Source organism: Bidens hawaiensis, unplaced genomic scaffold (genome assembly GCF_021521415.1).
Source record: "Bidens hawaiensis isolate Kalapana, Puna unplaced genomic scaffold, B.hawaiensis_p1.1 tig00001920_1, whole genome shotgun sequence".
In the NCBI taxonomy this organism is placed as follows: domain Eukaryota; kingdom Viridiplantae; phylum Streptophyta; class Magnoliopsida; order Asterales; family Asteraceae; genus Bidens; species Bidens hawaiensis.
The window spans coordinates 700,323-772,411 of record NW_027491107.1 but is presented as its reverse complement, the minus strand read 5'-3'; the positions used below and the strand labels follow the sequence as shown (position 1 = coordinate 772,411).

General features: G+C 36.9%; 5 protein-coding genes across 6 annotated transcripts; 2 read left to right on the top strand and 3 right to left on the bottom strand.

The window, feature by feature from the left end:
- The first annotated feature begins 22,945 nt into the window (after positions 1-22,945).
- On the top strand, positions 22,946-25,845 carry LOC143599271 (uncharacterized). Of its 2 annotated transcripts, XM_077077267.1 has the most exons (6): positions 22,946-23,091; positions 23,159-23,493; positions 24,456-25,185; positions 25,266-25,362; positions 25,451-25,505; positions 25,608-25,845. In XM_077077267.1, exons 2-6 carry the CDS (start codon positions 23,311-23,313, stop codon positions 25,671-25,673), a joined length of 1,131 nt encoding a protein of 376 aa, XP_076933382.1. In that variant the 5' UTR covers positions 22,946-23,091; positions 23,159-23,310; the 3' UTR covers positions 25,674-25,845. The 2 variants fall into 2 exon arrangements, with proteins under 2 accessions (XP_076933382.1, XP_076933378.1); XM_077077263.1 differs by having other exon boundaries at positions 22,946-23,493.
- A 3,230-nt stretch (positions 25,846-29,075) lies between these two features.
- On the top strand, positions 29,076-32,705 carry LOC143599264 (uncharacterized). The gene is made up of 5 exons (XM_077077254.1): positions 29,076-29,780; positions 30,959-31,017; positions 31,125-31,253; positions 31,349-31,484; positions 32,364-32,705. Exons 1-5 carry the CDS (start codon positions 29,082-29,084, stop codon positions 32,688-32,690), a joined length of 1,350 nt encoding a protein of 449 aa, XP_076933369.1. The 5' UTR covers positions 29,076-29,081; the 3' UTR covers positions 32,691-32,705.
- A 570-nt stretch (positions 32,706-33,275) lies between these two features.
- LOC143599567 (uncharacterized) lies at positions 33,276-36,969 on the bottom strand. The gene is made up of 8 exons (XM_077077486.1): positions 36,468-36,969; positions 36,253-36,390; positions 35,876-36,064; positions 34,976-35,113; positions 34,553-34,889; positions 34,348-34,477; positions 33,988-34,277; positions 33,276-33,902 (listed from the first exon to the last, which is right to left on the bottom strand). Exons 1-5 carry the CDS (start codon positions 36,909-36,911, stop codon positions 34,710-34,712), a joined length of 1,089 nt encoding a protein of 362 aa, XP_076933601.1. The 5' UTR covers positions 36,912-36,969; the 3' UTR covers positions 33,276-33,902; positions 33,988-34,277; positions 34,348-34,477; positions 34,553-34,709.
- On the bottom strand, positions 33,624-34,591 carry LOC143599019 (uncharacterized). Its single transcript, XM_077077088.1, has 5 exons — positions 34,553-34,591; positions 34,348-34,477; positions 34,207-34,277; positions 33,988-34,122; positions 33,624-33,902 (listed from the first exon to the last, which is right to left on the bottom strand). The coding sequence occupies exons 1-5, from the start codon at positions 34,589-34,591 to the stop codon at positions 33,624-33,626; spliced, it is 654 nt and encodes a 217-aa protein (XP_076933203.1).
- A 15,468-nt stretch (positions 36,970-52,437) lies between the features above and the next one.
- Positions 52,438-64,271, bottom strand: LOC143599004 (uncharacterized). The gene is made up of 7 exons (XM_077077079.1): positions 64,124-64,271; positions 63,712-64,012; positions 58,297-58,356; positions 57,966-58,036; positions 54,347-54,981; positions 53,517-54,194; positions 52,438-53,046 (listed from the first exon to the last, which is right to left on the bottom strand). Exons 1-7 carry the CDS (start codon positions 64,269-64,271, stop codon positions 52,438-52,440), a joined length of 2,502 nt encoding a protein of 833 aa, XP_076933194.1.
- Positions 64,272-72,089: the final 7,818 nt, after the last annotated feature.

The following is a 72,089-nucleotide window of genomic DNA, read 5'->3' as shown; positions in this document are numbered from 1 at the left end:
GAAGAAACATTTCTTTTTTCTTTCGTCGTGATTCTATTCTTGATGGGATGAACTTGCCTACTAATTGGGTTCATAAGGGTAGGAAATTTGTAGGATAAAATTTCTTTTTGCAAACGATTTATCTTAATATGGTTTGTTTTTTTTTTTGACAGTTGTGTTTGAGGATTTGATAAAGTCTAGGAAGGATACGAAGAAAAGGCTCAAGGCGTTGTTCAAGGTTCCAGCAGAGGAGAGGGAGTTTTGGTTAGGGGAAGAAATAGGAGAAACAAGTGTGATTGCTGCGAAACCCGCTGAGAGTATGACTTCTGGTAAGTATTTTGGGGATTTTGGGTTTTCTAGGGATTTTGGGTTTTCTAGGAAATAACTTGATAAACCATTGTATAGGGATGCCGAAGCCAAAGTCTTTTAGCTTAGTTGATTTGGATGATCTCATTGAGGACAGAACTGTGGTGAAACAAAAACACTCCAAGACACTTTCCCCTTCGGTGAGAATTCCGACTACTCGCCAAAAAAGTGTTGCACAGAAGAAGAGGAAAGCCACCACCTCGGCTGAGACCGAGCCCTTTGCTGATATGACCACCACTGATGCTGTAGAGAAGCTTCAAGCTCTTGCTAACTTTCTTCGGACGGTAAGTATTTTTGTTTACCCTGAAAATAGTGATCTGCAGAAAAACTAATGTTAATTTGGGAATAACATAAATCCGAAAGTTACCTTCAGATATCCCACGATGCTGAATTGTCCAAGAAAGAGGCTGAAGCCAAGCTCGCCGATCTCCTACAAGCTGTTGACACCAAGGACAAGCTGCTCAAAAAGAAGGACAAAGAGATTTCGGATCTCAAAGCCTCATTTGAGTTGGAGAAGACTGAGTTTTTTGAGGAGACCAAGAAGTGTGCAGCCGCCAGCATTCTGGAGTTGATGATCAAGATGTCAGAGGAAGCGCAAGCGAAAGGTCACATGATGGATTCTTGGAATTCCGTAGCTTGGAAGAAAAAACTCAAGACGCTAAGGGGGGAGAAGCTTGAAGAGGATGAGATTGCTGGGACCTCCGAGGTGATCAAGGAGGCTGGAGCTAATGAGGATGCGAAAGAGACTAAGGATGGGGAGGCGACGGATTTGGAGAAGAAGGAAGGCGACAATGCTGAAGGTGGGAAGGTTTGAACCTGGTTTCCAGGTTGTTTTTATGTGTTTTCAATGGTTGTTTTGAACAATTTCTATTTTGGTTATGTAAGGATAATGTAGAAAGCTCAGGATAATGGTTTGGGTGGAGGGATCCTGGTTCAGGACGAAAACCCAAATCGTCTTTTATTTTCTGCTTTAGAACAATTATGATAGTTCGGGTGGATGGGCTCCGTTTTGAGTGAAACCCGGACTATCTTTTCCTGCATTATAATATTAGTACAACTTTTTATGACTTATATTGGCATCCTTTCACTTTTTCTGTTTTTAGAAAAATCTAGTTTTATGAAAAATCTCTTAGTAATAGTTTAAGTTATACCAATAAACCAATATCAAGTCATAAACTTTAAATAATATGAAAGACAAAATATTTGCAAATAGTAAATCATACCAGAACCGTGTATCAATTAACCTAGAAATTGTATAGACCGTCTTATTCTTGCAATAAGATCATTGTTTAGAATATTCTTCTAATCCTGGGGATATAGCAATAGAATTGTAATATTAGTATTATCCTGCTAATACTTTTAGAAATTCTGGCGACAAGGCCTAAATAAACTGGCGACAAGGCCCTTTAGAAGAGATGAAAAATCTCTTAAACCATTAAAAACGAACTTGCGACAAGGCCTTTTAGAAGAGATGAAAATCTCTTAAACCTTAGGAATAAACTGGCGTCGAGGCCCTTTAGAATAGATGAAAATCTCCTAAACCTTAGATTATGGTACGTCTACCATAAACTTGTGATTCAAACCAATAGCCGAGGATAACGAGGTAACAAGTCACTATATTTCATGTGCTGGCCCCACCTCTCGAACTAAGGCCGAATAAATCAAGCGCTAAAGGCGTCTTAAGAAGAGATGAAGATCTCTTAAACCTCAAGATTCAAACCAATAGCCGAGGATAACAAGGTAACAAGTCACTATATTTCATGTGTTGGCCCCGCCTCTCAAACTAAGGCTGAATAAATGTGCGATACGGGCGACCTTAAGAAGATATGAAAATCCCTTAAATCTTAGAAGAGGAGAAAACCCTTTATACCTCAGGAATAAGCTGGCGACAAGGCCTTTAGAAACTGGTGAATAAAGCCCAAGTTAACTTCATTCCCTCATATCTACAAAACAGTTAACTCTAAGTGAGGGGTGGGTGTTAGCCTTGCTAACACCCCTCCGATGCTTAAGTCAATACCTTGTTTGAAGAATAATAATATTAAAAATGAATAAAAGTATAAGTTCAAGTACATACCTTGACTGTTTAGTATAACAGTTATCCACAGGATAGAAGTCTTACATGAAATATTTTTTGAGGTGTATAGCATTCCAAGCCCTTGGTAGTAAGTCACCATCCAAAGTAGACAATTTGTATGCCCCCTTTCCTGCTTCCGAATCGATCAAGTAAGGACCTTCCCACTTTGGTGCGAGCTTCCCATCCGTATGATTGGTAGTATTTTGAAAAGCTTTTCGAAGAACCAAATCTCCTTCTTGAAACCTTCGAATTCTGATATTCTTGTTGTAGGACTTTGCTATCTTCTGTTGATAAGAAGCCATTATGATTTTCGCCAAATCCCGGAGTTCTTTTACTGCATCTAGATCTTCAAGTAGACTTCGAGTATTATCTTCGGGATTTTGATGACTGACTCTGCCTGTTGGGATAACCATCTCTGTAAGGATAACTGCTTCAGTCCCAAATACTAACGAGAAAGGAGTCTGACCAGTAGCATTCTTCGAAGTGGTTCTATCTGCCCAAAGAACAAAAGGTAGTTCCTCGGCCCACTTTCCTTTCTTAGACCCCAACTTTTTCTGAAGGTTATTGATAATGATTTTATTGCTTGATTCGGCCTGTCCATTAGCTTGAGGATGAACAGGTGTTGAAGTGATCATCTTGATTCCCCAACTGGCACAGAAGTTAGTTGTTCTTTTGCCGATGAATTGCGAGCCATTGTCACATACTATCTCTGCCGGGATCCCAAATCTTGTCAGGATATTACGCTTGATGAATGTGATAACTTCTTTTTCTCTGACTTGAACAAAGGCTTCCGCTTCGATCCACTTCGAGAAATAATCTGTCATAGTCAACATAAAGACTTTTCCTTCTGGAGCTCTTGGTAGTTTCCCCACGATATCCATCCCCCACTTCATGAAAGGCCAAGGGGATATAACAGGATATAATGGTTCTGCTGGCTGGTGCAAAATGTTGCTATGTCTCTGGCATGCATCACATTTTTGAGAATAATTCATAGCATCCCTCTTCATCGTTGGCCAGAAATACCCCATCCTCAGGATCTTGGAGAATAGTGCTCTGCCCCCAGTGTGATTCCCACAATCTCCATCATGGATATCCTGAAGAACTTCTTGAGCTTCTGCCTTCTCCAAGCACCTAAGATATAGTCCTGCAAGAGATTTTCTGTATAAGGTATCATTCATTATAGTATATGGGATTACCTTTGTGCGAAAAGCTCTTGAGTTTTCATCTTTGGGGAAAATTCCATCCTGAATATATTTCCTGATCGGGATAATTCAAGAATCTTCATTATCCTCAGGATTCGTAACTCCCATATCTCTACCATCTTCCGATATTTCATTGACACCTTGCTCTTCTATTGCTGGGCTCAGGATATGTACGATAGGGATCTTGACACCTTCTGGTATCCTGAAGGATGAAGCTAAATATGCTAGAGCGTCTGCTTCAACATTCTCTTCTCTAGGTACCTGTCAAATATCAAACATTTCGAAACACTTTGCTAGTTTTTTTACTAGCTCTAGATATTTCATTAGTCTTTCTCCTCTAACAGTGTAAGAACCACTAAAGTGATTAGTTAATAATAATGAATCAACATGTACTTGAATAAACCTGATTTTCAAGTCGATTGCTAGTTGGAATCCTGCTATCAAAGCTTCATATTCTGCCTCATTATTTGTGGCTTAAAATCCGCAGGATATGGATTGAGGTATAATGTCCCCTGTGGCGATTTCAGCATAATCCCGAGACCTGTTCCTCTAATGTTTGAAGCGCCATCAGTGTATAGAGTCCACTTATCTTTGGTTTCTTCAAGTTGTTAGACTTCCAAGTCTGCCTTTACTTTAAGCTCACTGGTGAAATCAGCCACAAAGTCTGCTAATGCCTGGGGATAGCAGTCCTAGGTTCATATGTAATATCATATGCACTTAGCTTTACTGCCCATTTTGCCATTCTACTTGACAATTATGGTTTTCTCAAAACATACTTAATAGGATAATTAGTTTTAACCCATATAGGGTGAGTTTCAAAATAATGTCTAAGTTTAGTAGATGCCATAATAAGTGCTAAAATTAATTTCTCAAGATAAGAATACCTAGTTTCAGCATCCAAAAGACTTTGACTTACATAATATATTGGATGTTGTTGACCTTCGAGATCCTTAGCCAAAACTGCACTTATAGCATTATTTGATACAACAAGATATAGAGATAGAGATTCACCTTCCTCGGATTTTACCAGTAGAGGAGCAGAAGAAAGATAAGATTTTAAGGATGATAAAGCTTCCTCATGCTTACTGGTCCACTCGAACCTCTTGTTTTTCTTCAGGATATCATAAAATTCTTTGCACTTTTCTGAGGATTTGGATATGAATCTGTTGAGCGCCGCTATCCTGCCGGTTAGTCTTTGAACATCCTTGACTGATTCTGGGGATTTCAGATTCAGGATAGCTTGTATCTGCTCCGAACTTGCCTCTATCCCCCTTTTGGTGACCATGTATCCTAAGAATTTGCCAGCCTTCACTCCGAAATGGCACTTTGAAGGGTTCAGCTTCATGTTATATTTGTCGAGGATATCGAATGCGGTCTTGAGATCTTGGAGGTGATCCTCAGCTTTCTTGGACTTCACCACCATATCATCAATATAGACTTCCATCGTGTCCCCCAGTTGCTCTTTGAACATCATATTAACTAACCTTTGATAGGTCGCACCTGCATTTCTAAGTACAAAGGGCATAGCAAGATAACAATAAATACCTGTAGGAGTCATGAAGGCAGTATCTTCCTGATCTGAGGGCTCCATCTGGATTTGCTGAAATCCTGAGGATGCGTCCATAAATGTTAGCATCTCGTGGCCGGCCGTAGCGTCTACCATCGAATCAATGTGTGGTAGAGGGAATGGATCTTTAGGACAAGCCTTATTCAAGTCTGTGAAATCTACACAAACTCTCCATTTGCCATTATTTTTCTGTACAACCACCACATTTGCTAACCATCGGGGATATTGAACTTCTCTAATCATATCTCCCTTCAAGAGTCTTTCTACTTCCTCTTGAATGATTATGTTTCTTTCAGGTGCAAACTTTCTTCACTTTTGATGGATTGGCCTGAAAGAGTTATCAATTCCAAGTTTACGTGTTATAATATTTTTGGAAATACCTGTCACATCTTCATGTTTCCATGCGAATGTTGACAGCCTTGTACTGAGGAAATCGAGCAGATTTGACTCAATATCCTCAGGAATACTCGTTTCTATCAGCACTTTGACTTCAGGATCCTCGGGATAAAGAGGTACTTCTTTAATTTCTTTTTCCCTGGCCTCCATCACGCCTCGTGCTGGCTTCTGTAATTGCTACGCCTGCTGGGGTTTGGCAGTACACTTCATGGAAGAGGTGTAGCAATTCTTTGCGTCTTGTTGGTCACTGATGATTTTGATAACTCCCCACGGACTTGGGAGTTTCACACATTGGTGATAAGTGGAGGGTACTGCTTTCATGTCGTGTATCCAGGGCCTGCCTAATATAATATTGCAACAAGACAAACAGTCAATAACACAAAATTTTTGCATTTTATTTACCCATTCGACATATACTGGAAGTTTTATCTCCCCAACAGTGTTCTTAGTCTCTCCACCGAATCCAACCAATACTGAGGAACTTGGGACGATCTCATCTTCAGGAATATTCATCTTTTTCAATACGTCTAGTTGAATAATGTTGACAGAGCTCCCGCCATCTATGAGGATCCTGCGCACATAATGGTTAGCCACATATAAAGTTATTACCAGACTATAGTGCTGCGGATCCTGAATATCAATTCTATCGCTTTCATCGAAGGTTATGATCCTCTCTTGAGTGAGGAAGGATGTCTTCGTGGGTCTGTCAACCATCTCTAACTTTCTTTGGCCAGCATTTCTTTTTGCAGCGGAATAAGAGGTTCCACAGATGTCGGATCCTCCAGATATGAACATGATTGTTCTTGCATCTGTTGGTGGAGGAGTCGGCTTTTCAGGAATTTTCTCGAGATCTTGCTCTCTTCCCTTCTTCTTGCCAAGTAGTTCTTTCAAGTGGCCCTTGCTGAGAAGATAGCTGATTTCTTTTCTGAGTGCAATGCAATCATCAGTCAAGTGCCCGAAGTCTTCGTGGAAGGCACACCATTTTGATTTGTCTTTCCAGGATCCTGGTCTCTCCACTTTCCTTGGCCACCTGGCTTTCTCACCTAAATCCTGCATGGCACACATTAGTCCACCAATATCGACAGAAAAACAATATTCAGAGATCTTAGGATATTCTTCATCATTTTCCTCATCCACTGCATTAATCTTGGGGTTATCAGGCTTGTAGTAAGGCTTTGCTCGATATGATTTTCCGGGGATTCAAATTTCCTGTTCGTCTGATCATACTTCGAGATATCGACCTCAAAGTTTTTCTTGTCGTCTTCTAGCCTGATAAACCTCAGAGATCTGCTTCTTGCTTCGTCTAATGACCTGCATGGAGTCATAACGAGATCATCATAGAAAGAGAAGCCTTTTTCTAACCCCAACTTGAGAGCTTCCACTGCTGAAGCTGGGTTTAGATTCGGGATTTCCAGCGACTCCTTACTAAACCTGGTAATAAAATCTCTCAAGGATTCCCCAGGAGTCTGGGTAACCCTATAAAGATCACTTGTCATTTTCTCAAAAGTTCTACTGCAAGAAAATTGGTTATTAAACATGTTAACTAAATGAGAAAAAGAATTGATAGTATTATGAGGAATACTCAGTAGCCATTTCATGGCCGCTCCGGTCAAGGTAGACCCAAACCCTTTGCAAAGACACACCTCTTTGATTTCCATAGGGATTGGATTGATCTCCATACGTTCTCTATATTGTGCGACGTGTTCCTCAGGATCCGTTGAGCCATCATATAGTTTCATATTTGGGGTTTGAAACCGTTTTGGGATCTGTACGTCGCTAATTGATGGCACAAACCGGGATATCCTGTGACTATCAGTGGGAACTTCAGCTATGGGACGGATTACGCGGGGACATTCGATATCATGTCCTTAAGTTTTTGTAATTCTCGGGCTAAACTCGAACTTATGCCTGCATCCTGCAAAAATCCTTGATTAGCATTAAATGGAATCGTATTGAAAGAGTTACCCTGATTAACATTCTGAGGAGTGGTCAGGGCGTGGTAGCTCGTGTTCCCAAACATAGTATTTCCAGAGTTGGTAAGCGGAGCAGTTGGAGCATTGGTCTGCATCGGGATAAAGTCTCCCTGATGCACATCAGAGGATCCTGAGGGCTACTGAGCTTGAGCTAATCCTAAAGATACCGCCTGCTGATAAGGACCAGCCTGATGGAACAATCCTGAAGATCCGGATTGTTGAAACAATCCTGAGGATCCAGACTGTTGGAACAATCCTGAGGATCCAGTCTGTTGGAACAATCAGGAGGATCCTCCCGGCTGTGACAATCCTGGGGATCCTGCTTGTTGAAAAGGCCCAGCAAATGACGCATACGAGTATCCTTGAGATCCAGATAAGTGCAATCTCGCAGACCCCAAATGCTGGAAAGATGGGGTCCAGAGTTGTACGATGTGGTTGGCTCTGGATGCACCAATTCTGAGGATCCTGGAGGAGTGAAATCCAGAGATCTCGGGATTAGTGGTGTGAATTCTTCCATTGGCTTCTTGGCTTTCTTGAAATCTTCCAGTTCCCTCACGAGCATTTGGTTGGTCTTGTTCTGGCGATCCATCTGTTCCTGTAGCCGGCTGTACAGAGACAAAAGGTCGTTGTTGGACACCATGACGGGATCCTGGGGAGATGGCCTCGAACCTTAGAAGACGGGAGTAGCAGGTTTCTTCTGAGCATTGTCAGGCTTCTTCGGGATACCACCAGCAGGAGGGGGAGGCATAGGTGGCCTCGCTGAGGATTCTAATGCTGCGGCAGAAGATGAAACAATCTTTGGTTGTGAAGACATGTTGTGGATATTGAGAGTAGGGTTTAGTTTGAGAGTGAATAATGATTAAAGCACCGTTTGCCCCACGGTGGGCGCCAAATTGTTTCGGTCAAAAATTGGCAAAGCAACTTTTGATCAAATTAGTGCGTGAGGTGGAGTGCTTGTTGATAATAAGATCGAACACAAAGATACGATTACGAGGGAAAAAACCCTTGATTATGATAATCTTCGTTTCGGTCAAGAGTTTACAACGTAATCTTTAGTCGAATCTCTTCGGTTAAAGATTATGAACTTAACTTTTGGTCGAATTAACGCTTGATTATTATGATCTCCGGCACAAAAAACCCCCGGACGGTGAAAACTATCACCGTCGACATTATTAATAATAAAACCGGTGATTACAAAGGTTGGAGCTGATAAGTGATCGTAAGCTAAGTGATACAATGAGTACTAGTAGCTAAACAAGTGAGTTGTGTGTTCTAATGATATTATCAGCTCATATATATAATAAAAGAGTGCAACTGCTATTCCGATTATTCCGGAAACCCTAGACTATTTCTTCAACAAGCCGTTGCTGCCCACGTTCTTTGTTGACGAAGTTCAAGTATCATTCCGTTGTAATCCACGTTCTTATAATCATATTTAACACGTGCTCTTATCTGCAAAACAATCAGATAATATAGGACAATTGATTTAGTCAACGTACCTTCCTTATAATAGCAGCTTAAGTCGTTATCCTTAAATCAGGCTCAATTCCGAGGATGAAAATCCGCACCCAACATCAATCACTTTTATTATTATTATTATTATTATTATTATTATTATTATTATTATTATTTGGATCATCCTATGTATTGTTATTTTGTTATTCTAATTGTTATGTTTGATGAAGACATTATCCTAAAAATGAATAAAAATATAACATATTAGTAATTTTAAATATATATAAATGAAAACTTTAAAAGCTTTTTAGTTGTTCTTTACATTTCTCAAACTACCAAATTGTTTTATTTGTAAATAAAAGTTTCTAATGACATTTGACCTGAATTTACGGACATGAGTCTCATTAAACTTATATAGCCCTTAAACGGGTTCTAACATCTCATTAAATAAAAATTAATCTCACAAAATATTTGATATGAAAATCTTATAACACAGACTAAATATTAATATCCATGAAAAAAAACAATATTATGTATAAGAAACTACGTTTTGGTAAAAAAAAAATAAGCGGTTCATAAATCTCACCAAATTCAGAAACAAAATAAAATTAGAAAATATTATAAAGATAATTCAAAAAAATATATAAATATTAGAAACGTAAAATATAAAAACAACCACCTTAATGAGGGGGTAAAAACTTGTTTGGTATAAAATTTACAAAACAATAATCTTTTAAAGTAACCTGAACATTTATTATAAATAAGAATACAAATATAGAAACATTGAATTAAAGCATTTAGTTTATGATTTTTTCATTTTACTGTAATTATTTTATATTGAACAACAAACTAAAGAAGCATAATTCAAATATATATTAAGAAAAATCATGGGATTATATTTAGAAAAAAGTAGCATAATTCACATATATATTTTAAAAATAATTCAAACTTATTTGTAACTCTAAAAAGAAATTGATATCAAACAAGCCTTAATTTGGTATCCGCTATATTAAGGATCGAAGATTGAAAATAAGAGAATTATATTTTGTATTCTTAACAATAAAAAAATATTGACCATTAGTTATTTTCAAATCTCATAATTGTGATAGTTTGGTGACAGAATTACAAATTTTGTCCTTTAAAAAAAGCCAAATTACGGTTCGTGTCCTTTTCTAAGCTTCCTTGCAGGCGATGTACTTTAAACTTTTTTTTTCTACACGTTATGTCCTTTACGCTAACTGGGTTAGAAAAACTCAGTTAAATGACAACATGTGCATAGCATGTGAGGGCATATTGGTCTTTTCGTCCATATCCTTTTATTTATAACACCTTCCTCTCCTTTGTGCACCACCACCATCACCACCACACCTCCCTTCATCTCTATTACACCTGCAAATCACATTATTTCCAAATCGAAGTCCCAATTCCAAATCAAACCTGCAAATCGTGACCTACAAGGGTCGAATTGAAGATCTGAACTCGTTTTTCTTTGTACTCACCGGAAACCTGCAACTCGTTTTTCCGGCAAGTAGATCTTAAAAGGCTTGCGGTGGTTGCAGGTGACGGTTTACGGTGGTAGCATGTGTCGATGGTGGTTGAAGGCTTGCGGAATAAAATGTTTATATAAGTTAGTGACCCGCTAGTTGTCTTAGCTGGCTGTTAAAAAAAGTAATTATAATAAACATGTACTTATTAAGCTAATCAAAATGATTTCAGTTCAGTTCAGTTCACTTCACTTCACGTCACAACAAACCCAATGTTCAAACACACACTCTTCCTTCGCCACTTCACAACCCACCAATCAACTCACCTCCGTTACATATCCAACTTGACCCGACCCGAAATAGTCGACACCATCTGCCGTCTGCTCGTTCTCCGTCGTTATGACGCTATAACCACTCTCTCATTCGACTATTCAGACCAACTTGTAAACCAAGTATTAACAAAATTAAAATTAAACCCACATGCGTGCTTACATTTCTTTAATTTAGCCTCAAAGCAGAACAAATTTAGACCACATATGAAATCGTATAGTAAGTTAGTTCATATACTGTCTAGGGCACGTATGTTCGATGAAACTCGAGTGCAATTAAGGGTTTTGATTGGATTTTTGGAGGAAGATGAGCGTTTGGGGATGTGGGTTTGGGCTGAATTAGTTAGGGTTTATCGGGAATTCGGGTTTTCGCCGACTGTGTTTGATATTGTCTTAAAATTGTATGCGGAAAATGGGTTGGTGAAGAATGCACTCCAGGTGTTCGATGAAATGTCCAAGTTAGGATCTACTTGTCGGAAAAACGAGTTGCAGGTTTCCGGTGAGTACAAAGAAAAACGAGTTCAGATCTTCAATTCGACCCTTGTAAGTCACGATTTGCAGGTTTGATTTGGAATTGGGACTTCGATTTGGAAATAATGTGATTTGCAGGTGTAATAGAGATGAAGGGAGGTGTGGTGGTGATGGTGGTGGTGCACAAAGGAGAGGAAGGTGTTATAAATAAAAGGATATGGACGAAAAGACCAATATGCCCTCACATGCTATGCACATGTTGTCATTTAACTGAGTTTTTCTAACCCAGTTAGCGTAAAGGACATAACGTGTAGAAAAAAAAAGTTTAAAGTACATCGCCTGCAAGGAAGCTTAGAAAAGGACACGAACCGTAATTTGGCTTTTTTTAAAGGACAAAATTTGTAATTCTGTCTAGTTTGGTAGTATAATATTTAAGTCATGGATTTACTTATCTTGAATGAATGAGAGAGTATGTAAACATTTGGGGGGGGGGGGGGAAATTGTCAAGAAAAAAAAGAATATAAGGTTGACACATCATCACCAACATTTTACTTTATTAGAAGAAGAGTATGGTATGATTAATCTTATCAACTATTTGATATGAAGATCCTATAAAATATAGATATATTAAAATTTAATATCCAATTTTTTTAAATATATTATTTATAATAAAAAACAATTTTTATAATAAAAAACGGGTCATGGGTCTTACTAAACGCAGATAACTTTTAAACCAGGTTATAACATCTTATTTATTTATAAAACTTTTTTTATCATCAAATCATAATATATTATTATTAACTTTCTTCTGATATATAAAATCTAAAAACATATATAAATACTAGTTTGATCATCCCGTGTTACGAGAGTTTATTTAAAGTTTTGTTTTTAATTGGTATCGAAAGTTAACCGACGATGAAGATGATATACCATCAACGGAGAACATGTAAAACAAATGAATTAAATTAGGGTTTTATGATGCAAGTGTTTATCAATAAGTGAGATCTTATAACCCATTTGAGAGCTATTAGAGTTTGGTAAGACCCATAACCAGTAAAAATTATTCTTTGATGATTAAGAGGTTATTTTACAAATAAATGAGATGTTATAAGTTATACCCGTTTAAGGGTTATTCGGGTTTGGTGAGACTCATGGTCTGTGAAAATTATTGTTTGATTACGAAATAGTTTACAAATAAATGAGATGTTATAACCCATTTAACGACTATCCGGGTTTGGTGAGACAAATACCTGCGAATTCGAGTTAAATACATGAGAAGCCTTCACTTATAAATCAAGCAATCTTGTGACTCTATAGAACAGGAAAACAATCTAAAAGTGATACATAAAATTTTTTGATAGATAATTATATAGAAATAATTAGATTAGAAAAAAATAATGTGAAACAACAATAAACAAAACAAGAAAAGCAGAATGGTGATGTTTGATTGTTTATCTTTTGTTTTCAATGAATTTTGGGATTGTGTCCAAAACACACACAGACTATGGACGAAATCTCCACTTAAATCACTAAACACTACACTACCTGCATTCCATTCGATGGATCCCCGCCGTACATCTCGCACCGTCATCGATCACAAAGTCCGCCACGTGGGATTCTTCGCACCACCGTCAGCCCCCTTACCAGAATCCTCATCACCGTCACCGGACCTCTCTCCCTCCGGCAACTCACTCTCTCCCGTCATTATCCTACCTCCACGTCATCTGCCCATTCATCGCTCCGTAATTCCCGTCGGAGTTTACGTCTCCGTCCGTCGGAGATTTCTTCCATGATAATAATGCCGGCAAGTTTGCGTCTTCTTTGCCCGCCGCTGGTAGCTTTCAGTTGCCACCCAAAAGTTTCACCACTGTTTCTAACGTCACTGGTATGTATGTATTATGTAAATATAAGACCTTATGGATTTTATAATTGTTTTAATTATATATTCCGATACTTTACCCAGCCCTAAACTGCTGTTAATCATAACTAATTATTCCGCTATATGTTGTATGTTATGCATTTTCAATATTTCAAATTCATACGGAATCTGTAACTTTATATTATTCTACATGAGTGATTGTTATTATTATTATTCTTCTTCTTCTTTTGGTTTCCTATGATTCTTAAAACATACAAAAAGTTGATATATGGAATGTTACTGAGATCGTTGTCGTGGAATTTAAAGCGTAAGATGTTGGGGAATCTTTGTGCACATCTGCTTAGAATCTAGTACATTTAAAGTTTCATTTTTTCATTGAGTAATGAAAATTAATGTTAAAGCGTTTAGAAAATAGTTAAGTTCGTGAGTTCTGCATTTGCAAGATTGTATGGTTGACCTCAAACAAGGTATAAGAATAAGCGAGATTGAAACTTCATGGGTGAAGAAACACTAAGTGACCCCGGGCAGATTACGGATAATCTGGGGGTTAAATAGATGTTTCCCACGAGGGTTAGGTCCGGCAAGATGGTTATTCTTCTGATGACCTGCAAAACAGACACCGTGAGCTCGTCACTGAGAAGGGGGGGTACCTCCTTGTGACCACCCTCCGGCGTGAGAATCAGACTAGGTTGCTCTTAAATATAAATGTATATTAAGAGAAATAGCTAGAGAGAAGATCACGATACCGTTCCAAGGTGTTGGAGTATTTATAGCCGAAGGTAGGTGTCCAAGAAGGTACAACCGGCTGTATTATATTCCTTTTCTACCAACTGTGGGCTACGCACGTGCCGTGCTGGTGGTTGGTGGGTAGGCAGCGGCTGATAGTGACATGACCGGCTGTGTACTATTCCTTTTCCACCAACTGCAGGCTATGCACGTGCCACGACAAGGGTTGGTGAGTAGGCAGCGGCTGATAGTGACATTAAGTACTAGAGCGTGCTGCTCGTCGTACTGTTATCAGTGAGCTGTCGCAGCTTTGGTCAGATCTTTTGTCCATACCTTGGCAGGTATAGTACAAAAGGACATCCAGTAGCGCACGGACTGGCTCATTTGGGCGGGAGAATTCCCGGCTTTGGGCGGGAGTATTCCCGGCTTGCCCATTCCCTCTTCAGGTGACATTACTGAATTATTTGAGTTAGTGCCTTGTGCGTGTAGCCTTGCTGTGCGGGTAGCCTTCCCTGATGGCTAGTATCCGTAGTTGCGGGAACAGGTGGAGTACGTCACCATTGGGAGGCTTTTCCTGCGGGAACAGCTTGCGTACTGCGCGTAAGGACGTCGCGTCTCTGAGCATGGTTGGTCCTGCGGATCCAGTTGGTCTTTGCGCAGACGTCCCTCTTTAAGGTGAGTCTTGCGAGTTCAATTGCGCAGACGTCTCTCTTCGAGGTGAGTCTTGCGGGTCCAACTGCGCAAACGTCCCTGTTTAAGGTGAGTCTTGCGGGTCCAACCGCGCAGACGTCCCTGTTCAAGGTGAGTCTTGCGGGTCCAACTGGCCTCTGCTGGGACCTACCTCTTCAAGTCCCCCCAGTCCAATGTTCTTCTCATGAATTGTTAATAAGTGATGTGAACTTTTGGACTTAAGCAAGGGGTTTTGAAAAGGGTTTAGTTTTAAGGTTTTCCATGGGGATTCTTCCTGCGGAAGTCCTAATGTCACGTGCCGAAATTCCCGACTTTTCTGCTTGATCTTTGGGTATGATGCGGGTAGGTCTGTAACCTCCTCGCAAGTCAGGAGCGTTGAGTTCCACTTGTGTAGATTCTCCATGAGGTTTTGATAGTTTTAAACATAGTGATCAGTTATGTTAAACAACCAATTCCATCTTGGAGCTTCAAACAATCTAGTTCTCAATGTTCCCGCTATGCGGGGATGTTATTTCCGTTTCCGCAAGCATGGCCCAGAAGATCCTTCTTGGTTTCAATTCCCTGCGAGTGCTAAGTATGTGAAGGATTTTGCCTTGACACTGTACCCGCACTCGTCTTATAGTTACTTTACTTCCAAGGTATTGTTGGCTTCAATTCCCTGCAGGTGCTACGTATGTGAAGGGTTTTGCCTTGACACTGTACCCGCACCTGTCTTATAGTTACTTGGTTGCCAAGGTATTCTTGGCTTCAATTCCCTGCAGGTGCTAAGTATGTGAAGGGTTTTGCCTTGACACTGTACCCGCACCTGTCTTATAGTTACTTGGTTGCCAAGGTAAGGGGGTATAGTCCCGCTTACTTTTGAATCTTTTTGAATTTTTTTGAAATTCGAAGAGTTAGTGAAAGGATAAGAACAGTCTAACCGTTGAAGGGACGTCAGCGTGGTCTGACGGTTTCTTCTGACAGTTTCAGGACGTGCATGAAGTTATGGTGACGTGACAGTATATGGTCATTCCAGACGCTTTTTCGGGCGCGTGGGCGCGAAGTTTACGACGCGCGTCCTGTCAACAGCTATTACCAGCTTGCTTTTTCCACGTGTCATAGTTTCATTGCACCTGCGCTTTTCCGTCTCTCCCGCATTAAATTCATCGCATTCATTGCGATGAGTATATAAAGGGAGGAGAGGACGCATCTCAATTCACAGTTTCACTTCATCTTCTAAGCGATTTCCGGCGAATACTCTAACTTTTGTCGAGCATTCTCCTGAAATCGTTCATTTCCATCCTCCGAAACATGTCTTCCATTCGTGATCCTGAGGCTATTGCCGAGGAGTCCGACGTGTACATCGAGAACCCGACGTCTGACATGGACGATAAGAGTACTGCTGGGGAGTGCCAGTGTGCTCTTTCCGTCGACGTTTATCAGTACATCGTCAGGAAGTCATGCTCGAGCCCTTCGAGCCTGAGTTTCCTGAGCCTCACCAGACGGTGTACGATGCCCCCAAGGGCAAGATAGGGGTGTATGCTGCATTCTTCATCTATGGGAATCTCAGGTTCCCGTTGACGAAGTTTGTGTACCGTGTTTTAGAGAGACACGGTGTACACCTAACGGAGGTGCACCCGATGGTGATCGCAAAGGTTCGCCATTTTGAATGGGTGTGCCATATTCTGGGCGTTGAGCCCCGCTTCGACCGCCTGATGACCTTCTACTCTTGGAGGTGCATCCAGGGCTGGTATACCTTGGTCAATCGGATCAAGGGTTTGAAGATCTGCGCTACCGAGCGCAGTCTTCGTTCTTGGAAGAGGGAGTTTTTGTATGTCTCCGCTCGCGTCGTTCCCATTGCGATGACGTTCAAGAACGGGAGGGCGCTCCCTAGCCTTCACGCCTCCAATTACCAAGAGCGGAATGGTTCGCCAAGATCTCTCAGATCCAAACTCCGGTTTACCGCTTTGCGGAGTCTGGGATGGTGATGCTTGGGATGAGCCGGGTATGGAAGGATGCTGGGGCAGAAGCGCCACAGATTCTCATCGTTCTCGAATACGGTTTGAACTCTATCCCTTACGGTATGCTTCATATCTTTTTGCTGATTTAGGGTTTTTCTTCTAACTGCTTTTCTGTTTATTTTCAGAGGGGAACAATTTGCAGTCGCTTCTGCAACCGCGTGAGAGCGGTGGTCCCGCTCGGCTGGGTACTCGTGCTCTCGACGAGAACGAATTGCCCATCTTGGAGCAAACGGCGGATAGGTTCGTGGAGGTCTACCCGCCGGGCCACGAGATTTTGAGCGCCAGGCGGCCAGGTAAGGGACTCTTTAACCCTCGCCTTCTCAATGCTCAAACCTCTGCTGGAATTCCTCTAATTTTGTCATCTTCTGATGAGGAATCCACATATGGTCCTTTCTTCGTGAGGAAGAAGAAAGCTGCTGGCGTGAAGGGCAAGGCGAAGGTTGCTTCCACTGCTGATCAGGGGAACCGGTCTGAGTCGGAGAACGAAAGTGAGGAGGCGGCGGGGAACCCTGGTGATGGTGAGACAACTGTCTCGGAGGTTGAGACAGCTGTCACCTCCGATCCGCCCAGTACGATGACGGTGACCGGCGTGAAGAGGCCGGTTCCATCGGGTTCGTCCCCGCCTGTCAGAACCTTCAAGCTCAAGAAAACTCGTAAGTGTAAATTAATCTTACCCGCAATTCTTTCCGCCATTATTTTTAATATCTTGTCTTCATGCAGGCGTGGATGCTACCGCATTCCAGAGTGGAGCGGGGAGGAGCGTCTCTCGACCCATGACGGTAGGTTTGGTCACCCTACCCGAGGCGATGACCCAGGCGGCCGCGCCTGTTTCAAGTGTTGGTTCAGTTGCTCACCCGGTTGAGGCAACTGTTCCAATTGTGGCGTCATCTCCGCCGGCTGTCAGTGCCATCTTCACTGCATCCTTCACTGAGCCGGCGGTGATTTTTTCTGCGGGCTCCTCCGCAGCGGCGGCCACGGTTGTGAGTTCACCTCCCGTGAGTTCACCTCCGATGGTCTCTACCGCGGCGGCTTCAACCGTGCCTCCGGCACCGGTGACTACCTCGTCTCCGGCCGGTTCAGCAGGTATGTTTGGGGCTTCTAGCCAATCTCTGCCTCCTTCCCATCTGCCTGACCTCTTAGATGGATATCCCTTAGGTTCGGGTGATGGGTTCGGCGGCTACCGGCCTGTTGTCGACCCTACAGGTGCGTAGGGTTATTTTGGCCTCTTTTTTTTTTTTTTATATCATCTTTTCCTAACTGTTTTTTGTTTTTACAGTGTCGGATTCCAATGAGGTGTATGTTCCACGGTGGAACATCCGCCGGGAACAACCCTTCGGACGGCTGTGGACTGCGTCGAGTGGGCGCGTCACGCGGCCCCAAGTGGCGCGTTGGGGGAAGCCATGTCTAGCTACCAGGAGGGTAGGCTGACAAATGAGCTTCGGATTCTCCTTGCCTGGATGCAGCCACGCGTCGAGTTGCTTTATCGTGAAAACGACAAGTTAAAGGCGACGCGTATCCAAGAAGTGGCTCAGGCGCGGGCCATCCGGGAGGAGAACAGGAGACTTTCCGCCGTTGCTGCGGAGAAGGAAAAGGCCTTCAAGGCCCTCGAGGTTGAAGTTCAGGCCCGTCTCGAGGCTCGTTCCAAGGCTACTCAAGCTGTTAACGAACAGCTTAGGTTGGCAAAGGAAACTGCGCGGAACGCGACCGAGAAGGCCACCAAAGCTGAAGCTGTTGCTGAGCCTCTGCGCGCTGAGAATGAGGAGCTTAAACCCAAACTAGAGAGGCTCCAGCAGGCTCATGATGCATTGGCCATGGAAGATGCCAAGAAGCTCCAAGAGATCTTGGATCAGAGGGGTATGCTTGACCACACTGAGCGTAAGCTAAAGGGCGTTGAAGAGGCTGCTGCTAAGGAAGTGTTGCTTGCCAACCTTAAAAAAAATGAAGCCGAACGCGCCCGTAACCAAGCTCAAGCTGCCCTCCAGGAGGCTCTGATCACCAAGGAATGGCTTCTACGAGAAGCGTTGTCGCAGGTATGCGTAGCTTCATAATATCTTTACGCTTTTCTTTGTACTTAGAAAAGGTTTTGATACTTTGTATTTTTTCTTGTTGTAGGTTGTGCATCGGATCTTCACGAACACATCTTATGACGATGCCATGAGCGCAGCCCTCAACGCTTCCCATGAGGATGGGGAAAAGGCTGGTTTTCTGCTTGGTCTGGGGTTTGTTGAGAAGGGCATTCCGCCTTCCAACTTCCCTCTTTATGATGTGGACACCGAAGCTGCCTATGACCAAGCAGTGAACCAGTATGATGCCTTCCCGCATCCGGTGGTGGAGAAGGTGAACGAAATTGCTGCTGCTGATGATGGGCTAACCATTCTCAAGACTTACCTTGAACCGCCACAGCCAACTGATGGTGCGGGTACAAGTGGGTTTGGAGGGAGTGGTCCTGAAGTTTGAACCTTGAGATCACTTCCCACCGTTAGGATAGATTTATATTTCTGTAGGAGGGTAGATACCCGGCCATTCTTGTAATGTTTGAATTTTTTATGAAATATAAATGTTTGTGCGGGTAGGACCGCCAATTTCACTGGATGACTTGATTTATAAACGTTATATGACTTGCTCATGCATATTATAGCTTAATTTGGCACTTGTTTTGCCGCATAAACAATATATGATTCGCTCGTGCATACTTTAGTTTAACAGCAATTTTCCAAGTGTTTTGAATAAGTTAACCGTTCGACGCGCGGTTGTCAATAGGTTAGTGTTCAGTTTCCTCTATCATGATTGTGCGGGTAGGACCGTCACTTTCATTTAGTGGGATGACCAGTCTTCACCTATAACTGACCTGCGTGAAGGTTTGCCGTTTTTTGTTTTTATGCGGGTTTTGCCGCAGTCCACACGCAACGACGTCTCCACTTATTTATGCTGTGAATACCGGCATATCAGTGTTTTGAATAAGTTAACCGTTCGACGCGCGGTTGTCAATAGGTTAGTGTTCAGTTTCCTCTATCATGATTGTGCAGGTAGGACCGTCACTTTCATTTAGTGGGATGACCAAACTCTACCTATAACTGACCTGCGTGAAGGTTGTCCTCATCTCTTACAAATTTTTGCCGTTTTTTGTGTTTATGCAGGTTTTGCCGCCGTCCACACGCAACGACTTACTTCTTCACTTATTTATGCGGTGAATACCGGCATATCAGTCTGGAAAGTTCATAAGTATAAATGTAAGACCATCAGCGTCAATGTGGTAAGGAGAATCATTTCCATTAGAAGTGGCTCTGGGCCTTTTCTTTACAAGTTTGGAATTGATCTACATGCAACCTGTGTAATTGAACTCCCTTCCATGTTCTTGGGATGGGGGTGTCATCGAGCCTTTCGAGCCGATATTCACCTGGTTCGGAATCTCGTTGTTTACGCAATATGTAGTCTCCAACATTGAAGCTGCAGTTTCATTCGTGTTTTCCCCAACTGGGGTTCTACACGCATTAGCCTGTTCAGCATTCATTACGCCACGAGGTGCGTGAGTTTCCCATCTTTGACAAATGTTTCGACGATGTCCTTCAAGTCTAAGCATTCCTCGGTGGTGTGGCCTCTTGTCCTGTGGAAGTCACAGAATTTGCTTTGATCAGCGTTTGGACGCTGTCGGATAATTGGAGCCTCTGGCCATGGGAGCCTCTCGGTGGCGAATATCTCGGTGACGCTTTTGGTGAGTGGCGTCCATCTGGAGTTCCGGTTCGACGACTGCAAGTTATCCTTTCCGCCTAACCGAGGGCGAGAGCTGGATGAGGTGTCAAAGTTTACCCTTGACTGCCAAATGCCTAGCTTCCTCTTTTTGTTTAGTCGGGCGGTGAGGACGTTGTTTTCTCTTGTTTTCTGGGTGTAGAGTTTTGTGCTCTGGGTAGATCTCTACCCAGTTGCTTTTCCGTTTCCGCGAAGCGTTTAGCTGCTGTCATGATGGCATCCCACGTGGATGGCATGCCGTCTTTACCCGTTAAGGTGCGGATGAGCTCTGGGTCCTTCGCGCCCTGGATGAAAGCAGCGCGAACAAGATCTTCGCTAATAGTGCCCAGACTTAGCTTCTTTGAATTGAAGCGCGTGATGAAGTCTAGTAAAGACTCATCTTCCTCTCGGATGCAGTTGAGGATCGTCCATTGCTCTTCGGTATACTTTCTTTGTTGACTGAAGTGTTGGTTGAACTTCTGCTGGAAGTCCGCCCAATCGTAGATGTGGTGGACCGGTAGACGGTCAAACCACGCTCTGGCTGCTCCAACTAGCGTCATCTGGAACATATAACACCACGTGGGTTCCGTCCAGTTGCTGACGGTTGCCCCCGCTATGAATCTGTTCAAATGATCGTCTGGGTCGGATATACCATCATAAGTGCCGATGTTGGACATCTGTTTGGCACTTCTCGGGGCGATTGCTTCCGCAATGTCCCTTGCAAACTTGGACGTTCCCGCATTTGCAGCAGTTGGTCTAAAGGTTTTGGAGAAGTCACGTGGGTTTCCCCCCGCGTTCCTTTGTTTGAAGGTTTCTCCAAAATTCCTTCTCGGTTGGAAGTCCGTTTCGTTACGCTTCCCTTTCGCCCTATGGCGAGAGTTTGCGTCACTGTCGGATTCCTCCCGATCATCGTCCGAGGACTCGCACTCATTGCTCATGTTGAGCCGTTGTCGAGTGCTTCCGAATTCGTCAGCCTGTTGGAGTGAACGTAAGCGTTCGTCCAACTCAGCTTGGAATTCCTTCTGACGTGCTTCCGCCCACGCTTTAACTTGATCAAGTGTTTGGCGGGGGAGCCTCGTCTGTTGTCTTTCCGCCTGGGTATTAATGAATCCCAGGGGATGATTGTTTACTGCACTTGCCCCGGCTTGGGTAACCGGGGTAGTGTTCGTAAAATTTACTGCACTTGCCCCGGCTTGAGTAACCGGGGTAGTGTTCGTAAAATTTGTGTACTCGCCGGTGTTCCTCCCAGTAGCTGGGGTTGTGATTACCGGGGTTTCTTGGTCACTCGCTGGCCTTGGGACCGGAGTAACTTTAACCATCTTTCCAGAAGTTTTGAAAAAACTGAAAAAGAATAAGTTCTAGCTTTTATGCACGGATGACGCCAATGAAGAAACACTAATTGACCCCGGGCAGATTACGGATAATCTGGGGGTTAAATAGATGTTTCCCACGAGGGTTAGGTACGGCAAGATGGTTATTCTTCTTGTGACCTGCAAAACAGACACCGTGAGCTCGTCACTGAGAAGGGGGGGGGGTACCTCCTTGTGACCACCATCCGGCGTGAGAATCAGACTAGGTTGCTCTTGAATATAAGTGTATATTAAGAGAAATAGCTAGAGAGAAGATCATGATACCGTTCCAAGGTGTTGGAGTATTTATAGCCGAAGGTAGGTGTCCAAGAAGGTACAGCCGGCTGTATTATATTCCTTTTCTACCAACTGTGGGCTACGCACGTGCCGTGCTGGTGGTTGGTGGGTAGGCAGCGGCTGATAGTGACATGGCCGGCTGTGTACTATTCCTTTTCCACCAACTGCAGGCTATGCACGTGCCACGACAAGGGTTGGTGAGTAGGCAGCGGCTGATAGTGACATTAAGTACTAGAGCGTGCTGCTCGTCGTACTGTTATCAGTGAGCTGTCGCAGCTTTGGTCAGATCTTTTGTCCATACCTTGGCAGGTATAGTACAAAAGGTCCTCCAGTAGCGTACGGACTGGCTCATTTGGGTGGGAGAATTCCCGGCTTTGGGCGGGAGTATTCCCGGCTTGCTCATTCCCTCTTCAGGTGACATTACTGAATTATTTGAGTTAGTGCTTTGTGCGTGTAGCCTTGCTGTGCGGGTAGCCTTCCCTGATGGCTAGTATCCGTAGCTGCGGGAACAGGCGGAGTACGTCACCATTGGGAGGCTTTTCCTGCGGGAACAGCTTGCGTACTGCACGTAAGGACGTCGCGTCTCTGAGCATGGTTGGTCATGCGGATCCAGTTGGTCTTTGCGCAGACGTCCCTCTTTAAGGTGAGTCTTGCGAGTTCAACTGCGCAGACGTCTCTCTTCGAGGTGAGTCTTGCGGGTCCAACTGCGCAGACGTCCCTGTTTAAGGTGAGTCTTGCGGGTCCAACCGCGCAGACGTCCCTGTTCAAGGTGAGTCTTGCGGGTCTAACTGGACTCTGCTGGGACCTACCTCTTCAATGGGTGACCTTTTATTGAACATTTCTTCAATTCTGTCAATCAAATTCATGGAACTCATCATTACATTATTGCTGATTATTGTTTTTGTGTGACCTACAATATATTCTATATATTCGTTAAAATTTTCAAACAGATTGCAATACGATTATAAGACTGACAGACGGTTATAACTACATTCTCAGAAAAGGTTGGGGAACAATCCAGTGAATCTCAAGATGTAAAAGTAAAGCAGCCATTAAAAGAAAAAACCTCAAAAGCTGAAAGACGGGCTCTCCAAGAAGCTCAACGGGCCGCCAAAGCTGCTGCTAAAGGTGAGTACATCTTATAAGTTTGTATAATCATGAATTTGATTTCATTTATGTTTATTACAAATTCCAGCAGGAGGAAACGGCGCAGCAAACATGAAACCCGGAAAAGTCAACACTGGTTAAAAGAAAGATAACTCATCCTCTATTGCAGCAGCACCATCCGAGAAAAAGGTAGTCGATCATAAAGATAAAGATAGAAAAAAAGACGTCCCGCATCCGCGAATGCAGTTTGATGATACGACTCGTGTAGAGAAAGCTAAAAAGCGCGCGGTTGTAAAACAAACGGAGGTTAGAAACCGAGTTGAGCTTTTTAGGCATCTGCCTCAGTATGAACATAAAACAAAGCTTCCTCATCTTGAAATGAACTTTTTTGATCTTAATTCTGTTCATCCTGCTGTTTACAAGGTACTTTTTCCATTAATATCCTTAGGTTTATAGGGGTGTAAACGATCCGAGCCGAGGCGTACATGATCTGCCTGAGATTGGCTCGTCAAAGATTGAATCGATTGGAGCTAAATGAGCTCGAGCCCTAGTTTGTATTGGAGCTTGGTTAATAAACGAGCTTGTGCCCGAGTTCTACATATCGAGCTTGACTAGGCTTGCGTGCCTAAACGGGCTTATTGCTTATATAAATTTTTTAATATGTCAAATATATATTTACATAATAATTACTATCATATAAAATTGTGATAGTAGTTAAGGGCGTGCATGACATCAAAAAAGCGATGAAAAGTCAAAATAACCCAACCAAAAACCTGAACCTAAACAAAAACCAACGTTTTTTTTCTATTGTACAAATCAAACTTTCAGTTCGATTTCGGTTTCGTGTGTATTTAAAATCGAAAAAACGAACTGTTTTATGGATTTCGTTTTTATTTTGAATTATTGTAATTGATAAGAATTTAATAAATAGCATAACCCAAATATTCTAGCCCAAATGTATAACAAATAATTAATCATTAATAAACAAATTATCTAGCCCAAATTCAGTATATTGAGCCAATTATATATGGCTCAAAATTACAAGCCAAAATGGTAAAACTTAAAACACCGAAACCAAACAGTATCTAAAATTTTAGAAATTGAATTTTTAGTTTTTGGTTCTGTTTGAGCCCAAAACTGACCCATGCACACCCCTAGTCTAAGTAATTACATAGTACATATTATATTCTATATATAAAGATTTATAAATGTGTATAAATATAAAATAGTGAAATAATTAATAAGCTGAGCTTGAGCTCTCTTAAGTTAAACGAGCAGGTCGAGTCTTTACAAGATCAGGCTCGGCTCGTTTACACTTCTACTTTTTCTTTAAACTCATTCAATCCGATACTCAAACGGCCTGGTGGCTTTAAACTTTTAATCAGGTTGGCTTAAGGTATTTAGCTGGTGACATATCAGGCGGAAACGCGCGGTGCATTGCAATGCTTCAAGCATTTCAAGAATCCATAATGGACTACTCTACACCACCTGAGAAAGCTATTAACCGGGACTTAACCGCAAAAATAAACAGTTACGTCTCGTTCCTTTCAATCAGCATGGAGAATGCAATCAAGTTCGTCAAAACCCACCGCATTGCCAACCTTCCATTAACCCTATCTGAATCAGAAGTCAAGTCAACTCTTTTATCTGAAATCAACTATTTCATAACCGAAAAAATAATATTAGCTGACAAGGTGATAGTACGGCACGCGGTGACAAAAGTCAATGACGGGGACGTCCTTCTTACATACGGGTCCTCGTCAGCAGTTGAAATGATACTTTTACATGCCCATGAGCTTGGGAAACGGTTCCGTGTTGTGATTGTGGATTCCCGACCTAAACTTGAAGGTCGGTTGTTGCTTCGAAGGCTCGTTGGAAAGGGTGTTACTTGTACTTACGTTCAAATTAACGCGGTTCCGTATATCATGCATGAAGTTACTCGGGTTTTCCTTGGTGCTTCATCGGTATTGGCTAACGGGACCGTTTATTCTAGAGTCGGGACCGCGTGTGTTGCTATGGTTGCTAATGCGTGTGGCGTTCCTGTTATCGTATGCTGTGAAGCGTATAAGTTTCATGAGCGAGTTCAGCTCGATTCAATCTGTTGTAACGAACTCGGTAAATATTAGTTCTTAAAGTTGTTATATATGTGATTTTGTGGTGCTATTTTTTTCTTAGATTTGAGCGTATTAAACCAGGGGCTCCGGATGTTATATCTAAAGTTCGTGGGAGGGCGGATGTGAAAGATCTGAAGGACGTGACTGATAATGAAAACCTGCAACTTCTTAATTTAACGTAAGCGTGATTTTGTATGTATAAACTTTAAATTTTCTTTGATTTTTCAAGTTGTTAATGGTTTTTGTTGTTGTCCCAATGGATACAGGTATGACTTAACGCCTTGGGATTATGTTTCAATGATTATAACTGATTATGGCATGGTAAGTTTCCTAAACCGTGTTTCAATGGTATATTCATTTGTGTTGTAATTATTCGGTTTGTCTGATGATAAGTTAATGCTGGAGTTTATGTTGGATTTTTAGATACCTCCAACTAGTGTTCCTGTCATTGTTCGAGAGTTCCGCAAAGAACATATATGGAGTGGCTGATATCTGAGGCCTATACATTGTCTGCTTTGTAGGTTTTGTTGTAGGTTTTGCTATTCATAGATAGTCTTGACTTGTGTAGAGTGCAATATTCGCCTCTCCGAGATTTTTGGTGTTTTCAGTTTTATCGTTTTGACTGGTGAATTTTGGGCAGATCATTTCTGTGGTGCTATACATGGGGTGGGGATGTTTTGATGGAGTTATATATTTGCAAAACCAAATAATTTTTTAATTTTATTTTTACAGTAGTTTTGATTGGGTGGAGTTATAAGATTGATTAAGTTTTTAAAAGTTGAAATGAATCAAAGATTTCTTTGTTGATGGATTAAATAGAGATTGTTGGATGTTGCAACAAAGGTGATAAGGGAAATCACTACCCTCTTAGTGAGAATTTAGAGAGGTGATCACTTAGTGAACGATTAAAATATCATTACCTTGCTTCATATTCACTAGCTATCATGTTTAGTGAAACGATTCTAATAATGATCACTACTTTGCTTAGTGAGACGTAATTAGTGGAGATAGTGGATACCTAGAAGTAAATATAAGGTGTAAAGGTGGGTTCGTTAACATCCAACGAGCACTATAAACCGCTGTGTTGATTTCTCTATCTTTTACTTGAACTCTCTTATAATCAACAAAGATCTCAACTCTATTGTGAGATCGTAGACCATATGTTTGTGATTGGCAATGGTGTATTAAAGATTTTGGTTGGTTGAACATGAAACGGGATTGGATAAAAATATGCACATTATTGAACTCAAATATGAATGCTTTAATAATCATAAAAAGGCTATATTAGGCTTATGTCAAAACAATTAATGGTAAGTCTTCATTCGTCCAAGTTGCAGCATAACACAAGTTCTTCAATCAATTGAAGTGCAAATATTCCATAGCAACAGAACAATGGTGGTCTATTTCTTCAAGAATATTTTACTCCATTCTTTTGGAAGCATGTGTGATCCACTATCAATGTGGGAAATTAGCTTATATAAGAAATTGGAAGAAGAATGAGAGGATTGGCTACTTTCAAAATTTATGCAAGACTACTTGCTCATTGAGGAAGTTGACAATATCTTTATTATTCTTTCAATGGAATCATATATATAAATTAGTTATATAACTATTTGATTTTAGCCAGACAAGTGTGATTCTAGAAATATTTATTAAATAATCAAGTGTGACTCTACAAATATTTCAATACTAGTTTTCTCTAACAACTTTTCATACCTGTTTAGTTTCCTCTCATTCAGCTACCCATATCTTACATACTTCAAAAAGTAAATAAGAAAATATGATAAACTAATACACGAATTTCAAAAGGACCATAAAAACAATTCAGTTTTAGAACTTCTCAAAAAACTGTAGCTATCAGTTCGGTTAAAAATCAAAACAAAATCCGTAAAGATCCTAGTTTGAATGAAAACGAAATAATCTATATTATATATAATATAGGAGTGAGTGACCTCTTAAATTTTAAGAGGTACCACTCTTGTTGCATATAGTACAAGTAGCAATGCATATAATTTTAATAATTTAAGGGTAAAATAGTCTTTGTTTATTCCAAAATAATATACAATTATGGTCCTTCAACTTCAATAAAGTTTTGTTAATATATTAAATAGTTACACATTTCCCCCCTAATTATAAACCATCTACCCCACGGATTTTTAACGGTCGTAACTTTTTCACACGTTAATATATTTTTTTAAAAAAATTACACCATAAAAAAGAACATTTTGTTCTCTGTAATTTGAGTATAGTATTACTATAGTTTATTAATTTTTAAAAAAATAACATGTTACGTGATCGGTTATTACCGACAACGAGTCGAGCATGTTCGGCTAATGGTGTTGGAACGGGTTAGGATTGGAACAGGTTAATACAAAAAGGGTTACTTTAGTTCATGCCGGGATGAGTTTAGATCGAAAGGGTTCATGTCAAATCGGGCTTCGGGTTAAAACATTTTCGGGTCGGAACATGTCCGTCAAAACAGACTGGGTTTTGAAATTACTGTACATTTCATCTTTGCTTCTTGCTTGTTGCCACCAGTTATGCGCATTCAGGCATCAGTTACGTGGATGATATTGTTTATACAAATCGGGTTGCTTGCGTATAGGCATTATGTGACGCGCTTACTGGCACTGATTACACATCCGAAGCCACATTAAATGCATATCATCTTCGGGTTACGCACATACCGTTGCGAGGTTACAAACGTACTACCACCGGTTGCGTTTGCGCATACACCGCTGCATCGCGCGGACAACTGACTAGTCTATACTATATATAAAGAATGAGTGAGGGACCTCTTAATTTTTAAGAGGTACCAAACTTATTGCTTTTAGTACAAACTATAATGCACAAGATTAAGGCATTTTAGGGGCAATTTTGGATTTTGACAATTTTGTCTTTTAGCATAACCAAAATCATGTACGGTTTATTTTTAATTTATTAAAAAAATTTACAAGTTTGGTCCATTAACTTTAATCACATTTTCTTAATTTATATAATAGTTACATATATACCCTTTATTTTAAACCAACCACCCTGACGACGTTTAAACGTTTATAACTTTTTCACACGTTAATATTTTTTTAAAAACAGTATACCATAGAAATGAGTATTTTATTCTCTTTAATTTGAGTATGGTATTGCTATAGTTTTTTTCATTTTAAAAACTAAACGTGTTACGTGATTACCATTAAAGACCGACAAACGAATCGGGCGGTTTCGGTCGTTCGGGTCATGGGTCTAACATGTTAAGGTTGGAATGAGTTGATACCAAAAGGTTAATTTGGTTTGAATCGGGACGAGTTTGGGTTGAAACTTGAAAGGGGTCAAGTCATACGAATTTCGGTTAGAACATTGTTAAGCGGAACGGGTTGTGGGTCAAAACGAGTTCAATGTAGCGTTACGTACGCACCAACACCTGACTGAGCGTGCACAATTGTTGTGTGACGTGCTTACTAACACCGGTTAAGATTCCAATGCCGCAATACGAGCATACCATCGTCGTATTATGCGCATACTATTGTTAAGTCACGCACATAAAGAAACAGTAACAGTAACACCGGTTACGCATCCGATGTCATGTTTGCGTGCAACCTCACCGCATCGCGCGGGCATGCAACTAGTTTTAAAAAATATTTAAGAAAAAAAAAGTAAGAGACTAATTTAGTTAATACTTTTAAACAAACCTACAAGCAAATAATTTTAAAAAATATTATTATTCCATACGAAATCAACCTCTAGTTGTTCAAAAATAGGCTTCCAATTCCAACAGACCTTCTAGAACGTCAGCGCAGTCTAGAATATCCATCCAAACTGTTCGTTTGTTCTTCTTCAACTACTTTTCCCCCCATTTCCCACTTTATTTCCAAAATCACATTCTTGAAACATCAATAATCCATGTCCACTTGTTGCCTAGGATGTTTTGTCGGCCTAGGCTGCCTCCGCTGGGGCTGGAAACGCTGCACACACACCGGCGCCGACGACAGCGCCTCCTGGCCACCCGCCTCCGCCCAAGACTTCGAACCCGTCCCCCATCTCTCCCGCATCGCCCTCGCCGTCTACGAGGACGACCTCCACCACCCCCGCTTCCCCCCAACCAACGGAGGCTACCGCTTAAACCCGGATTTCGTATTCAAGCGCGTGGCCTACCAACACACCCTAGGCCACGCGCCCCCGTATTTAATATACGTGGACCACGCTCGCCGTGAGATTGTAACGGCCATTCGCGGGTTGAATTTGGGGAAAGAGAGTGATTATAAGATGTTGTTGGATAACAAGTTGGGGAAGCATATGTTTGATGGGGGGTATGTCCACCACGGGTTGTTGAATTCGGCCGTGTGGCTGTTGAATGAGGATTCGGAGAATTTGAGGCGGTTGTGGAGGGAGAACGGGAGTTGTTATAAGATGGTGTTTGTTGGCCACTCGTTGGGGGCCGGTGTGGCTGCGTTGCTCACGGTGTTGGTGGTCAACCACCGGGATATGCTCGGTGGGATACCCAGAGAGATGGTCAGATGCTATGCGATGGCGCCCACTAGGTGTATGTCGTTGAATCTTGCGGTTAAGTATGCTGATGTTATTTACTCAGTCATCTTGCAGGTATCATTGTTCTTCCCTAAATCTGATGTTATTTACTGGGAACTAATCGATGGTTCGGTTAATCATACTGATTAAACGAAAATTGTGGCTCGGTTATGGTTGTAGTGTTGGCACAACTGAATTAGACGAAAATAACTTATTTACAGTTTTACACCGACTCAAATTCTCTGCACTTGCCTATCTGTCATATCATACGGGCCATATGAGGTCACATGATCTATATGAATTTTGCAAACCACAGACATATTACATCAATATAAAGCAAACTTTTACATCACACACCTAAAAATTAAAATTGAGGGGTGTCCATGGGTTGGTTTTGGGGCCAATCGAACCAAAACCAATATTTGGTTTGAGTTTTTGAAAACCGTTCGGTTTTGGTTTTTTTCGGTTTTCACAATAAGTTCGGTACGGTTTTACCATTTGGGCTTGAAATATCAATTTGGGCACTTTTGTTAATTAATGGTTAATTGATAGCCACACATTTGGACCTAAAATATTTGGGCTACACCATTTATTAATTTCTTATAACTTACTTTTAATCTGTTTTTCCGGTTCTAGTTCGGTTTTTGTTGATAGCAAATGCTTAAACTGAACCCATAAAATTCACTAATTAATATACATAAAAGCAAACAGTCGGTTTTTGTTTGGGTTTGGTTACGTCGGTTTGTCCGGTTACAGTTTGCTTATTTCAGTTTTGTGCACACCCCTAGCTTGTATAACACCTTATACGCGCCCAAATTTACATTTGCACCATATCATGCGTGCTACGGCCCATGTGATTTTGCAAAATGTATATGGCCCATATGACTTGACAATGGTGTGTGGATAGTATAACAGTGTTGCGCGCATATTAACCTACCCTTTAAAATGTTAACCAACCAATGTATGATACCAATCGGGTACCCGTTACTCATTAGCAGTTTCGGTTTGCTTGTTTTCATGTAGATGTTGGGTCTGCCCCTTTATATTATTACATGGTTAAACTTTACTGCTTAGGATTCTGTTGCCTTTAAACTAAACAAAACACCAACTTGACATGTCATATACTCGACTATACTTCTTGCAATTATATATTCATTTTCATTTCATGTTTTCAGCAATTTTAAAATACCATTTATTACATGTTTGAAGGGATAATAATGATTACTGATGGTGTTTACCAAAACCTTGTACAGGATGATTTCTTACCTAGGACACCCACTCCACTTGAGGACATTTTCGAGTCAATCTTCTGGTTGGTTCGCTAAACTCTTAAATATTATGCATCAACTCCATCTTGTGTTGTGGGGTATAAATTATTATTATTATCATTTATAAACCAGGCCTTGATGCTTTCAACAGCTTGCCCTGTTTGCTACTTATGGTTTGCATGAGGGACACGTTTATACCCGAACATAAGAAGCTCAGTGATCCAAGAAGACTCTATGCACCCGGTCGAATGTTCCACATTGTTGAGAGAAAGTTTTGCAGGTAAATTGACTCGTTAGAGATAGAACAACTCAAATCGACCCATTTAGGAATAAGTGAGTTGAAATCTGAATAATGGGCGTGCGTCTTGTAAATAGGTGTGGAAGATTCCCTCCCGAAGTGAGAACAGCAATTCCGGTTGATGGTAGATTTGAACATATCGTGTTGTCGTGCAATGCTACGTCTGATCATGCAATCATTTCGATCGAAAGAGAAGCGGAAAAGGCTTTACAAGTAAGTCATATGCTTGTGTTCTTTTTCATGTCTGATGTTCAAATCTTAAAGATTACAAGTGGCAAAATAGGTGGGTCGGGTGGTTTTGGTAACGGGTCAGACTGGTTTTAGCTTGGGTTGAGACAGTTGACATTGACCCTTTTGTCTACCTTTTGTATATTGGGAATAACTATATTAGATATGATTACAAACTTTTTATTTATTAAATAATTGGATAATTTCTCATAAATAAAGTGATCTAGGACAATAAGTATATGAATACATGTTAGACCCCCATTTGGTACGGGTGCTAACAGCTCATGTTGGCGGGTCCAACCACACACAAACCGGAAACCTGAAAATTGTGTCAGACACATGAACCTGAACATGACACGAATGTTTACAGGCTGACATAAATACAACACGTCTAACCGGATTTGTGTTATTTCTTTTACATTTTTATAAAAATCATAATTTATAAGTAAACACACAAAATTATGTCTTATTTATAAAACTTGGTTATAATTTCTTTTTTAACTTGAATCTTGACAAAAACACCCAACCATGACATAAAACAAAATTTAAAAAATATAAACGGTTAAAATGGTCAACACATAAACCCGCTAGGTTGACCCAAGCATTTTTGGACTAAACAGTTTTGGACTAAATCCAAACCCACTAACTTCTTTTTAGGTTTGTGTCTTGAATCTGTGTCTTGTCAATAATCCACGCCCCTGATCTATAATACAATCTTAGTTGACCCCTATTAAGTAAAGAAGTCGTGCCACTTTGGATAAACCGAGACGTAAATTTAGTTTAGTTCGGGTTTGAACACATGGATCCTGGGCCCACAACCTTTTGTTTCGTAAACATAACCAGAGCGCGGTTGGTTTGTTGCAGTTATTACAAGAGAGAGATGACAAAGCTACTACAACACCACCAAAAGTACAAAGATTTGAGAGGCTACAATCTATAGAAAAAGACCACAAGGAAGCACTTGAAAGAGCGGTTAGCCTCAAGATACCTCATGCGGTCACATTGATTAACTCAGACGAGGAGGAGACACGCCTGTTGACTGACAAAACCGAGAAAGATTACAACCAAGAAGAGGAATTGACTTCAAAGCATGAAGTTGGAGATGCCCCCCTAAGTACACAACTACCTGCCTCAACTAACTGGAAGGAGTTAGCTAAAAGACTGTTGAGAGACCCAAACCATGGATCCTAAACTTTTCCTCAATGCATGTTCATATTGTATATTTCTATTTTGTGTAGTTCTTATTGTATTTATTTATTTAATCATGTTGTATATAATATTTTTTTGTTGTATATATATTTGGCTCTTAAACAATGCATAATCATGTTGTATATAAGATTTTTTTTGTGTATATATGTTTGGCTCTTAAACAATGGTTCTCTTTTAAAAAAGTTATGTCAAAAGGATAAGTTTAAAGGGTCGTGATATTGGCACACCCACATCTATTTAGACACCCTTAATATGGTCCATATTGCCTAATATATATGGCCTCAAATCAGACACACAAGTGTTTTATGTCATACATGATATGCCTCATATTGATCAATATGACCATATGAGGGTGTGTAAATAGAAAAATAGGATGTGTCAATAGATAGAGCCTTAAATTTATAGAAAAGAGGAAACTGTTGTTTGCATTGGGATTTTAAATGATACCACCTGTTGGTCCAGTTTCCTTTTAATGGCCTATTCAATTGATATAAAATCAAAGAGATATTGTTCGTTTGGAAAAATCTGAAAGAAAAAGAGATTTTTATTTACACAATTTATGAAGGACAATGTACCTAACTATTGATCCTCCTGAGGGAGATGTTACAATTAACCTAACTATTATTGACACCTTGGAAGAAATAGCTTAAACTTATAAACTCTACTCTCCATTGATTTGAGAAAACATAATAGTATTTATATAATATATAACATACAAAAATCATGAGAAAACAAACCATGAATATAGCACACATTCTTGTCACATTAACCCGCATAAAACGTTACTATTCTAGTATTTTATTTAAAAAAAACACACACACCCTTTGTCTATGCTTGTTCTCTATCTACGTCTTACTAAAGCACAACGATACGAGCTCCTAAAGCGGGTTTGTTCATCTTATTCAACCCATTATTTCAACTATTTACCTCGATACCCTTATTGTCATTTGCTGCCTCAAAGAGAGAGAGAAGTAAAAAACGAGACCAATCAACATCTAAATGTTCCTTCAAGTTCCATACTGGATGGTCTTTGATGATAACCGCCACCCCAACCGCCATTGTAACTGTCAGAAACACTGTTGCCTTCAAGCAACCATGCCCACGCGAAAACTTGCCTAAAATAGCCTTGCAGTGCTTGTCGGCTTCCTTCAACAATGCTTCACGGTCATCTCCACTAGCAATCGCCTTCTCATTCTATATAAATAATTACTGTGTTAACCACTATTATATAAACAGCATAGTTACAATAAAAAAGCATAACAGCATTGTTTAAGATTACCTTATCCCTGAAACTATTCAAGGCTGATTTCAAAGGATCAAGACTCGGAAGCTTAGCCGAGTGAATATTCCACTCATCAGACAGTTTTCTTAGAAGAACCGCACTAGCTTCCAGATGATCCAGATATATATCATCCTGTTTTGATTTTTACAGTGAAAACACGAGAAACATTAAAAATAAATAATCAAATATCTAAAATAACATTCGTTTACCCATTGCTTGTAAAAGTCTGAAATCAGTCAAACACCATAAGAATATGTCACTTGCTTCACTTGCCAGAGCAGAGTTGCCTGTACAATTATGATATTTAAGATATTTTAATAATTAATACATTAAGTAATATTTCTAAATATTTATTACCTTGACCGGCCGCTTTTGCAGCAATGTGTAACAGTTGCTGTGTAAGTTGCTTCATAGCTTTACTGTCCAGGGCAACAGCAAGAGCAACTTCCTTTAAGACGGGATAAATGGCTTCAAATCTATCAGTTGCCTGATACACCAAATGTATTTCAAATTCATGTTCAAATTAAAAACTATGGTTATGGTTAGTCTAAAGAAGAGTCACCTTGACACGAGCTGTAGGAGCAGGGAAGGTGGATCCCATCAGAAGCTCGAGGGAGGGTGGTGGCACCACGCGCTCACCTTTTCTCACAGCACCGTTTACTAAGATTGTACGCGCTTTTGGGAAAGATGATATCCTACACAAGTGAGCGAATGAAGTATTAACATATAGGAACTATAAGAGGCTGGTGAACCAAAATAATAATAAATGTTTCAAATCTCTTAACTAGTTGCAAAATAAGGTCCCGGGATTGGGGGTTACAACCTGATTTACTGCAAATTAGTGGCAAGAGCAAGTGGACCCACATGAACAGTCCAACAACCAGGTCACCTTGACTCGCCTATTAAAAATTTAACTCGTTATTGAAGCTAATTCTTTTTACCTATAGAAAATATGATACTAGTTATCTTAAATGGTTCGAGTTACCTGTGTGATGGTCCATAATAAGACTGGAAGCTTTTCTGGCCCTTGATATTTGGGGCTATCTTTTATTATGGGTAAAACACCGATCAATACATCGGGTTTACACCGTAATATCATTGCTAAGACCACAAATATGGCAACCTGTAAAGTCACAAATTGCACGATGCTCCATAAATAGGCAAGAAAGCAATAAAAATGTTGTTTTTGTAATTATTTTTTCGTGTTCTTGAGTTGAAAGGAACTCAGGAAGCTAATAAATCTAAACATCAAGGGTAGTTTAGTCATAAACAATGTTTATAAAGCTTTGATAGTTTTTTCTTGTCAAAATGTTTGATATTTGGGAGAAAGTTTTGAAGATAAAAACAGTGAACATTTCCCACAAAATTTGTAGGTTATTTCCTTCTTTCCAAATCATTCCTTTTCTCTAGGATTTTTAATCTCACAAAAACAGGTCTAATGCGCATAATGATATATATTGCAGGCATCTGAACAATGCAAATAGGATTGCCAACATAGTATGCTGAAATAAGAAGTTCATGCTATTAATCTCATTCTTTCTATTAATAGCAACTTTATCACGATAAATATTACTGTATATACACGTATTGAATGGTAGATTCCACAAGAATAAGAGGTGTACTTAGAATAAACCCTAAGTTGAAGATTCTAAGACTCTATAAGATACCCAAAACCAGACAGTCATCATTCAAAGTCAAAGAACAGTCCTCATTCTTTCTATCTGTGCAAGATTCTAAAGCAAGACAAATCCCTAATAAGAACAAAGACCAAAGCATCTACAACTATAACAGAACAAATTTGTAGTTTGAGAGCATCTACAGTCTACACTAAAAGCAATATGAGCATTATCCCCAACCACGTATAAAATAAGCCATGGTCCATTACCTGAGATTTTGAACTTGGCTGCTGAACCACCTTCTTTGAAGCCTTGCTGTTTCCTTGGTGGAGAGCCAGGTCAGCGAATATGCTATCTAAGGACCACAAAGTAAAGGACCCGAGGGCGTCTATCAGTTGGTGGTTCAGCCACTCTGCGACCGTCTTACAAACATCTTCAGATATATGTGACAAAGGAATCTGCATAAAGAAACCAAATAAACTAATCTAATAAAGGACTTTTCAAAAGCAACATATTCCAAAAGCTACATCAAAATGTAACAATAATGAACATTTGAAAAATCTTCTAAATCATTAGAAAAGTAAGTAGCCTACCAAAATCATGAACTTAAACTTTTAAAATTACTTAAAATAGATAAAGTGTTTACATCAATCATCTTTTCGATAGCAGCTTCCTTGAGTATTCTCATCCACGGAAACTGAGAACTGTTAACCGACGCAAACGCCCGACCGAAATAGTCCGCAAGTCGCATGAGCCGAATGTCCGGTTGCGATTCGTACGATATCTGCACCAAACAACAACACACATTTCAATCTCGTGTTCAATAATAATAATAATTGATGTATTAAAATGTAGAATTACCGTTACATCAGCTAGAAAAACAGCCAGATCATAATCATTAATCTTCAATGCAGCCTCAGCAACAGTAACTTTAGCCTTCTTCAACTTTTTAGGTTTAATCTTCTTCTTCTTCATCTCTCCAGCGAGATTCTCCGCATCACTGCCGTGATCCTCAACGTCATCCGCAGTTATCTCACCGGCGGTAGCTTTTTGAGATTCAACCTCAGCCACTCTCCGTCGACGATCCTCCGACATCTGTTCAATCGAACGGAATACGTCATCACCGGCACCGGAGTTCTGATCGGAGAACTGTTGAGGCGCCTTATTAGCGAATTTACGTCCTGATTTCTTATACGACACCGTTTGCCATCCGTGATCGTCGTTTTGGGCATGGCTGGTGCCAATACTGTCTGCAAGCTCAATATCCTTCAAAATTGCTTCAAGTTCTGATGAATTTGACTCCATTTGGTTGTACAGCGCCGGAAATTGAGACGTCTCCGGCGGTCAATGGTGGTCGCCGGTAATAATAAGAATAGAAGGGAGGGGAAAGGTATATATAGGCGGAGAGATACGTGCTTCGGTCTGATTATTATTATATTCTTAAATGACGTATTTGCCCTTCAAAGTTGAATTTTTTTGAAGTATTAAAAGTTTTAAAGTTTATGGTTATGGCCTTATTTTAAAGGTTAGTTTATTCCATGAGATATGTACGTGGTTTTGTTACAACTTTTTAGAGTATTCTCATCTCTATCTCTATAATTACATTAAAAAAATACTATATTTCTTTTTTTTGTTTAATTAAATAATATTTTGTATACCTTTATCATTACAATTTTCTCTCTCCTCTACTCATAACCAATCTAACAAATATTAAAAAACAGATAGGGGCAAACAATGTTTCCCAAATGTTTCCGCAAATTTACAAAAAAATCACCACATTTCTCTTCATCCTATAATTTACACTCACAATCACTTACAACCCCACCCTATAATTAGCAAACTTCCCACACATAATTATAGGGGATGGGAAGCTCAATTAGTAACTACAAGTTTGATATTCGGTCTTAGTCAATATGTGTAGCACATATGGTGTACTTGTGTGACCATTTTTTTCATTTAGGATGTAAGTTTGAGCTCGGCTCCGAGCTCGTTATCTAAAGCTCGTGTTTGGCTCGTTAGTTGTTTTTTAAAGCTCAGGTTAGGCTTGTTTATTGTTTATTAATTAATTTATATACTTTTATTATTATTATTATTATTTTATATATTTTGAAAAAAAAACAAACTTAAGCTCGGCGCGAGCTCGTGTAGTACCTTAAGCGAGTCAAAGCTCCACTCGAGCTTGACTAGTTAATGTAAAACTAATACAAGGCTCGACGAGCTTAAATGAGCTCCCATACAAGGCTCGGGTTCGGGCTCAATTAGTAAACGAGCTTTAGGGCTCGGCTCGACTTGAGCTCGAAAAAGCTCGGCTCATTTTGACATTTTTATCGATCTGAACATGAGTAGCCCATCGACTCGGCTCGTTTGCACCCTTATTTTCCTTCATGATCAAAGAATAGAGATGGGAAAATGTTTCACAATAACGAAGAAATACTATGGTGAATTTTGTTGGGGTCAAACTGTGATTGAAATAACCAACTTAACTTAACCGAACAATTAATCAATGGTTCAGTTAAGCCATAATGGATAGACCAAAACATGGAGTTCAGGTTTGGTTTTGGTGTATCTCGCATAACCGAACTAACCGGGCATAACTTATAATACATATAGCTATTCAAAATATTGAATATGTTATTGTTCTTTATTATATTTATCTCTAGGCATTATATATATTATTTGTAACAGATTAATAGATACTCAAGTCTTTTGTGTTGAATTGCAAACGTATTTTTTGTGCTTTTTGCTTGTCTTACCTTTTATTTTTTGCTTTCGGTTTTTATCATTTGTTTCTTAGCGTTCGTATAAAAGCAAGTCAGTTTATTGTTGCTTTGATAGTTTACAAAGTTACACAATACAGTTATCTAGCTAGAAATCTGGTTTTTTTAATTGTCAATACTATGGATGAAGAAAATAAGTGTTATAGTAACAGAAGTTGCGTTCCCAAACACAACATACAAACAATGTGGATATTGGTATATGATGCTATGAGAATCACACACTATGCAATTATATCGAATACACATTTAACGTGTGATTAATCAATGAACACAATTTATTAAATAATGAAACTTTATTACTATTCTATCTATGATATATTATATATATATATAATATATTAATTTGTAACCTTCCGTTGCCCTTACTTGATTAGTTATTTTTGAATCCATCATTATTTGGGTTAGTTTCATGTTATCTCCGACTAATCACCGCTGATTTGGGGCATTGGCTTGATTGGGTGTTTTTCAAATTTCTCACAGCTCCAACTGGCGGTCTATTTAGGGGTTTTTTAATTTGGGGATTAATTGATTGATTAGGCTTAATTTCATGCTATCTATGGCTAATCAACGCTGATTTGGGGCATTTAGTTAAGAAACTATATAATTTAGGGATAATGTGATTAATTAGGGTTAAATGCCATCTAACATATATGCCTACTGTTTGATTGTACCCTCAAAAGTTAGGTTAGGGGTTTTTTTCTTCATTCAGTTAATCTCTGTGCTTTTTTCCTTCAGTATTTCAGTTAATCTCTGTGATTTATACTATGTTGGAAAACAGTGTGATTAAGCTAAGGATATTGTCTCATTTGTGTTTTAAACCGGAAATTGTTGTTTAAGTGCTTTGTCAGTTTGAACTTTTAACATAAGGGAAAATGCCATACCACTTTTAAATATTAAATTCATGTTGAATACAATCAGTGAAGTAATCGAAGTAGTAAAAATGATTGAATGCCATGAGAAGGGTAAGGATAAGCATAGGCATATTTAGGCTCATTCATGACGTTTGCAAAGTGATGAATTTTGTGGTGCGATTGTCTTGAATAAATGGAGTATAATGTCGAATATATGACTAAGGGTAAAAATAATTATCAATATATAAACAGGTTTTGATTTGGAGTTTTAACATACGTTACATGCCTTTAACTTTACAAATTAAATTATGGAACTCAAATTTGTTTGTATATGTATATCGAAACTACTAAATCAAGAAGTCTACGCATGGATTTGGATGAATAAAATTGAACATTTACTTTTGTTCTCTACTATTAATTTAGAAAGTCAAACCGGCAAGCATTTGAACTTTATTTTGAGGATTAAATATAATGTTATTTTATGCAATTGTGATGTTTTCTATATTAGCATCGTATTGATTTGGGGGAAGAGGTGTGGCATGTGTAAATTGATTCGAGTTTTCGAGTTAAGTGTCATGTCAATTTTGTTTCTTTTAAAGTTTCAATCTTGCAAACTTATTGATTTAAGTCCAGGTCCTAATGAGCGTTTAGGTTCTTGCGTAATCGTTTAAGAATTTAATTTGGAGAGGTGACAGTGAAGGTATAAACAAGGACTGAGACGTTGCTTTTGGTATGTTAAGTTGTAAAAGAGTTGGTTTTTGAGGCCTGATTCGATAACACCTTATTTTATGCTGCAAGTATTTGCAAGCATAGCTATGTCCATGTTTTTTTTCTTCAGATACCTGTGTATTATGTTTATTACCCATATCTACATGTTCGCTAAGCTTGAAATGTGGCAAAATAGTTTGTTTGGGTTTATGAATTCAAAGTAATAGAAGTAAAAAAACAATGAAAGAGTTTGTTTTGTGTGTTATGTGTAAACTGATTCAAGTTTTTGAGTGAAATTTGATGTGAAAAAAGGGTCAAAAACTATGTTATTTTTCTCTTATGTTTGTATGTGTATGTATATACAGGTCTTTTTAGAGGTTTACAAATTACATTGTGTTGAGAATTGATGAAATTTTTAACTTGAGCAGAATAGACTTAACCGGAATCAACCCGCCAGAATATTGGTACGCCTGCAGATCAATATATGTATGGAACTTAGAACCAAGGACATACACACTTTTAGATCATTCGGTTTCAGTCGAACGAATCAAAAATCGAAGCAACAAAGATTTCTTTTGACGCAGCTTTCTTTGCCAACTTTCATTTATAAGTTGGACGAGCCTTTGCTTATAACGTGTTGTGGTTATTTTTGCTCCATTTTCTTTAATGATTTGATCTATGATTTCATATTTTTGTTTATAAGTTTAAAAAAAACCACTGCAGATGTGGCCCAAAGATATAGTCACGTTTTTAGCTGTTTTTTTTCTTGCATGATATGCAATTAATTAAATCTATACATGTCATTAGGCCTGTAAACAAAGCGAGTGACATGAATGAAGCATGTTCATGTTCATTCATTTGTTTAACTTTAATGAACGAATGATTGAGCATGAACAAATAGGCAACCTGCTTCACCTTATGTCGCCTCCCGCCGCGAAGCCTCGGGGTAAGATACTAGTTCCTAATAATAAATGAAACAACGTAAATCAATAATAGTTATTATTTATTTATAATTATGATAAATTAATAAAGATTGATTTATATACTTTTAAAAGTAATCTTCTAATTAACCTTATGTTCATTAACCTAGTTGGTTAATTGGTAACTAATCAACATTTGATTAAACCAATTCATCATAATTTAGAAACAAACTAGATACACCAAGTCTAGTTGGGTTTAAGTTAATCAAAACTTATTTTGTTTTAGTGCATGGTATAAGATCATTTACAATGAAATCTTCCGTCTATCCATATAAATTAATCATACTACCATACATTATCACAATACAACATGTGTGCCAATTATCACACATAGTCATTAAATTACCATATATTACCAAAACGCCATAAAAGGGTCATTAATCTCGTGACACTACCTTGGATTTCTACAATACCACATTCGACTCAACTATCACACATACACATTAAACTACCATAGATTACTAAAACACCATAAATTGGTCAACATAATGCATACGCCTTATAGTACCTTGGATTTGCACAATACCACATACGTGTCAATTATCACACATAAGTGTTAAGACTATAGATTACCACGTCATCACAAACAGGTCAACATAATACATGCTCGTTACACCACCTATAATTTCCACGATAGCACATACAAGTCAACTATCTCACATAAGCATTATGTGTATACTATTCCACATATACATATTATATTATCTGGTTGCACCCACCTTGTTGTCCCATAATTAACTAGGGCATATCATCTGGTTATGATCAGGGCATCTCATCCAATCTAACTGCACTAACTTGCAAATTTCATAATCAACTAGGATATCACATCTGGTTATGACAACTCGAGTGCTCGTTTATTAATACATCCAATCACACAAATCGTGTAATTATTATCATATATGTGATTATCTACCTGACAACATATAACCGTGTGGTCATTTATTACCCTTGTGAATTATTCGCCCACCTACACACAACCGTATAGTCATTTATTATTTGAATCACCAACTTAAATCACAACCTAACTCACACTATAGATTATCATATACCTTTAGCATGCAATTATCATTCACCTTTATCCGCAATTGTTCCTTGTAACCATGTCCACTTTGAGCTTAATACCTTAGCTTGATAAACACTTGCCTATCATAATGTATAACATAATGAGTATTTACCTCGAATGTCATCCTAGCAAAACAACCTATAACATTCGGGAAATTAACTCGTAACACCCCAACCACCGGTTAAACCATTCATACAACAACTTACTATCCTAATAATGGGTCTCTAAGATAAAACATACATATTAAGTTTACTTTACAGAGTTTTACCTTCAACAAAGGTTTTCAGGTTTTTTTACCGGTCATCATGTCGTCCATCCGATCACCACCGGAAAATAGTACTACTACTATCGATAGTTGTCACACTCACACAAAGGGGATGGAATGTAACAAACAAAGCAACATAAATTAGATTAAGACTTATGAAGAGTTGAACGCCATTAGAAATACTAGATCTAACTAGTACATTGATCTAAAATCATCTAAGTTAACTGATGACTTGAGATTTAACCACTAAGCATATTGATGTATATAAATTTATACATCTTTTTAGCACTAAACATATCTCCAAACAGGCATAATATCATCAATAACATTATAATAAATAACCAATAATGCTTATAATTCTATTTCTAGGTAATGATAGCCTTAAAGAATAAAACGAGTTCATATACGAAGAAAACCGGAGAAAACTGTGAAAACTAACTCAACACATCCCATATTGAAGCAATACATACCCCATGTTGCAAGCATACGAGGAAAAAACAAAATTCAGAAGTCCCAACATAGCCCATATTGACACCACTAAACCACATGACGAAAGTACAAGAAGAAAAGATAAAAATTGATGAAAACACGGTCCATGTTGAAACCAACACGCCCCATGGTGATAGTATAAGAGAAAAGATAAATGGAAGCTTCTAAAAATCACCATGGTCCGTGCCCGGACCCAAAACGGGTTGTGTTCTCACACATGGCTTACTTTCTAACAACATACAATTAATACTATCCGACAAAACCATCAACACAGGTCGTGTGTCACTTAACACGGGTCGTGTTGAGACGCCCTGATCAGCCTATAAATACCTTGTGTCTTTCTTCATTGAATGAAGAGACTTGATCACCATAAATATTCCATTAATTCATTTCATCCACCTCCTTTCACCACCATTAATAAGGGCATTATCTCATCCATTCATCTTTTGAAGATTAATAAGATTAAGCTCTTGGAAGAAATCATTAGCATCAAATATTGGTTATCCAAATTAATTTGATTATGTTTGTATCTATTACTTTGATGTATAACACTATGCATATATTGGCTAAACTTTCATGGTACCATATTGGTTTATAAAGATTCTTAACTAAGGTTTAATAATATTTGTTAAACATGCGATTGGTTTATATAAAAGTAAAGATTATGTTGTAATTATCACTTGATGTGGAACGTTATATCACCTTTAAAGGAGACACCAAATGCTGATCTTGATGATAAGCCGGGGAATTGCCATTTTTGTGAGACCTTGTTTGACAAAACATAAATAATATGTACGTGGACCAAACGAAGTATTGATAGTAATTAATCATATTTAAAATGACAACGTTGGCAATGCTGTGAAAATGGGTTCTTAAGGTTAATCCACTAAAATTGGTTGGTCACTTGTCAACTGAGTGTATAACATAATCTATTTTAAACAACTCTTTGATGGCTATTACAAAGTTTTATAATTGTCCAAGAGTTGTGCGGGTTAATACTTGGTAATTCAATGTTAATCATTTACAACTTAACTAATTTTAATTGGTATTTTAAGTATGTGTTAGTATCCTTTCAGAATTTTAAAAAAGTTAAGAACTTCTAAAAAATATTTTTTTTAAAGTTTTTTTTTTCATATATTAACAATGTTTGAGAATAGTTTTATCATCTACCTATACTAATAAAAGAAAAAATTCTGGACACATGACATTCTAAGGTTAATTATCACTATCAGATTCTCGCAAAAATCACTTCTTTTCTATTGATGGAAAAGAAAAACAAATTTTGGTTCTAAATATAGTGTTGATTATAAATTCAACATACCGTATTAATTGGTCAATATTCATTTATTGAATTATCAATAATATAAAAAATATTAATATAATAATAACGTGTCATAAATATATTTTATTTAAAATTGAAATGTATATATAAAAGAGTTTATGTTTAAAAGGTAGATTAACATACAATTTTTTTAGACATCTTCATATCGAAGAAAACTATAATAATTTTTTTTTATTTTTTTTACAAATATTCGGTCTTAAAAATCATAGACAAATTTTCCATTTTTTAAATTTATTATAAGACTATTATGGTAATTGAATAATAGTGTGTTTATAAGGATAACATGAAAATTGTTTAAAAAGTAAAATATGGTGTCTTTTTTGTTTATGGCCGGTATTTAATGTAAAAAATTTTTGTGGAAGACTTTAGCTACATCTTTCACATTAAAATGCCTCATTGTTTTAAATGTTGCTTCCCATGGCATTGCTTCATTATTGTATACTGATGGTAGAACAACCCATTCTTAATTTAAAATTCAAATATATTTGATGAAATAAAGCGACTATATTTGTAATACATTTTTTTTTGCATAATATAAAAAGACTTAATTATCTTTTTTTATTTGTATTAAATTATTCATTGTAATTTATACATTAACTTATCCTGTGTAATACACGGGTTTTTAAAGCTAGTATTTTATATATTAATTTTTGATTACGTATATAAATCACAAGTTTATATATATGTAAAATGAAAAAGGGGGGGGGGGAGGTTTATTTACCAAAATGGTTAATTTAAAATATATTTACCAATATAGGATTTTCTTTATGATCTTATCTTTTTTCACTTAATCTTATTCAATAAAACAATTCTCATTAAAAATTATATATAAAAAGCATAGATAGAAAAATGAAATATAAATAATAGAAATAATAGAAATTTTATTTCTTTACTTTTCGAATCGTTCAAATAAAAATATTCAAGAATATGTTTTTGGGAACAATTTCTTGTATTCATTTTTTTAATTACTTTTAAGGTAAAATTGATTGGAAACGAAGACTATTTTTTGGGTTTTTATTCTCTTTGTTTTTTAATTACTTTATTATTGCTACTTTTTCAAGTTGTTTTCTTATACATATAATTATTTAAAAATTGAGTTTGAGTTAATATTGATATTGGTACCGATATTGCTTAGTCAGACTTGGTTTAGTTTGCCATCGGTAGTGGTATGGTATTTTGCACTTGCAATCATAAATCTTGCGATATAAAAAATATATTTTTTGAATAAAACTTTCTTTTAACAAAATTTATATCGAAATATCGGCATTACAATTATACACAACAGCAAAAACCATAAAAACAAATGCAGATGCGGTATAGCGATCTTCAGTCAAAATTGGTTCGGTTCATGCAAGTACCGATAAAGTACTGGCATTCGTATAACTTTTGATATAAAATACTTTAGTTTGAACATAACTTTGTATTCAATAAATTTTAATCCTGAACGCCGAGAAAAAAATATTAAACACAACCGTGTATTATGTCTTTCTTTAAAATAAAAACATCTTTTTTGAAAATAAAACAACTCAATATTTGTATTTTTTCAAGCATAAACAGTTGTATTATCATTTATAAACATGATGTACCCCTAATAGATACATATAAAAAAACTTCGAAGAAAAACAATAAAAGAAAAAAAAACAATAACAAAGCAACGAAAAACCTAAAAGCAATTATGAACATAAGAGTTTTGTTATAATCCGTTTTGATAAATATGTAAATAAAAATATGAATATAAGAACAATTTCCAAAAACATGTTATGGATATTTTGTTTTAAACGAAATAAAATATAGAAATAAAAGTTTTAATTATTATTTTAACTTATTATTTTATCTATGTTTTTTATATAAAACTTTTTTTATAAAAATTATTTTGCTCAACAAGAATGAGAGTGAGAAAAGATAAGTTTATGAAAAAAAATCTATTTTGGTAAATATATTCCCCACTCATTCATTTTGGTAAAAAAATTCCTAAAACATATATAATATATATAAAAGTTTCAAAAATTAAACATTCACGGAAATTATGTTTCATCATAATAATATCTTGAATATAATATGACTATTATATTAAGTGTAGCCCATATTTAAAATGTTTACCCTTTATTTCAACTAAAAGTTGCCCTCGGCGTGATCGAAAGATTCAAACACACATAAAACATAATACATTATAATAATAAGTTCACTATCACACTACCTTACTTTTTCATTGCATGATTAAGTATGAAATCTATAAATAAATAAAAAAAACTATTTGAAAAACCAAAAAAACACAAAAAACTGGCTAAATGGAGATTAAAATTGGGTCCATCTTACAACAACAACACAACAATAAAAGAAAACATCAAAAACTAGCTAAATAGAGATTCACACATGGGTCCTTCAACTTACAACAACACAACAATACTATCAAAATAACTTCCATTTTAATTACTATTGTTAGTTTCAAATAAAAAATACATAAAGTAATTTTGAAATACTAAAAAAACAATGAATTTAGAGTGACTTGACCTCCCTAAATTTACTGTAGCTTGAAGTTTACAATTATATATTATATAATATTAATTTATAAAATCATGTATAATGCGTATTTTAAAATAGTAAAAAAGAGAAAGCATACTAAACACTAGGATACTGACCCGTGTAACACACAGACGGAAATTAATATATCTGTTAGGTAAATTTAACATTTAAACTTATAATTTCATCATCATCATCATCATCATCATCATCATCGTACTTATTAAATCTCACCAATAGCAAAGCTACGGTATGGTCTGAGGATGATAAGGTGTAGATAGCCTTGCCTCTACACCTTAGGAATAGAGACTCTGCTTCCGGTGAGACCCCGGCTCGAAATTATAATTTGTAACCTTGAAGTTAATAATTTTTAAACTCATAATTTTAAGGTTAACCTTAAAAAACATAAATATTATAAGTTAAAAACCTAACAGTTTGTAAGTAATGAATTTTTTAAACTACAAGTATTACAAAATAAATATTCATGAAACAATTATTTTATTATTTGCCATTAACACTAATAATTTTTAAACTTATAATTTTTAATCTCGAAATTAATAATTTTTAAACTTATAATTATAAGGTTAACCTTTAAAAACATAAATTTTATAAGTTAAAAACCTAAAAGTTTGTAAGTAATGGATTTTTTAAACTATAAGTATTACAAAATAAATATTCATGAAACGGTTATTTCTTTATTTGTCATTAACACTAATAATATTGAAACACCATTTAGATGTGCATGTTTATTAATAACCATCCAAGTTATTTACTTATTTTTGGAATAAAATTAGTGCGAGAAGTGTGAAAAATTATTATAACCAATCATAATTTTTCTTTTAATTTTATCTTTAATTTATTTTGAAGGGTATAATTGTAATCTTCATAAATGTGTGAACATGATAACTATTAATTGCTGGAGGTTTCAAATAATATTTTATATTTTATTTTACTTAAACACTTGCAAGAGGTTAGTATATGTATTATTCAAACATTTGCAAGTATTATTTTATTTTTTATTTTCTTAAACATTTGATTATGGTTACTATTTTTTTGTTTGTCTTTAATTACCGTATGTATTCCTCATGTTAACATTAGTGTCCCACAATTATTCAAATTAATGTTTTTTTTACCAACCTTTGTAAATGATAAATTATTTGTATATTAAGAAAAAACATTACATATCATACATGACAACTTATTATGTTTTACTTACACATCTCATAGACATGAGTTTGCATATTTTTTTTACATGTGCTCATCATAATACTTCAAATATAATTTATAAAACAAAATTTTACATCACCCTAATTACTTAGTTTCGTCAACTGTTTGTATTAATGTGTAGGTATGTACGCATGAATGTATGTACGTATGTAGGTACGCAAGTATGTGTAGGTGTGTATGTAAGTACGTAAGTATGTAGGTATACAAATATGTGTAGGAATGTAAGTATGTAGGTATATATGTATGTACGTACGTACGTACATTTGTATGTATGTGATATGTGTAGGTACATACGTAAGTATGTACGTTGGTATCTACGTAGGTAGATATGTATGTGTGTAGGTATAATAACTCAGATGATGTTAAAAATTGATTAAAAGTCTACCACAAAAACTATTACTTATAACGTAGTGAATTGTTCAATGTCTTAAAGATTTAAAATTTCTTGAATAAGAACTCCTAATAACAAGATAATTGTGGTTATGATTTAATTAATTAAGGCTTAAATGGTGGTAACGGATGGAGACATTGAATTATGATTTAATGATTCCAAAACACCAAATACATTTATACCCTTTTGAATTAAATATAGGTTGCAATAATGTGTAATTAATTACAAATATGCCATTTGGATTGTACACCATTGATTAAACACCATCAATGGTTCAGATTTACTTCTCGCACTTCTTACCCTAAAATCATTTCTCGCATGATCCATCCCATATATATATATATATATATATATATATTACTTAAAACATTATACAACATTTGTAAAACTTAAAAACTAAATGAACCTTTGAAATCATAAATTCAACTTCTTGAAAACGTTAGCTTGAACTTGATTCCCGTGTATTTAACAAAACTTAAAAATTAACTATTGACAAATTTTATTTGAAATACAAAAAAAAAAAAAACTTAATACTTGATTTAAAAAACAAGTCAGCAAGATCATGAATAATATATACAGAAAATAAAATAAGGAATCATTTAAAATGTGGAATATTATATCTTGTTCTAATAATTATCATACACTATCGGAAATCTTGTTATAATGTAAAAAGATTGGCTTCGAAAATTTTTGTTATAATTTTAATGTCAATATTTGAAGTATTCTTTTTTGTTTTATTGCTTTTTTAAATAAAACGCTAGTTAATTATCATAATTAAGAATGTTAGTTACATATTTTAACTTTGAATTCTAGTAAAAAAAGAGTTTAAAATTGCAAAAAGAAATACTATATTAGGAAATTGAATAATAAAAGTCAATTAAGTGATTATTGAATTTAATTAATAATGAATTAGATGAAAATATTATAAATAGTAATAGATTGAGTGACATCATATGTGGACAAGCTAGTATGGTGTCATGTGGACAATATGTTTTGTTTTAATAGTATGGCTAGATTAGATTCTAGTTTTAAGTATAACACTTTGGGGGTGTGTACTGGGGGGCGAGAAGAGGCTACAAATTAGGGGGTGGGGGGGGGGGGGGTGGGGGTTGGGAAATGAATATTTATCGTCTGGTTTTGGTTTATGTTTATTATTATTATTATATATGTGTGATGTATACATATATATATATATATATATATATGGGGCGGGGCTACAACACCATTACACCCTTAAAACAAAAACCTACCCTTTGCTGACTAGACACTACATATCGCAAGTCGTCCCATTTTGTAGCCCCTTCACTATATATAGCCTTATAGTACCTTGTTTATATTTTCAATGGATACTGATTATGATCTTGTAGTCCAACCAGTGTTTTAAAAACCGGTTCAAACCGACCAGTTTGCCTGAACATCGTACCGACGGTTTTTTTCTAGAATACCGGTTTTTACCGGCAAACCAGTTTTAAGTAAGAGAAATTTTTGGTATTTGCGGCCCATATTTTTCTAAAGTTACTATTAACCCAACAATTAACATTCAAACGTGTAAACTTTATGATTATTTTTTTTTAAATTGAGTGTTTTTGTATTATTTTTTTTAATATAGATTAACTTTTGGATTTTTTTTTTGTTATAGAATCATTTACTTTTGGGTTATTTTTGGAGTTGAAGTTTAATTTATAGAAAACTAGTTTTTATCCCCCGTAATACGGGGGTTGTTTACGTTATTCGTTTGTAATATTTATATATTTTTTAAATTTTAATTTTACTTATTGTAAGAAAGTTAATAATATACTTAGGGTTTGATGATGAAAGAGTTTCACAAATAAATGAGATGTTATAACCTGGTTAAAAATTATCTGGGTTTGGTGAGACCCATGACACGTTTAGTTTTTTGCTATAAAATTGTTTCCTACTTATAAATAATATCTTTTTTTTAAATCATATATTAATTTTTAGTATATCCTATTTTATAGTACTTTTATATCAAATATTTGGTGAGATTAATTTTAATTTAATGAGATGTTATAACTCGTTTAAGGACTATCTGGGTTTGGTGAGACCCATACCCGTGAATTCGGGTTAAACGCATGAGAAACCTTCATTTACAAATAATGCAATATGGTGGCTTGAGAGAATGTAGGAAGCAACCAAATAGCTTTTAAATGTTTCGTTTATATATATTATAGATTATAAGATAAATTATTCAACCGGTTGAACCTCCCGGTATAAACCGGTTCAATCGGTTATACCATTTTATAGTACAATCCGGTAAAAGTAAAATACTGGTTTTTAAAACATTGAGTCCAACCTACAATCATTGGTGATAACACGTATAGCAAAATATATCATTCATCAAGCCTTGATTTAAGATTGTTTTTACGCTAAAATTATCACTTTGTATGCGTGTGTTTTTTTTTTTTTTTTTTTTTTTTTTGTGAATCTAAGCATATTGGCTCATAGAGGATGTTTATGAGTTTTAAAAAACCAAGATAAAAACATGTTTAAAAATCTGGTTTAGATGCTCTAACATCAAAGGTTTGATAGCACATTCATAAAAAGTGTATTAGTGTGAATATATGTGATTTCCATTAGCAAAAACGCATGTTTGAATGAAAATCATCATGGATTTAATTAAATAGCGTTTACCCGGGTGAATTTTTCTAAGACGGGATGCCAACAGTCTATACTAATTTTGACATTTAAGGTTTGACTCACCCAAGAACATTATCAAGAAGGAAACCAACCACTATAGGAAATCCCATTAAATCGGGTTTCAAACCTAAAACCATTGTAATGATCGGTAAAATCAACCTCATCTTTGATAGAGGATTACATAAATATTTATATGGAAAACATACAACAATCAGTCCTCAATCATAGGAGTTGACCAGGATCAATATCGAGTAACAAATAAATACAATAATTATGGAGATTGACTTTCTTATTATCTAATAACCCCTTTCAATCGAAACGGTGGCGGTCCAAGTCGAAGCATAGTGCGGAAGGCTTCATATGAGGCACGTGGGAGACTTTTGGTGAAGATGTCTGCCACCTGAAGATTGGTTGGAACAAACCTTGTATATAATTTGCCAGAGGTAACAAGCTCCCTTATAAAGTGATAATCCAGATCAATGTGTTTAGCACGCTTATGAGAAACTGGGTTCTGAGTCATAAAAATAGCACTTTTGTTATCACAAAGAAGGGTGGGTCGATCGGGTGGTAAGGCATTTAGTTCCTGTAGTAAATGTGTAATCCAAACAATTTTCGCCGCCGTGTTAGCCATAGCCCTATACTCCGATTCGCAACTAGATCTTGAGACAGTCGGTTGTTTCCTTGCACTCCATGACACAAGATTTCCTTCTAAAAATATATAATAACCATAAGTGGATCGACGTGTATCAAGACATCGAGCCCAGCCAGCATCAGAGTATCCAACTAGAGAGGATCTATTAGGTCGACTGAATGTAAGACCAAATGAGAGGGTGCCTTTCACATAGCGAAGTATGCGTTTAACCGATTGAAAATGATCAATGGTTGGAGCGTGCAAAAACTGACAAACCTGATTAACAGCATAAGATAAATCTGGCCGCGTGATGGTTAAATACTGAAGAGCACCAACGAGAGACTGATATAACGTTGGATCGGAATAAGGTTCCCCGTTCGTGACAAAGGTTTCATGAGGTGCTAGCAGTGTACTGATCGGTTTGGAGTCATAGTGACCCACACGCTTAAGAATATCAGTGGCATACTTCGATTGCATGAGAAAGAGACCGGTGTCAGTATAGGCCACTTCTAGACCTAGGAAATAGTTGAGATCTCCAAGATATTTGATGGCAAACTCGGCATTAAGTCTGGAAATAAATGCACTTATAGTTGTCTCGTTATTTCTGGTAAGAATAAGATCATCCACATAAATGAGTAGATACATAGTGCATGCGGCTTGACGAAACACAAACAAAGAAATGTCAGCACGACTACAAGTGAAACCATAAGATAAGAGAAACGAGCTTAAACGTTGAAACCAAGCTCGTGGTGCTTGCTTTAGACCGTACAAAGCTTTGGATAATTTACACACATGATTGGGAAATTTCGGATTGACAAAGCCCGGTGGTTGCTCCATAAAAACGGTCTCATTTAAGTTCCCATTCAAAAAGGCATTTTTAAAATCAAGTTGATGTAACTTCCAGTTATTCAAAACAGCAAGGGATAAGACTATTCGAACAGTTGAGGCTTTAACAACGGGGCTAAACGTATGCGAATAGTCGAGACCCGGTATTTGTGTATAGCCTGGGCTACGAGACGAGCTTTGTATCGCTCGATAGACCCATCAGAATGATACTTAATGCGATAAACCCACTTTGACCCGACAATATTTGTAGACGGTGGACGAGGAACCAATGTCCACGTTCGGTTTATGTGTAAAGCATCAAGTTCTTCATGCATAGCGGCCAACCATTTTGGATCCTTGGCCGCTGATTTGATACCACGCGGTTCGGTGTGAGCGGTTAAAGCAACATGAAGAGAGTGAGTAGAGAGAGATGCTAAATCGACCATATGTTTCGGTTTAAAAATCCCGTCTTTTGACCTAGTGGTCATAGAGTGAGTGGAAGTTGGTATGGGTTCAGTAGCAGGGGTGTGAACAGGTGGGGTATTATTAGTATGATGAGTGGGGTTAGTTGTAGTATTAGTGGTTGCATGGGAAACATTGGTGGCTGATGGAATAAGTGGTGAGTTTGGCCCTGATGAGGAAATATTTTGAGCCGTGGGTGAGTCTGGGATGATTAATGGAGTTTGTGAGGGTGTAGTTTGAGATGTAGTGGGCTGGCATAAAGTGCAAGGATTTAAGCTAGTCAGTTGGTGGGCTATATGAGGGTGTGGATAATTGGATTGGTTGTGATGGGGATGAGTTTGATGCTGGTTCGTTGAGTTCTTCTAAAAAGGTTGTGATATCAAGATTAGACAAACTTGTCACAGTAGTGGAGCCTTGAAAGGGAAATACCGCTTCATTAAAACAAGCATGCCGAGTAATATAAATACGAGAAGTAGACGGATCAAGACACCTACGTCCTTTGTATTGTGGACTATACCCAATAAAAACAGATGGGATACTTCGTGGTGCAAGTTTATGTTTGGAATAATCTCGTAAATAGGGAAACACTTGACAACCAAAAGTGCGAAAATTTGCATATTGCGGGTCTTGATAAAAAAATTAATTTAAATGGCGACTTGTTGTCTAATAATGAAGTCGGCAATCGGTTAATAATAAATGTTGCCGAGGTAAAAGCCTCTACCCAATAAGAAGCGGAAATGTGAGCATTAAATAACATAGCTAGGCCCGTTTCAACAATATGTCTATGTTTCTGTTCCGCTCGACCATTTTGTTGAGGCGTGTAAGGACACGAATAGCGATGAAAAGTGCCATTTTCTTCAAAGATCCTTCGAACCGTGTGATTGACAAACTCCGTTCCACCTTCACTTTGAAGAACTTTGATCTTTCGTGCACATTGTGTTTGAACAAGATTTATAAAGGCCGGTAAAACCGCATATAACCCCGTTTTGGCTTTAAGAGGATAAAACCAAGTGAATCTAGAATAGTCATCAATAAAAACAACATAATATAAATAACCATCTTTAAAGAAAATAGGTGCCGGACCCCATAAATCACAATGTATAAGATCCAATGGATGTAAAGATCGTTTTAAATTAAGATCAAAAGAAAGTTTTTGTCCTTTCGCAAGATGACAAGGAGTGCAAATATTAGGTTTGGGCAAAACCGAAGTAACAGATAAAGCCCCTAATTTATTCAAAATAGAAATAACATGAAAAGCAACATGGCCTAAACGAGCATGCCATAATTTATAAGAAGCCCGGTTTGAAACTTTAGCAACCAAAGCTAGTGGAACTTCCTTTAGCACGTAAAGACCATTTTCACAACTTCCTTTAGCAAGAACCCTTTTTGTTTTCCGATCCTGAATATGAAAAAATGGTTGTGAAAAAAGAACATCAACCGGGTAGTCAGATGTTAACTTGCTGACATATAATAACTTTTTTGTTAAATTTGGAATGACAAGAACATCACGTAACGAAATATGATCAGAAATAATGTACCCATATGAGTAACCGGGAGCGATTTTCCATTGCCAAATATAACATGAGTATTACCTTGGTAAGGAGTGGACTGATTTAGAGATTCAAAGTCAGGAGACATATGCGCGGTTGCCCCGGAATCAACATTCCAATCCGGAGTATTTGTAGCAACGTGACATTGCGCATTAAAAGCTTTTGCCAAGGATTCATGTGAAGGAGACTTTTGTGAAGCATATCTTCGTAAATCGGGGCAAGAAGAAGCACCGTGACCATAGGTTTTGCAAAGTTGACAAGGAGGGGACTGCTTTTCTTGAGACCGACCCCAACCACCATTAAAACCCCCACGATAACCGCTGCCTTTATAATTACCTGAAGACCGACCACCACGAGAGTGCCGTGTGTGTTGACCATGAAAGGCAGCAGGTGGCGTGGAATTTTCATGTAGAGATTGAAGAAATAATTCATGGCTTTCTGCTTGGGTAACAAGATCACGAAAGAGCGACGCAGGTTTGATAGCCCGGATAGAAGTGGAAAATGTTTCAAAAGACGGTCCTAAACCGGAGAGAAACCAATGAAACTTTTCTTTTTCCACAACCGGCTGGCCGACCGCGGCAAGCTGGTCACATATGGATTTAAACCGACGACTGTAATCGGGTACAGTGGATGTACCTTTAGTCAGTTGACGAAGGGTATCACGCAAAGCATAAACGCGCTCAATAGAAGAACTACTATATGCATTTTCGAGAGCAACCCAGATATGGCGAGCCCGGTGATACCGAGAACTTCAGAGGCAGATTCTTCAGTAAGCGAGGCGTGCAAAAGAATGACGGCACGCTGATCATTATCATTCCAGGATGCGGCCTTAGTGTTGGGGACGGTGGCTGAAGAGATGAACCATCAATGTGACCTAGAAGCTTTTGAAAGGAGAAAATAGGAATCATGTGATCTCTCCATAGTAGATAATTAATTAGTAGAGGAGAGTTTGAGTGTAACAGGGTGCTCATTTGTCGGAGGATGAAGAAGAATCGGCCATGAGAAGAGGTAGGTTAAAGAGAGAAGGGGAATGAATTGGCTGATACCTTGGTAAAATCAACCTCAGATGATTACATAAATATTTATATGGAAAACACATACAACAATCACTCCTCAATCATAGGAGTTGACCAGGATCATAATTATGGAGATTGACTTTCTTATTATCAAATAACCATAATATCACAAACCTAAATCATCACCTTTATGTTATTAAACCAGAAGACCTACACATGATTGAAATGCTCCAAGAATATGTATGTGAGTGTGTGAGCCTGGTGAGGTGTTTGTAAAATAAAATTGGTGGTTGGACCGGAATGTGGGTTGTCGGCCGTTAGGTTATGTAAAGGGACTTTATGTTACAATTTTGGTTAGTGTCAATACATGTGTAGGATGGTGGCATGCAATTAAAAGATGGGGAAATTTTCAAATAAGCGTTTATGAAAACGTTTTTCAGGTTTTAGATGGTTTTAGGTGTCATTTTGCAAGAAATTCCCAAAACAGGTATTATAAACTAGTCGTGACGAGTAGTTTATGATTACACACGGGTAGGTTGTAGAACCGGTTAAAACTTGCCACATGCCCTTAAACTAACCGTAACGAGCATGTTCACTAATCATTTGCTCGTCACGACTAAATAAGTTTCATTTCTCGTAATCAACGCCCATGAGTAATTCATAAGTCATTTAATCGTGACGACTAGTTTACCTGGTTTACATTCCCTACACGAGTTGTTTATTAGTAGTTAACTCGCCGTTACTAGTTTAACCCTACAATCTAGTCGTCGCGACTAAAGAACTTATGAATTACTCGTGGGCGTTGATTACGAGGCATAAAACTTATTTAGTCGTGACGAGTAAATGGTTAGTAAATCTAATCGTTACGGTTAGTTTAAAGACACGTGTCAAGTTTTATTTTGGTTATACAAACTACTCGTTACGACCAGATTATAATACATATTTTGGGAATTTCTTACAAATGATACCTAAAACCTGAAAAACGTTTTCATAAACGCTTATTTTGGAAATATTCTCTTAAAGATGCTTAGTGTTTATTTGCATTTAATGCAGACATTTAGTGGATTTCTTTACTTACTGTTTTTAGCTACATGCACCTTAATTAAAAAGAAAAGTTCATATAAGGGTTAGACTAAACGCATCCCTCTCGTGTACTTGTCATACACTCTCCGCTAGACTTTCAATAACTTTAACAATTTTATTTGACATATTACTACCCTCTAACATTTTTTGTAAAGCTTATCATAATAGTAACATTAATTATTTTTTGCAAAGTTCTTTTTTATTTTATCTCTTTTATTGTTTATTATTTATAATCATAATAATAATATTTATTATCATTATAAATATATTTAAAGAAATAATGATATAATATCTTTATAAAACAATAAATTGATTTGTATATTTTTATCTTATTATATGTCTTCCATCCGACAAAAAATGTCCTTTGAATATATGTTGTTATGTTCGGGCGTATAAGAAAAGAAATAACTTGTTGATGATCAAGTAGATGTTGTTTAATCTCTTTTATTGATTAAAAAAATGCGTTTTTTTAAAGTGTAAGCTATCCCTAAAAATTATTAAAAAAACATATCCCAAAGTATTAAAACACAAAAAAAAGGTTTTATAAGATAATATGAAAAAAAGGAAAGAAAAACTCTTTAAGGAATAAAAAAACCTTTTTAAAATAATAATAATAACAAAAGATAACAAAATGGTAAAGGAAAAACAAAAAGGTTTGAATTGTATTAATGCAAAACTTGAGGGAAGTGATATGTTTAGTAAAATGAAGGGGAGTGGGGTACGTTTAACAGCACCCTTCTTCATATGAACTTCACAAACATATTAATATGTATACGTATTATAAGCTGTAATCTAATATTGTTTTAATGTAACATTCCGAGTTTCGTTTGGTATTTAAATGGGTCGTGTTTAATTGGATTTTAGAAGATAAATGTAATTATTCAAAATATGAAGGGCTAAGTCTCATTAGATAAAAAATTAAACATGAAACCATATCTATTAATATAACCACCATCTCATTTTATAATCATCTTGGCCTCCACATCAAGATTTAGAAAGAAAAAAAACCATTAGATCATTCTCATCCTGTCCTTTAAAAGTATGTGAGAGAAGTTTGCAAACTATAGGGTGAGGTTTTGAGTGTTTGTGATTGTAAATTATAGGATGGTGAGAGAAAATGTAGTGATTTTTTTTGTAAATTTGGAGAAACAAAATTTGCACCCATTTTTTTTTAACTAGTAATTGTACCAGCGCGTTGCCGCGGGCTGAGTTATTGGCATGCTTCGTTTGTGTTGAACAAGTTGAGATGGTCATTCGTGTTATGCAACAACAATATCGTTGGTAAATTAGAAGTTAAGTAAAAGGCTTCCTTACATAGGTAAGTTCAATAAACTACTAATATCTAACAGAATCCGAGGCCCCTAAACACATGAATAAAATGAAACAAAATACCGTAAACACATGAATAAAATGAAACGAAAAGATTAACATAATTTAAAATCCCTACAGTAGCAACATTTTTATTTCATAAAACTTACAAAAGTTTTGAAATCATGTATCTCATGCTTCAAACACCATAACCATCCATCAACGCAAATTCCATATGAGTTGTTCCTTCAAAAATAAACACGCCGCCCGCAATTGGAACCTTTCTGCATGCCACAAATAGAAAATAGATAATAGCAACACTAACAAAAAAACCTAATTATCTAACAATATCCGGATTAGAGTAATTAGATTTCAAACACATTAAGGTTTTGAAGATTCAAACACGCAAATGTAACAACATTCAAACACATTAAGGTTTTGAAGACTTAACCAATAGAAGTGATATTAAAATGCCCAAACAAACAAATTCTGCTCTTAACTACTATGATTAACATGCCAATATTCAAACCACAATAGAACTTACCTCAAAGAATGCAAATGACGGTGACCTTGACGTCCAGGCAAAGGGAAGTAAGGGAAAGCACTGCACAATTTTAACAGCCAAAAAGAATCAAACAATGAAAACAAACGAAAAGACAACTGTGGTAACCGTAATATTACTTGATCCAACATAAAAACCAAAGGTAATAGATAACAGTCTAATATTTACTGAAGCTTAACGACAAAATAACAAATGTGGACTTATGTAACTTAAACAATGCTGATTCAATATTTTATTTAGAAGAGTCTAGATACTTTATACCATTATAGATTGGTATGTATGGGATTGTTTAATATGACCTCATTCAAAAGCACTATTTTAGAAAAAAAAAGACTTCACCAATACAGTCATTTTTATGACTTCATTCATGCGTGTTAATAATGTTGTACATTCTTTACTTTAATTTAACCTTCGGAAAGTAACTTTGACAACTCAGTTGACTTTCTTCTATTTCTCTAATAAAAGTTCAAATTTCATGGTTTAGCTAACAATGACTAACACCTATAGTCACTAATCCATTATCCCTTTAACAGGACATTTTCTAATTTTGGTTACTCTGATTTTAGGGTATAAAAATGAAGTCAATAGAATTTATATGTTTCTTTATTAACTAATATATTTTAGGGATAAGAACCTAAGAATAGTTTATTCATGATAACTAACTAATACCTTTAGGAATCAACTAAGGTAGCTGAGAGTAACATGCCTATCCTAAATTAATTCCTAGTAAAATGAAAGGCTTACCAGAATTTCAATAATAATTCCCGAAACCGTAAACAATGGAAGTTGAGAGTTGAGTGCAGAGTGAAGACCAATATTGAAACATGGACTTCCTCAATTTAGAAACAAACCTATTAATTAATAAGCAAGGAAATCATGGTTAGAAAATTAGGGTTCATACACATAACTGAAGAAAAAAAGAATCACACGTACCCGATTGCGATTGTGATTGAAGAATAGTTGAATTAAGAGATTCGAGCATGAGAAATGTATGGTCACTGAGTTTGTGATCGGTGCACACAGTAGAGGAACTTGTTGTTGCTCGTCGTAGAGCTGCTAGTTCTCACTGCCATCGCCGATAAAAGTTGTTGTCGGGAAGCTTTTCATCGGTAATGTGAAGAATAAACGAAGCCACGTTCTCTTCTCCTGTTCTCTGTCTCTCTCAGTCTGTCTCAAACAGGGCAACAACAATAACATGCCACATATCATAGAAACTCTCGCACAAAAAAGTAGTATATTGTGCTTGGTAAATTGTACAAATGATCTATAGTGACTTATGTGAGTAGAGGTGAAGTACGTGGTGTGTGTGTGAACTGTGAATGAACAAAAAAGTAAGTAGGAGAGAAGGGGAACACGTGGATAAGTTGTGAACCATTTACAAAGTATGCTTTAAAAGATTGTACATTATGCTTTACTTAATATACATCTAGCTACAATGGTCTTACACTCACAAACCAAATACGCCTGTTTATATATATATATAATATTTGCTGAATTGGGTGTGAGTATAGGAGAGAGAAAATTGTTATAATAATGTATAAAAAATATTATTTAATTGAGCATGAAAAAGAAATATAGTGTTTTTTTAGTGTAATTATAGAGATGAGGATGAGAGAAAGGTTGAGAATGCTCTTTATAGCCCCAAATCCTGTTTTGAGTGAAAAACAACAAAGATCCAACAATTCCCGGAGATATAACCATCAAATCGGTCTCATATTTTAACAGAGTGTTCATATCATATAACAAAGATAACAAACATTTAGATATTCGATCATAGGTCTGGAAGTCTGATGTTTCTCAAGCAAATCGTAACAGTGAAGAAATGAGTTTTCCGGAAAATGTTTCAACTTTTCGACGACTGTAGCGGTGATTCCCGGGTATGAAGTGCATAGAGGTTCGTATATCGCATTAACAAGATTCCGTGGCCTTTTGAATCACCTAAATCGGAGCTCGTTTGATATAGTTTTTTTTTTTGGCTATTCAAGTGTTTTCGAACATAAACCGTAAATGTATATTTTTATTAAAAAGTTTACTTTTTGTGCATGGATTTGCATGAAACTTGGTAGGATGATAGTTTGGGTTTTAATTAATGATAAATCGGAGCTCGTTTGATATAGTTTTTTTTGGCTATTCATGTGTTTTCGAACATAAACCTTAAATGTATATTTTTATTAAAAAGTTTACTTTTTGTGTATGGATTTGCATGAAACTTGGTAGGATGATAGTTTGGGTTTTAATTAATGATAAAGTAATGAACTTTATAATAAACGAGCTATTTGGACAAGTTCGTGTTAAACGAGTAAAGGTTGGTTCCAAAAAAGAATGGGTAAACATAGTCTGTTTGACTCGAAACTTGGTGTAGTGATAAATTTATTGGGATAGATTAATAAAGTTTAGAACTTTACATTGTTTAAGGTTAGGGTAACAACGAACGCATTACGGGTTTTGCGAGTTTGAGCCGGGTCTTGCGGATGGGTACCGGTTCTAGCAATTTTGGTTCAGTATGTGTTAGAGAATTTTGCGAACCTTTCATGGTTAGGTTCTTGTTCAAGTGAACCTATTTATTGATAGCCTAGTTAATTAACGTTGCTAATATGATTAACTTGAGTAGTTAATTATTTAACAGTGTTCACGGCTCAGATACGATATCAGATGTGCCTCTAAAGTTCAGAAGGATAAGCGACTCAAGTGAGTGTTAGTCCCATTTTCCTTTTTAAATGTTTAGGCAATGTTTTCAGACCCGACCCGAACGTTGACCTGGACGCCTTACAGGATCAAAGGTTGGACCTACTCGGGAGGGCGGACCGGACACCGGATAACGCCATAAATAATATATTATATATAATTATAAAATTAGTTACTCTTTTAGACTGGTTAAAAGAAAATAAAATTGAAGAAATTATCTTTAACTTTAATAACTTTTATTAAACGTCATTTGTTAATTGTCTATTTTGTAGTATTTATTACTTTTTAATACGATAAGTTACTTGACTTTTAAGTTCTAAACATCAAAACAAAAGTCTAGCTCTACACTACACATATTATTTGGGCTTTTCAAGCCCAAGTTGGATAAATAAATGCCAGCAGCCATACTGCTTAACAATAAACCCTACCTTGCTTATTATTTTTCTTTGTTTACATCCGCCGCACACAACAATGCAACAATCATAGTCGTGGCCACCGTCTGTCGGAATATCCTTTCGGTTCATTTTATTTTAAATAATCTTTTCTTCAGTATACCTACTTTAATAGTCCCATTATCAACACAAATCCCTTTTTCAGCTAGAGAGTCCGGGCGAAGGTAGAGAGCGGCGATGATATCGAATGGTCTGTCATTAGAATATAGGTGGATTTTGATTATTTTTTTATCTTTTTTTAGAAAAAAAGCTTTTTATCGGTTCACTCGCCGGTTCCCCGGGTCTGATCCGACCGCCACCCGGGAAACCTGGTCGATGTTTTAAGAAATGGGTCAAATACTCTAACCTAAACCAGTATAAGTACCGGGTCCCAGTCGGTCCAACCGGCCGGGCCGGGTTTCAAAACACTGGTTTTAGGGCTGTATACATACTCAAAAAGAAGGTTAAAAGACGAAACGGCTCATTTATATAAAAAGGTTAATACATAAATATTAAGACAGGAATGTAAGTTGCTTAATGATATAAAATACTTAGCCGTTTTTACGTTAAGATTGTATGAGGAATGTGAGTACGTCATGATGTGGACGTTAGGGAGGTTAGTGTACTTATACTTGTCAACATCATGAATGCTCGTGAACGATATGTGCGTGCTTACACAATAGACATGTGCTATTTCTGTGGATTGTGCAAATGATAGTTGATGTGTTGTTACTTCAACAATTGCAATCTATGTTCCTTATATGGTTATGTGTTAAGTGTACATTAAATGGTTATGTGCTTATTGTTCTTTCTATAGATACGAGTCAACAATATGTGATTTGACACTAAGGTTCTTTCTCTATATATGAATTAACGTCTCCTTTATGGATATGAATAGAGTTCCTTCAATGGATATGAATTAGTGCGAATGTAAATGTGTATGAATGCTATGTGTAGACTACTTAGTATATGTTCATGTGTAGACCCTTCGGGCCTCATGCATACACAACAAGTTAGGATGACAAATCCCTCTAACTTTGAATGGCTTGGTTTGGAGTAAGCATAGACAACTTGATTAGATTATGAACAAGTATAGACAGCTCAATTATGAGCAAGTATAGATGGATCGGTTATGAGCAAGCACATGAGGCTCGTTTATGAGCAAGCATAGAAGGCTCGGTTATGAGCTAGCATATATGGCTCGGCTATGAGCAAGCATAGACGGCTCGATTATGGATTGATTAATAGACCGACATAGAACAATTAAAGAATGAACGAGTAATCATAAGTTATGTATGAATGTTTGAAAGATGTGATTTTGTTATAAGATGTTTTTATGAAAAGAATGAAAAAGAAGAACCTAATGTTTACGTAAACTAGAACTCAGCGTGTAGTTAACTTTTAGTATGCATGCATATATTTTAGATGACGTGGAACGCTTGGAGTGCGTACGAGGCTATCCATGTGGAAGATTAGTTAGAAAAAGAAGATAAATGTATAAAAGTTATAGTTTCTGCTGCAAGTTGTATGCTTCAGCTGTATTAAACTGAATTCATGAGTAAATCTAAAGCTAAGTAGGGCCGGGTTTGTTTTATTCGCGATTACGAATCAATTAGTTGTCTTAGCTAACCAATTACCTTGTATAGCTTGTCGGTAGACGCGATTTAGGTTGTCAACGATTTAATTATATAAGTTTTCCTGAAAATTGAGGAACAAGCTGGGGGGAGGGGGGTCGGCGATGGTGGTAGAGAGAAAGGAGGGAAAGAATATTATTTTGTTTATTTGCTAAATGGTACTTGATTCTATGGTTGATGGTTCAAAAGTAGATTAAAGTTAGTTGAGGGGTTAGTTTTGTACATGAATTATAGTTATAATCAAATAAGATAAATAAATAAATAAATAAAATGTTATACAACAACGAACTTTATTGATAAAATACTCGAACCCGAACCCGGGTCGGGTAATGATTACAAATAAAAAAAGAAACGGAAACCCGAAATGTTACACAATTCACTTAGTTATTAAGGGATTGTCTCATCTTTAAAGCGAGTTAACTTATCTTTATAAAAAACCACTTGCTTACATAAAATGATGTTTTAGTAAAAGGGTCTAGAGTTATATCTTTATTTAATTATCATGGAATAACGTGACTAACGATGTTATTCTCACATTTAATCACCATAGCAAGCTCAAAATCACATGTTAACTAATAAGCCATTAAAGCAAGTTAAGAGTAGTTTTAACCAAGATTATACACTTTTATCTTTGATCTTCTTTGTACCTTAAATTATAACCCAAAATGGGTTCAACAATAATGATATCCTCCAACATACCAAAACTAGCTGTCACCCCACCGGTAGTAGGAGATGTAAGGATTGGTACATAGAATAACTTTTTATTGGATTGATAATCATATAAAGCAGAAGAGATTTTAGCCATTTGCATCAAGCTCAAACTTCCTTTTTGCATGCGTGCCCCTCCAGAAGCACACACTATAATAAGAGGTAGAAATTCTTTAGTCGCGTATTCAATCAAACGGGTAATTTTCTCCTTAACTACAGATCCCATACTACCCCCATAAACTGAAAATCATAACCGCAATTGCTACGTTAATACCGTCTAGTTGCCCTATGCCTGTTTGAACAGCCTCGATTAATCCTGTCTTTCTTTGATAAAGTCGATCCGATTTTTACAAGGCTCCTCCTCTGAATGAAATTCAATGGGATCCAGAGAGACCATGTCTTCATCCATAGGCTCCCAAGTACTCGGATTGATCGAAAGTTCGATTCTATCTGAACTACTCATTTTCAAATGATATCCACATTGTTCACAAAGATTCATTTTTGATTTAAAAAGTTCTTATAATTTAATCCATAACAATTTTCACATTGAACCCGCAAATGCTTGTATTTTTGAGTTACATCCAGATCAGTAGAACTTTCCAGATCAGTAGAACTTTCTCGTATAATTTGATCACTCATTCTGGCATCCGCGTTTTTACTACTATTTCCACTTTCACCACAAATGGAACTAGAAATGTAATTGTGACTGGAATTGTCACTACCACTTACAGTGTAACTATCAATATAGATTTGAGACTAAAGATAGCTGTCAATACAACTATTCATGTGATTATTCCAAGTATACTGAGTATCATTCATGGAAGGATCATTCATGGAAGTTCTTACTCTTAGATCCATTATTCAGATAACTAGAATTCCAATAAAAAGAACTTGCTAGTTCACTACAAAAAGAAGACCATTGTCAATCACAAAATTTTGATTTTCAATATCAAAATATATAGAATAAATGTTTGCGAATTCCTACAAAAACGATACCCATCTTACAAACAAAAAAAGGATACCCATAACATCTATGTTAGCATTTTTTGAATATATTCATCAAATCAAAACGACTCGCTTTCTAGATGATCCCTCTAGAAGAAGGTGATTATAACAACCTTTTTAGTTACTTCGTTCTCTATTTCTATTTGAGAGGAACCTAAGGAAAAGGGTTTTCTTTCCACTGAGCTAAAAAAAGATGTCGATGTCTCTAGTAAACTAAAGACATTATTAAATAGCTATTTTGCTTCAATTTATTTGCTAGAAATCAAAACAAAAATTGAAGATTTAGTTACGATTAGAAATTAGAAATCTACTTGTCTATCTTCATCCATGGATTCTTTATTCATACTCATTCAATTGGACATATTAATCCAATTATCTGGAAGAATTGCGAATTCCTACTGCGTATGTTAAAACTTTCGACGGTCCGCCTCACGGTATCCAAGTTGAGAGAGATAAATTGAACAAGTATGGTCGTCCCCTGTTGGGATGTACTATTAAACCTAAATTGGGGTTATCCGCTAAAAACTATGATAGAGATTGTTATGAATGTCTTCGTGGTGGCCTTGATTTTACTAAAGATGATGAGAACGTGAACTCCCAACCATTTACGCGTTGGAGAGACCGTTTCTTATTATTTTAATATATTTTTCTTAAAACTCGTTTACTAAAACCAAATCCAAAGCCAAAATGATCTTCACTTGCGGTTAAATAAATATATTGATTTAGTAGTAAAACTCTATAAGTGTGTCCGTGGACTGATACTTGGTTCTTACCTATACTTTACTACATATACGATAGGTACACTTGCCTATTTGTGTGTGGTTTAGTTAAGATAATATTCATTTTTATTAATTTAAAACTCAACATTGTGTCAACAAACCTTTGAACAAATTAACACCTTTTTCATGCTATACCTATCGCACACCAAGCTAAACATGAGCCAATATGGAAAGCCGACACTCGACAGTTATAGTAATAGCATTGCACCACCCGAAGTACTTCAAAACTTTGAAATCAAATCTAGTATCATTCATATGATCAAAAATTTTGTCCAATTTCATGGACTTCTCGACGAAGATCCTTTGTATCATATTTTTCGATTCCTTCGAATATGTGGAACATTCAAAATTCAAAACTGATCAGAAGATCACTTTATGCTTAAACTCTTTCCATTTTCTCTCTGAGGCAATGCCTTAGAATGGCTTGAATCCTTGATATATGGAACAATTCTTGTTGAGCAATTCCTTCTAAAATACTTTTCACCTGATAAAACTGCCAAGTACCACGCCAGCATCACCGGATTCTGGACAAACGAAGACAAGTCACTACACGCAACATGGGAGAGATACAAGAACCTTCTTAGACGATGTCCGCACCATGGATTGAACAAATGGTTTCAAGTACAAACTTTCTTTGACGCTCAAACAAGCAATAGATCAAGTCATTGGTGGAGATCTCGGAACCAAATCACCGAATGAGGCATTTGAGATCTTAGAAAAAGCTGCCAAGAAAAGTTTTGCTTATAATCCACCACGATCAACCCCGTCACACAAAGTCATACAACATGTCGATAATATCACCTTCATCTCTACACAATTCGAGTTCCTCTCGAAGAAATTTGAACATCTTCAGTCTGAGCTATTCAAAGCAATGGTCATAGGTGTGGGGTGACCACAAGGTTAAATACTGCCAGATCATGACAATCGAAGAATGTGATTTTGTAAGCCGACAAAATTACACTTATGGCAACGATTACAACCTGGTTGGAGAAACCATCCGAACTTCAGTTGGAGGGACGGAGCCAACAATCTAGCCCCGTCTGGCTTTGATAAAAGACATTCAATTAAAACCAACCCTCTCAAAGTAAACCTCCATACCAAAACCAAGGTACAAATATCAGCCATCAATCAAGTAGTAGATCTACACAGGAGACTCTGCTAACGCAACTGAGGAGCTAAAAGTAGTCAAATAAAAATACGCTAATCTAGACACTAAGTATTACTCTAGATTCTTAAACTACTTACCGACATGTGTACCGATCGACTATAATGTAGCTAAGTAAGTCCTGATATCGAACCCACGAGTCTCTATAAATTACATAACTAGCAAATTAGACTCAACTAACTGACACGACTATTTAAGTATTATTATTAAAGGGAGGAGGGGTTTAAACTAATTAATATTAAACTAAAACTAAACCCTAATTAATTAAATAATAATAAACTATAATGATTACTTTAACCATAATTAATTATTATATTAATAAACTCTTAAAAACCCTAATTTAATTAAAAGATTAATAAACTAGTAAATTACTTAGATTAATTCAGATGATAAAAGTAACTACCTAGGTTAGAATCCCCTAAGTTATGGCTATCTATTCAACTTGGAAGATTAAGTTATGGAACTGGAATCGTAAGATAAACCCTTGAAAGAAAACCCGAACATGACCATTGACCTTTCAAAAAGACACCTATGAGTTTCTAACAAGTTTTAAGTCACACCAGTTATATGTATTAAACTTCCTTACGGTTATTTAATTATTAATGTTTACGTATCTTTATGGCGAAATCCTACATTACAACGCGTAAATCAAAGATAGCTAGGCAGACTCAATTGACTTAATAGACTAAGATAACAATCAAACCTAGACGGACTCGTTACGAAGAACTAAATATAGCAATCCTGATCAACAAAGATCTATCAATAACCTATCACCATACAGCTTTATAGGCAAGCAACTCACTTTTATTTATTTGAATAGTTTTATTGTTTTCATGATCTTATTCGAATTCAATCATAAACTAGTCAATAACACACAGTAAATGACCTAACAAAACCATATCCTATGAAACAATCAACAAGGGTAATATGAAACAATAAACCTAAGCAAATAAAACCAAGTGATCATGTGCATCAATTAAATCAAACTCAATAATTTACTTAAAACATAAAATCCATAACTAACATAATCCCAATTAAAATCCAACCAAAAAAAGGCTCATCATGACCTAGGTAGTTTATAGAGTTTAGCATAACATCATGTAATCAAAATTAAACAAAGTAATGAAATACGAAAACATGGTGAAATAATAAAGAACGGAAAATCAAAGGTGATAAAACCGTAATCTTCACTCTCGAATGTCTAACTCTTCACCGGATGCTTTTTTGCCTTCAAAACCACCACGAATCTCGAAATATTGCTCAAGTAATCTCCAAATTCGTTTGGTGGCTGTAGGGTATTTTTCAGGTTAAGGTTAAGGGTGTTTATATAGTGAAACAGGGCCTTAAACTGAAAAAATCGAAAATTTTCTAGAATTTATGGGTCAAGGCGCTGCGCGGCCATGATTGGCCCCCATGGTCGTGCGACGCAACACTATCAATATGGGGGCCGGTCTGACTGGCCGGTTCGATGGGTTCTCCTTCTGGTTCATTTCCTGACGCATTTCGGCTACTCGTTTTGACTCCTTTTTCGCTCTTTTCGATCACGATCAACTCTCGGAACCTACAAAACATAATAATATTAGTACTATACAAATCTTGACTAAAACGAACAAAGACTAAATAAATATTAAATAAAATATACAAGGGAAACATATATATTTAGCATCATATCAACAACTCATAGCAAGTACTGACGCTTCTAATAAATTGACTGAAGACCGATTCCTAAAGAATGAAGTGGAGCAAAGGAACCAAAAGGCTTCTTTACAAAACATCTGTTGAGTCAAACAATTGACCTAAGGGGAAGATTGTTGAGTCAAATATTTGACCAAAATGAAGTACATGGAAGATTGGAATCTTCTCAACCTCCTCAGAATTCGCTAAGTATGGATCAGGGCACACCTTAGACATCCGAGCAAGGTTTTACTTAGCCGGGTACGATATTTTGTCTATCGGGCAAGGTTATCTTCAAGTAGTATTCTTTAGTGGATATCCGAGCAGGGTTTGCAAATTAGTGTATTACCGGGCAAGGTTCACTAGTTTATGTAAATCCGGGCAAGGTTTACTTTATCAAGCAAGTATGTTCTTCATAGCCAAGTAAAGTTCACTCCCGAGTAAGCTTTTGGCTAACCAAGTCCATGAAGCCAAGTGATTGGAAGACCGGGCAAGGTATTCATTAATAATATTGGTCCGAACAAGCTTGATGATCTAAAGGAATATCTTTAAGTAATATCGGGAAAGGTTCAACTCAAGCAAGGAACAGTACTCCCGAGTACACTTTGATAATAAGTTATTTTATAGCAAAGAGTTGAAATGGATCTTTGAAGAACAAGGTTGCTCGTAAGAGTTTGTCGGGCAAAGTCTGGCAAAGTCAAGAAGATTGAAGTCTACCCGGTGAGTATTTTACTTGGTAAAATACTCTTCAAGTAAAGTCTACCCGGAAACTGATCCTGGGAACACTTCTATGTTACCAAGTCCTGAAGGATGGCAGAGTACACAGCGTTCTCGGAAAATGAAGATTGATGCAAAGCCTACCCGGAAGACTTGTTTTACACTTAGATTATTTTGAATATGTAATTTGATTATGTACGTTGTATTTAGGGTTTCTAGAAGGAATGACAGCTGTCCAAGGGTATCAGGCCTATAAAAGGAATAATTAGGGCACACCTGAAGATAGAGAGAAAGAGACACAACACGGAAAAATAGGCGGCTGAATACGATAATATTTATTGAGTTACTGCCGTTTTCCTAAAAGAAACCCTAAATCGATTATCCACTTTGTATGATGAAAATTATATAAATGGAAATCTTTTGAGTGAATCTTGTTTGTGTTATCTACCTCTGATTATTAATTGCAACTATCATGTTTGTTATTGATTCTGCCTTTAACAAACAGTAATCTTTCTAAATATAGCAACCCGTCATTAACTCCCTTGTCGACACATCAACCTGTGTGAGTTTTGACATGATTAAGTAAGATCCAGCTGTAATCGGGGACCTGAAAATTGGTATCAGAGCTTGTTGCTGCTATTTTAGAAAGATTGTTGCTGATTGAAGATTTGAAGAAGAATGACGTAAGCAGATCACTGTTACATTAAAAAGTGACGTCAGCAGCTCTGTTCTTCATTTTTCTTCCAGATCTACAATCATTTGGTGTTTTCTCTTCCTTGTTCTATTTAAAGTTTTAATCTTTATATTTAAATCTTGTTCTTATCGAATCAGACACCTCAGATCTGAACTATTGGTTTTCAGATCTGAATATTTTTGAAACTCTGTTTTTATAAAGAAATTATTTTTGTTTTTCACAAAATGTCTGGTTACGAGGAACAAGAAGTCTCTACTAACAAGATTCCTAGTTTGTATGGACAGGAAAATTTCACAAAATGGAAGGTCTTGTTTGAAGCAGCCGTTTGCTATAATGATGTTGATATGTGGAACTCCATCAAGAATGGTCCACAAGGAGAAGCTGTAGAAGGGGCAAATGCAGCTGCAACTGCTGCTGTAAGAGAAAGAATGAGAAAGGTTGATGACAAGGCTTTAGCTATGTTGAAGCTAGGTCTGTCTTGGGAAATACTTATGAAGGTTGCACATCATCCCAATGCCAAGGCAATGTATGATGCAATACTTGAAATGTTTGAGGGAAATGTTGAGCTCAAAAACATCAAGAAGCAGAGACTGAAGCAGCAGCTAGAAAGATTTAAGTACAAAGATGGAGAAAGGTTGAAGTCTATCCTTGAAAGGTTTTTGGGAATAGTGAATGATCTCAGGACCACTGACTATGTTATGACAGACTTTGATCTAAATACAAAACTGCTCAACTCTATGCCAAAGGAATGGTACACTACGTGCAAGTTCATCCTTACAAAGCACAATTTCAATGAGCTAAAAGTGGATGATGTAGTGTGTTTTCTTTAAGCTGTAGAAATAGAGATGATAGAGAATGAAATGATTAAGGAGGAAAGACCCTGCTTCAATGTTTCAAATGCATTGATTGCACCTATGGGTAATTTGACTACCAAGAATCAACAGCATATTCCTATCATTGAAGAACCTGTTGAACTTAATTCTGATACTCCAAAATCATTTGTTGGTGTTTGCAATCAAGGAAACCAGCAAAGATTTAATGTGCAGCTGATTGATGACACTGATTTTGCATCTATGGCAAGTGGGAATGTTCCTCACACAAGTGGTGGAAATGGTCAAGGCAGTGATACACAAGCCTTCCTTTCAATGTTCACTGAGTCATATAATGCATTTGTTGCAAAGAATCTAATTCACACAAGTGTGGTATAAGATGATCTTAAGCAGATAGATGCTGATGATTTGGAGGACATGGATTTAAAGTGGCAAGCCGCCATGTTGGCTCTTTGAAGCAAGAGGCTTTACAACAGGACTGGTAGGTCACTCCTATCATGACCAAATGAAAGAATTGGTTTTGACAAGTCAAAAGCCATCTGCTACAACTGCCAACAGCCTGGACATTTTGCAAGAGAATGCAACCTGCCAAGGAACTATCAGATGAATCAATTCCAGAATCAACAGCCAAGACGTCAGCAGCAATACCAGCAAAATCAACAAAGAAACAACAACCAAAACTTCAATAACAACCAAAACTTCAACAACAACTTCAATCCCAACAACAACTACAATCCCAACTTCAACAACTTTCAGCCTCAAATGAATAATCTTAATCAAAGTATGCAATATAATCAAGGTTTTCAAATGAACAGCAATCAAAACCTTCAAGCAGTTCAAAATGTTCCAAACAACACTTTTCCAGCCAACCAAAATCAACCAAGAAATCAAGGAAATGTGGCAGTGACTACACAACATGAAGGAAATTTTGATTGAAGCAATCATGAAGAAGACATTGCAGATGATATCAAGAGGGAAAATGTGGCATTCATGGCCATAATTGAGAAAGAAGCTAGATCATCATCTCAGGTACATTCTGCTCCTACTATTGATTTAACTAAAGTTATCAATGAATTAAAAATGAAAGTAGGCAAGCTAGAAAGTGAGTGTTTTAAGAAACAAAGTATCATCAATGCATATGAGGCAAGTGAATTGGTAAGTGAAGGAAGAATGAAAAGTTTGGAGGAAGACTGTGTAAACAGTTACAGAGCTCAAAAAAGATTCACCACTGAGATTGATGGATTGAAGAAAATGATTATAGAAGAGAAGTTACTGAACACAAAACTGCAATTTGACAATGAATTTTTGAAGTACTTAGTCTCCACTGGAAACATCTGTGGAATTCTAAACCAAGTTAAGGAAGAAGACAAATACAAAGCAGTACCACCACCATTCAACAACAACTTTATGCCAAAAGTTGATAAAGAGAAAAGAAATGCATATCTACAACAAT

What these genes read in the sequence shown, in the direction of transcription:
- LOC143599264 (XM_077077254.1), top strand. Translation starts at nt 29,082, where the DNA reads ATGTCCACTTGTTGCCTAGGATGTTTTGTCGGCCTAGGCTGCCTCCGC. An exon ending in TTTACTCAGTCATCTTGCAG is followed by an intron (nt 29,781 to 30,958) that starts GTATCATTGTTC and finishes AACCTTGTACAG; the next exon opens with GATGATTTCTTACCTAGGAC. An exon ending in AAGCGGAAAAGGCTTTACAA is followed by an intron (nt 31,485 to 32,363) that starts GTAAGTCATATG and finishes GGTTTGTTGCAG; the next exon opens with TTATTACAAGAGAGAGATGA.
- LOC143599271 (XM_077077267.1), top strand. Translation starts at nt 23,311, where the DNA reads ATGCAGTTTGATGATACGACTCGTGTAGAGAAAGCTAAAAAGCGCGCG. An exon ending in TTCATCCTGCTGTTTACAAG is followed by an intron (nt 23,494 to 24,455) that starts GTACTTTTTCCA and finishes ACTTTTAATCAG; the next exon opens with GTTGGCTTAAGGTATTTAGC. An exon ending in TTATAACTGATTATGGCATG is followed by an intron (nt 25,506 to 25,607) that starts GTAAGTTTCCTA and finishes TTGGATTTTTAG; the next exon opens with ATACCTCCAACTAGTGTTCC.
- LOC143599567 (XM_077077486.1), bottom strand. Translation starts at nt 36,911, where the DNA reads ATGGAGTCAAATTCATCAGAACTTGAAGCAATTTTGAAGGATATTGAG. An exon ending in AGCCAAGTTCAAAATCTCAG is followed by an intron (nt 35,114 to 35,875) that starts GTAATGGACCAT and finishes GTGACTTTACAG; the next exon opens with GTTGCCATATTTGTGGTCTT. An exon ending in TATTATGGACCATCACACAG is followed by an intron (nt 34,890 to 34,975) that starts GTAACTCGAACC and finishes AATTTTTAATAG; the next exon opens with GCGAGTCAAGGTGACCTGGT.
- LOC143599004 (XM_077077079.1), bottom strand. Translation starts at nt 64,271, where the DNA reads ATGAATCTTTGTGAACAATGTGGATATCATTTGAAAATGAGTAGTTCA. An exon ending in ATTTTGGGTTATAATTTAAG is followed by an intron (nt 58,357 to 63,711) that starts GTACAAAGAAGA and finishes AAAATTGTGCAG; the next exon opens with TGCTTTCCCTTACTTCCCTT. An exon ending in ACATTTCCGCTTCTTATTGG is followed by an intron (nt 53,047 to 53,516) that starts GTAGAGGCTTTT and finishes ACTTTATGCCAG; the next exon opens with CCCACTACATCTCAAACTAC.
- LOC143599019 (XM_077077088.1), bottom strand. Translation starts at nt 34,591, where the DNA reads ATGGGATCCACCTTCCCTGCTCCTACAGCTCGTGTCAAG. An exon ending in TGCAAAAGCGGCCGGTCAAG is followed by an intron (nt 34,278 to 34,347) that starts GTAATAAATATT and finishes ATAATTGTACAG; the next exon opens with GCAACTCTGCTCTGGCAAGT. An exon ending in CTGATTTCAGACTTTTACAA is followed by an intron (nt 34,123 to 34,206) that starts GCAATGGGTAAA and finishes AAATCAAAACAG; the next exon opens with GATGATATATATCTGGATCA.